Consider the following 72,089-nt stretch of genomic DNA (forward strand, 5'->3'; position numbering starts at 1 on the left):
GTGTGGGTACAGAAAGTGTGTATTAGATATCACAGTCTGGCAAAACAGAATGTTTCACGAATATCTCGCGGGAAGGCCTTACCCACGAGCTACTTGCGTAACACAGTTGTCTCCATTTGTCTTAACTCTTCACATTCCAGTCATGAGCAGGGCACATGCATCATTTCGCGGGATGCTTAGTCACGAGATACCCGCGAAACCTCTTCTGTCTTCAATTGCTTGAGTCTTCACACACACTCTCTCTCTCTCTATCACACAACCCTTACAATTAAATCCCACAATAAATACAGGGTATAAAAGATTGAATAAAATTACAATCAAATTTGGCACGGAATAAAAGCCAACAAAACATATAGTTGTAAATTACAACTTTACAAATATGAAGAAGAGAGAAATGTGTGGTATAAGCTAAGGCAATTAATGAGAGATTAATGAGATAATAGTAAAAATAAATTAATGTGATATTTTGGGTAACAGTAAAAAAAACCTTAATGAAAAAAGGTAAAAAAATGCTAGATGCAAAATTAAAGCGCCACATAACAGGACCTCATGCACTCCTGCATAAGGTCTCTGGTTTTATATAAAAATAAATTGATTGATTGTACATCATGTATTCATGTGGTTTTCTTGCCACTAAAATGGGCTGAACCCTCAAAAATCTCCCCCTCCAGCCTACCAATGAGAGGAGATCTTCGATGTAGCTCTTCAGTTCGAATCCATGCCAGTCAAGCCAACACTAAGCTTGACCTCCTTCAATAAATATATAAGTCCATTAACTATTAATCATGTCAATTTAATCCTTCAATTAATAATGTATAAAATTATATTCGAAGAACATAAGTACACAACTATGCTATCAAATTGAAATACTGTAAGCGAAATAATCTAAAATTTATTTTGTTTAAAAATATATATATATACAAATCATTCATTTAAACAATGTTGCATGTGAAACCTAGATTGGACCACATGGGTCAACTTGGTTATTTGTGAACCTTTCATCAAGATGGTTCTTTAACCTCAAAAACCAACCTATGCAAACAGTGGCGACTCCAGGAATTTTCCCTAAGGTGTTCCTTAAGAAGCATAATTTTTCCCAGTGGAAGCTCCAGGAATTTTTCCCAAATGCATTGTTGTTTAGTTGTTTCATTAATTTGTTTGTTTTTTATAAACCATAATTTGTTATATTGTTTTTTTTTTTGAGGAGTTGTTATATTGTTGTTTCATTAATTATAAAATTATTAATTGTTGTTTAGCCTAATATAATATAATTTATTTTTCTTTTATAATGTATTGGTTAATTAAATTATTAATTATTGTTTATTAGTTGCTTTCCCCAATTAATTATTGGTTGATTAATATCCCAAATAAACAAAATTAATTAGTTCAACTAATTACCATGGTTGTTTGATACTTGGAATATCACACCATTACTTAACAAAAAAAAAAAAAAAAAAAAAAAGTCAATAAATTGTGCAGCACAAAAATTTATAGGCTGTATAGCTTAAGTCCAAGTCTAAAAAAGAGTGATTCATTATATATTTTATGACCATTAGTTGAACTAATCATTATTAGTTGCACACAGCCATATTTATTAATTATTAGTTGCACACTAGCACTAACATTAGCACACAACACACTTGCACTACCCTGCCCCAATGCCCCATGGCCCCAATCACAAGACTAAAGCCAATCAGATAAAGCCAATTTATTGTATCTCACCAAAAGACACCAATACCAACACTAAAAGACAATTAATAATCTCACCAACACCTTACACCATCAGTCCATCACCAACACCAGATAATTCAGCAAAAAAAAAAAAAAACACCAACACCGAATAAAGCAAAAAACATTAAAACAGGGAAAATATTAATAAAGAGAAACAGAGATGAAGAGAGAAAGAGATCGAGAGATAGAGATGAAGAGAGAGAGACTGAGATTGAGAGAGAGATGAAATATTTGAGGTTGAGGGAGTAGGGAGGCCTAAGGTTGAGGGGCAGCGCCGTCGGGACTCGGGCAACACGTTGAGGCGAGGAATACCGATCCGATCTTCGATCTCCTTCTCCGATTCGTTGGTTCTGCCGTTTTGGAGCTTAGTATATTGGGTTTATGGGTTAGGTTTTTTTCTTTAGACTTTAGGATTCTTTCTTTCTTTCAAGCACCGTCCGTTGGTTTCTGAGAATCTGATCAGTATATTGGGATTTGGTTTTTTTTTTTTTTTTGAGAATCCGTGGGTTTGCTACTGTAATTTTTTGGGTTTGCTTTGTTTTTTTTCTTTAGATTGGGTTTGCTTTACCAATTGGTGTTGGGCTTTTTTTCTTGGTGGGTTTGCTCTGTTACAATTTTTTTTTTGTTGCTTGAATAAATTTTTTTTGGTTTATTTGAGGGTTCCTAATTTTGATTGAGGGTGTTCCTTTTTTTTTTTTTTTAAGGGTAAACAAATAAAAAAAAATTAATTATTATATATAAATATATATATATATATATATATATATTTTTTTTTTTTTCAGTTCAGGGTGTTCCTTGGAACACCCTGGGACCAACGTGGCGTCGCCACTGTATGCAAAAAAGTTAGTGAATCATGAAACCAAAGTCGAACCACCAAGGTTTGATAACTGTGACTAGAAAGGACTGTTCGAGTTTGAATTATTTTTTTAGAAAGAAGTTCTATGTTTTTGTAAGAAAAAATGTTTAACTTGGAGTTTATTTGCTTATTTATGCAATTGTACTTTCTACTATTAAGGATTAAAAAACTCAATATCTATTTATGTTTACTTAAGATTTAATATTTCTTATTTTTCTTGTGAAAGTTATGAACCTATGATATGAAAAATACATTTAAAAGATAGATCTCGATATTTAGTTGGACTATTTTAGTAAATTTTTATATTTTTACTAATTAAATATATTTATTTATATTTTAAATCATTATTAAAGAAATTATGATATTATCATAGTTCAACCTCAGTCCAACCTAAAAACTTTTAATATCTTCATTTTCTTTTTCTTTTTCTTTAAATAGTTTAGGGGTTTGAAATTCATGCATTTAAATCCTTAAAATATGAGTACGCACTAGGGGTGTGCGCGGAGATGCCGTCACCAATCCAACTAACCAACGTCGATCTTCCCGCACCACCACTGCAATCGACTGACGGAACCGACACCGGTGATCGGAGCGCGAATGAAGTTCTGATGCCGGTGCAGTGTAGTCATCGGAGCAGAAAATCCAAAACCAAGTCTCGCCTAACCGAACCAATACCTGTATATAATTTTCAGATGTTTGGATACGGCGTCGTTTTACCGAGTATCTATTTTAATTTTTTTTAATAAAACATCGTTGTATTGGGTGTTATTTAAAAAAAAAAAAAAAATGGTGTCGTTTTATGCTAGGTTTTCAAATTTCTACCCTAAGTATAAATTCATTCTTTCGCTCCCAGAACCCTTAACTCTCTCTCTCACTCTCTCCTTTCACCTCTCGTCGCCCTGACGTCTTGCCTCTAAGCTCTTGCCACTCAGCTTGGCTGGCCTCTGCAACAAGCGCTCACCAGTCACCAACTCAACGTAGCAAACCACCGGTAAGCCACTAAGCCCCTCTCCTCTCTCACCTCTTGCCAAAAGCAAAAAGTCCAAACTAAGCTTATAGTTTATAGCACTTGTTTCAGTTGTTTGGACTCAATGGTAATAGTAACAGTATAAACTATAAACTTAGTAATACTTATCATGTTTTTTTTTTTTTTAATCATTTTTTCAGCATTTGTTTGGACTTTGGAGTGTTACATTGTTACTTTAGTTCCACTTAATTCTTTAAGTACCTTATTTACATAGTTGCATTGTATGAGATAGCTAATTAGTGACTCGATGTGTCATAGGATATTAAGTACTAACCTTTTTTTTTTCTTCAGCATTTTAATTTTTGAGGGAGACAGAGATTGAGAGAGTTCTCACTTTCAATCCTTCATGGAGAGGTAATCACTAATCACTCACTATATTAAGCATTTTGATTTGAAATTTTTAGTACTTAGTAACAACTGCTTTAAGTTTATATATATAATTAGCTTTTATTTTATATTTATATTGAGAACAATATAATGAATTCCTTGTTAATATTAGTGACATGAATTGTTGAGTAATGACTAATGATTGTTAGTCTGTTATTGTTGCCTTGTTGTAACTAAACTGATTAGTTATTGCTATTATTGGATCTGGTTATAACATTCATTGATTGAGAGTGAGCTATTTGATATTGTATTTGTTGGAAAAATTATAATTTGATATTGTTATGGAAACATTGTTTTTTTGTTGGTTGGAAATTTTTTTATTAGATGGATGTCGATGCTCCACTTGGATTTGGTGCCCCTGGGGAGCCTAACCAACCTCCTCCTAGTCTTGGTAGTGCTAACCCTAACCCACCTGAACTTGCAGCACCAATTGGACTTGGTGCATCACTTCCCCCACTTGGTGCATCACTTCCCCCACTATCACCTAAACAAGGTGGTAAGGACCCATCTATAGTATGACAACACTTCATTAAGTTGGCTAGTCCTGATCTGAAGAAGCCTAGGTCTGAATGCAAATATTGTAAAAATCAATATAATTGTCATGGTAAGAAAAATGGTACTTTGGGCATGTTGCAACACATGAAGGTGTGTAAGAAGTGGCCTTTTCCCTGTGATGATAAGCAAAAAGCTTTGTCTTTCCAAGCTAAGAAGGAAGGGGGAAAGTGGTTCAAATGTGTTAGTGGTTGCAAACTATAGTGAAGAGAGGATAAGGTTGGCATTGGCAAGGATGATCATTATTGATGAATTATCTTTTAAATTTATGGAGCGTCAAGGCTTTTCAAGAATTTATGGAAATAGTTGAGCCTAGGTTTCCTATTACCCATCGTACCACCATTGTAAGGGCTTGTATGAAGATTTATTCTAGTGAGGTGGATATTTTGAGAAGGGCTTTTGTTGGGCAACGGGTTTGTGTGACAACAGATACTTGGACGTCCATACAAAACTTGAACTACATGGTAGTCACCACACACTTCATTGATGGGGATTGGACTTACCAAAATAAAATCTTGAACTTTTGCCTATAGCTAATCACAACGGGGACACCATAGGTATAGCTGTTGAGTCATGTTTGTTGAAGTGGGGTATAGATCGATTATTTACAATTACTGTGGACAATGCTAGTTCTAATGATGTGGCAATTGATTATGTGAAGAAGAAAACAAAAGAAAGAGATAGTAGCATATTGGGTGGTGAGTTCATGCATATGTGCTATTGTGCACATATCTTGAATTTGATAGTGCAAAGTGGGTTGAAGTCCATTCATGAATCAATTGCCAAGATTCGGAATGAGGTGCGATATGTGAGAGCCTCTCCCATGAGGTATGAGAAGTTTCAAGGATGTGTTGAAAATGAGAAAATTAAAGCCAAATGTTTGTTGTCCCTTGATGTGCCAACAAGGTGGAATTCGACTTATCTCATATTAGATTGTGCTTTGAAATTTGTGAGAGCATTTGATAGGTTGGAAGAGGAGGGTGGGCATTACAAACTTTATTTTTGTGAAGCGGATGGAAATGGGGAAAAGCCCATTGGTCCTTCTAACTATCTTGATTGAAAAAATGTCAAGACCTTTGTGAAATTTCTTGGCATGTTTTATGAGGCGACACTTAGATTTTCTGGGTTCTTGTTTGTCACTTCTAGTTTATACTTCCATGAGCTAATTAGCATTGAAGATCAATTGCAACAGTTGTGTAATGTTGATAAGGATCCACTTTTGAGGAGTATGGCGGTAGAGATGAAAAGAAAATATGATAAGTATTGGGGAAGTATAGATAATATCAATTTGATGCTTTTTGTTGCTGTTGTTCTTGATCCAAGGTATAGACTGAAGTATGTCAAGTTTTTGTTTAGGGAGTGGTATGCAAAGGACAAGGGGGATGCAATGTGCTCTAAGGTTCGAGATGCATTGAAGAGGTTGTATGTGGAGAGAGTGGATCAAAATGGAGTTTTGAATTCTAGTGGTAGTGGTAGTGGTGCTTCATTGTCTAGGGACTCCAGGCCAAGTATTGGTAATGCTTCATTGTCTGATCGCATTAAAAGCTATAATAATAGGTTTAAACAACACTTGGCAGATGAGGACAATGTGGAAAGCAAATCTGAGTTAGATAGGTATTTGTTGGAATCTTATGAGGACCCTAATGTGGAAGATTTTGACATCTTGATGTGATGGAAAATGAATTCTTCTAGATATCGAGCCCTTTCCCAAATTTCCTGTGATGTGTTGGCTATTCTTATCTCTACAGTTGCATCCAAGTCTACTTTTAGTACGGGGGGTGTCTTTTGGATTCGTTCCGCAGTTCTCTATCTCCTAATACAGTTGAAGCCCTTATTTGTACCCAGAATTGGTTGAAGGATGCAAAGAAAAAAAGACCAATAAAGCTTCGGGAGTGCATGGATAATGTGGAGAATATGGATGGTTTTGAGATTGACACTAGTAAAAATATATACATGTTCATTTTGTTTGTTGTATGTATCAATTGTTTATTTATTTGCTCAATGCTTAAGAATCATTTTGTTTTGAATGGGATTGTAGAAATTGCATCGGTTTGCCCAATGCCTATGGAGGAGGATCCAAGCACCGTTGTGTTGGATGATGATGAGTGATGTGCTGCTCTTTGCTTGGAGTTAGTTAGTAGTTAGTATTATGTAAGTATACTTGCTATTCTCATTCGTTTGTGCTAATTATAAATATTTTTGAAAGCTCGAATTTGTGTGAAAACACAAAACTTGTTTAGACCCCCAATTAAAATTACGGCTAGATTGCTTTTACTCTAACTTATTTAAGTGCAGAACAAGAGCAAATGAAGCGTAATAAACTAATAACTACTCTAGTGCATAAACATGAATAACAAACAATAAAAGTAAAGCACAAGAGTAAGGGTAGAAAGATGCAACCACAAGATAACATGCCGATGTGTTATCGAAGAGGAAATCGAAGAACTTGGCGAAAAACCTCTCCGCTGCCTCCAAGCGATAAATCGATCCACTAGAGAATAAATTTGGAGTACATGAATAACAAAAGACCCTCCAAGCCTGGTCTACCCCATGTACTTAAACTTTCCAAGCTCCTGCTACCAATTCACTTCGCCAAGCATTGTATTCTCTAGCTCTCTGGATCACGCAATACGCCCGATTGCATCTGCCAAGCCTCACTGGCTTCTTTTGGCAAATCCCCAAAGCTTTCCAAGCTCCAAAACACTCTCTACACTTTGATTAGATGTGGGTTGTGTTTGGGTACAAATCTCCCCTCAAGGTATGATAATGGGAGAGGGAAAGAGAAGAGGCTAGAATGATTTCTCACTAAAGATGAGTAGCTCTCTCTCTAAAAGATGGGTGTGTGTGTTGTAAAAAACTTATCTAGGGTTTTTCCCTCTGAATGGCCTCCTTCTACTTTTGTGGGTAATGAGAGTTTATTTAGTATGGGTAAGGGTAAGAAAGTCACACTTAAATATCCTCCAGGTTGAGAATTTCGCTAGTATCTCGCGGGAAGGCCTTACCCACGGGACACTCACGAAACTGACAGCCTGGCACAACTTTTTAGCTTCCAATCATGTGCTTGTGGCTACTTTGCAGGTTAACTTCTTGCGAGCTTCTCGCGAAATCCACTTGATCTTCAATTCATGCTCGATTTTTCACCAACTTAATACTAAACCCAATACAGTAAAATCCCACAAAAATACAAGGAAAAAAAATTTATGCAATTACAACACTTTTGTCATGGAATAAGCCAATACTAATGTTATGAGAAAAATCATAACTTAACAATTTTATCATTCATAAACATTTTATTGTTATTAACACGTGTTTATTTTGTTTTGTTTAGTATTTTGTAGGAGTTCTAGAATGATGCATAGTGTACAGACTTACTAGACAAAGGACTTACAGGAATTAGCATTCTTATTGGTAGTGGACTTTTCACTAATGGTAGTTATTTAGGTACTCATGGGTGGGATTATCATTAGGGATACAAGCAATTAGCATTCTTTTGCCTAAATGCTAATTTAATTTGTATATCTTTCTTTTGGTATTTGTGGACAGCGACAAATGGTTTTGTAATATGTTATTAAGTGGATACATTAACGCTTAGTGTTATTGACACTGACACACACAGTGATACTAATGATATTATATGCTACATGATAGTGTTTTGGGAGTTGAACTCTTATTGATGCAATTTCAAAACATTTTTACATGGTGAATGAAATGAAAAAATTTGGATAGCTTGTCTGTGTGAAACTGTTTGTACAATTTGTTGTGTAAAAAATTTGCTCAAATTGTTTATGTATGAATGAAATGATGAAATTTGGATCATTACTGTTTATGTGTGAACAGATTTGAACAGTTTGAACATATTAAACAGATTGAACAGATTTTATGTGTGAACAGGTTGAACAGATATGAAGTTCCTATAAAATTTGAACAGATTTTGTTGCTTTTTTTTTAAGCAGATTGAACAAATTTTGTGTGAACAGGTTGAACAGATTTTTTTATGAAGTTTCTATGAAATTTGAACAAATTTTGTTGCTGTTTTTTGAACAAATTGAATAGATTTCGTTGCTATTTTTTGAACAGATTTGTGCGAACAAGTTGAACAAATTTTTTTATGAAGTTTATGTGAAATTTGAACAGATTTTGTTTCTGTTTTTTGATGAGATTGTACAAATTTTTGAATAGATTTTATGTGTGAATACTTAATAGGTTGAACAATTTTTTTTTAATAAAAAAAAAAACAAATAGAATTTTTTATGTTTCAAACTAACCAAACCGATTAAACCGAGCTGACCAAACCACACCGCTTTAGGTCAGAAAACCGACTGTATGCATTAGTTTTAATTATGAGAAAACCGATCTCTATCAGTTTGGTAACAAATTTGAGAAAAAACCGAGTCGATCGAATCACGCACACCCCTGGTATGCACTCTCTCTTTTTCTTTTTTTTTTTCTTTTTTTTTTTTGAAGTTAGAAAATTTTAGGATCAAATGAAATATGTATGTAAGAAAAAATTTAAAAGGAGAAATTTAGGAAAAAAAATGAGAAGAAGGAAAAAAAAATTCACGTATAAAAGGTTCTTGGAAAATCAATGTAAACATATACCAATCAGAACCGCTTTCCTAGCAACAAACGAAGAATTGTGGACACCTCCTGTCCCCGTTAAACCACGCCAAACACGTATCTATTACATGACCCCATTAAGTTGGTATGACGTCATTTATTAGCTAAACCCACATGGATGCAGAGATTAAGGATCCGTTTGGATACAGCTGAAAACTGAAAACTGAAAAACACTGTAGCAAAATAATTTTTAAATGTGTGAATACTACTGTGGGACCCATTTTTAATAAAAAAGTTATTGAAAAGTGAAATTTGTGGGTCCGTGAACAGTGCACGGTGTGCATTTATTAGCTGAAAATTGTTTGACAAGTCAAACTTTGCGGCTACTGTTCATGAACAGTAGCTGTAACAGTAAAATTTGTCCCTAAAATGCATGAAAAAAAAATTTGGAAAAACGTAAATGCAGACGCTTTCAGCCGAATCCAAACGTACACTAAGTGTGCGTTTGGGTCCGGCTGATGTGTTTGTGTTTGCGTTTTTTGTTTTTTTTTTTTCACGCGTTTTGGAAAAATTTTTACTGTTACGGATACTGTTTATGCACTGTTCATGAACAGTAGCCGCAAAGTTTGACTTGTCAAACAATTTTCAGCCAATCAGTGCACATCGTACACTGTTCACGGACCCACAAATTTCACTTTTCAGCAACTTTTTTGTAAGGTTGAATTTTTTCAACCATCTTGTTGGCTTTATTCCGTGCCAAATTTGCTTATATTTCAGCATTTAGTAACCCTGTATTTAGGTGGGTTTTATTGTAAGGTAGTGAGTGAGATAGAGTGATTGAATGCTCAAGAGTGTGCAAGAAAACAGAGTCTCGCGGCTTGATCTCGCGGGTGACTCGCGGCTGCAAGCCGCTAGATGCAGCACACGTGCCAAGCATGCCAGAAGGTGAACAGTCATGCTAGCTGGAGCACTATAGGACAAAATAGGACAACTGGCCGTTCTGTTATCGCGCGGCTGGAACTCGCGACTCAGTCAAGCCGCGAGCCACCCCTGTTTTGAAAAACCTGACGTTTTACATTCTCTTCTCACCCTAGTATAAATACCCCTTATACCCACAAATGAAAGAGAGCTTCTAGAGAGAATTTTGAGAGAGAAACCCTAGAGTAAAACAAGATTGATTCATCTACAATCTTTACATAAGAGTCTCTTCATATTCCTCAACTCTCTTCCTCTCCATTGTCAAACCCTTGAGAGGCATTTTACCAAAACCTTGTTCTCACCATATTCATTACTGTGAGAGTGCTGTTTGGTGTTCTGGGAAGTAGTTAGGAATGAACCAATCTACATTGGTTGATGCTATGGTCAAGTAGCGAAATCTGGGAAGCTAGAAAAGAAAAAGGTTCAACCAACCTCGTTGGAGCAAGAAGCTTAGAGGGTTTAGGTGCACTGGGTAGATTAGGCTTGGAGGGTTTATTGTTGTCCATGTATCCCAACTACATTTTTTAGTGGATTGTTTACCGCTTGGAGGACGGCGGAGAGGTTTTACACCGAGGGCTTCGGTTTTCTCTTCGATAACACATCGCGTGTTGTCCTTGTATTTGCATCTTCTTTCCCTTTTATCTTTACATTTTATTATTTGCTGTGGGTTGTGATTTTAATTTGGCTTAGATAGTTTTTCAATTATATATTATAGCTTTTGTTCATTTTCCGCACACTAATTGTTTGACATAAAGCTTGAATTGATTAATTTGTAAATTGGGGGTTTAAACATTCAAGGGTGTTTTTACATTATTTGAACTTTCATTTTTCATTAAAAATAGATCCCACGGTACTATTCACACATTTAAAAATTATTTTGGTATAGTATTTTTCAGTTTTCAGTTTCAGTTTTCAATTTTCAACTGTATTTAAACGGACCCTAAGAATAATACTATGAACATATAAAAATACACAAAGTAATGTGAGGATACATTTCTACCATTTATAACTTATCATGTGACAAGTTATGGTGTAGAATTGTGCATTTTTACGTATGCGGAAAAAAAATAAAAAAGCAATAGGAAGCACATGTTTAAAAGATATTTTTTTTGGGGAAAGGACAGTTTAGTGGGACCATGTTTTGCACCATGCAAAATGCAAATGTGCAAAACATGGTCTACTAGATTACAACGTTGTTGAAAAACCATTACCTTTCTACCATGGGCATCCTATAAAATTGGATCTAGAATTCTTTTCTACATCAAACTCCAACAAGAAAAATCTCCGTCTAGTATTCACTTTGTGACATTCTCCATGGCATTGTTTACTAAAGCTTTCTTTGCTTCCTCCAATCCTCCAGTTGCTCCAAAAAGAATTCCACAAACTGGCAATGCAAACCCATTTAGCCTGACCTCTTTGCCTAGTGCTCCCAAATGGAGCATTGCCCATGAGCACGCATTGGCTTCTGCACCCTTAAAGCGTCAAAACTATGGAATTAAATATGACACAGTAAGTTTTGCGTCACCTTTGGTTTGTGATTCCCAAATTTTATTAATTCACTAGAACTTGTAATTTTCCAGTTCCTAAAGCTACCCCCCTTTGTCTGCAGGGTGATTTTAGTCTCAAACATGCTAAAAAATTGAAAGTATGCAGACATCTGCTGAGGGAACTAGAAGAAAATCCAGTTGAAGGTCTAAAAATGATTGATGCTGTCCAACGCTTGGGCATAGACTACTATTTCCAGGAGGAGATCGGAACAATTTTACATAGGCAATATTTAGAATCTAGTGCTCATGATGACTCTGGTCATTGTCTTAATGAGGTTGCGCTACGCTTCCGCCTATTGAGACAACAAGGATACCATGTACCTGCTGGTGAGTATCGCTTTAGTTAGCAATGTTATTATTAGAATAATGATTAAATAATTAAATATATCATTTTCGAATGATAAATTATCATAGTCTCAAAGTGGTGAACCTCAAAGTAGTGAACCTAGACTAATTCCTAAGACAAGTCATAATTTATCTGTTGTAGTTTACCTTAGTATTAAAAATTATTATCAAGCTTTTATTGTTTGGAATAGATGTATTTAACTGCTTCAAAGACAAGGAGGGAATGTTTAACAAAGAAGTGAAAGAAGACATCAATGGATTGATGGGTTTATTTGAAGCTTCACAGCTATGTATAGAAGGTGAAAACACACTTGTTGAAGCTGGAGACTTTAGTCGGCAGCTCCTAAATGAATGGATGAGCCATCTTGATTACAACCAAGCCAAAGTTGTACGAAATACTCTGAGGCATCCTTATCACAGGAGCTTGGCAAGGTTTATGGCCAAAAACTTTTTTGATAATATCCAAGGGACAAGTGGATGGTTTAATGATTTTCAGCAATTAGCAAAAATGGATTTCAATGTGGTCCAATCAAAGTACCGAAAAGAAATTGTTCAAATTTCCAAGTAAGTTTCATAATAACTTGACTACAGTTGTCTTTTATTGTTGACCTTATTTCTTAATTAGCAGTATTACATATTTTAGTACACTAATTTTATAAATTAAAATTTTAATTTTCAAACATGCAACTAAAAATTAATTAAAATACCGAATTATTATGTTGTTGATGTGGAATATTAGAATCAATCATATTAATTTCAACGATGTTTTATAAACTTTTTATAGTGAAATTTACAGTAATTTAAACAATTTTTTTTTTTTTTTTTAATAATTCCCACCAATCTTTATTATCTCAGATGGTGGAGTGATCTTGGGTTAGCTGAGGAATTAGAATTTGCCAGGGACCAACCACTTAAATGGTACATTTGTTCCATGGCCTGTCTTACAGATCCAGAGTTGTCAGACCAAAGGATTGACCTCACAAAACCCATTTCTTTTATCTACATAATAGATGACATTTTCGATGTTCATGGCACACTTGAGGAACTCACTCTCTTCACAGAAGCTATCAACAAGTATACGTCTACTGCACTATTAATTTGCTCTCTCTCTCAACAATTCTTATTGATTAATAAATTGTTATATACAGATGGGATTTTACTGGTCTTGAGCAATTACCCGAATACATGAAGATTTGCTTCAATGCTCTTAGTGACATTACAAATGAAATTAGCCACAAGATATATCAAAAGCATGGATGGAACCCCCAAGACTCACTCAGAAAGACGGTATATGTCAATTATAACATTATATTTACTTCTTTGTCTAAAAAAAAAGTAATTTTATTAACGAATGCCTTTAAGTCATACATTAATTATCAATTTTAAGAAATTTTTTATGAAAATTGAAAATATTGTAAAAAAATGTTTGATGGTTTTTAAAATTTTGCATAAAAAGTTTTCAAAAATAGTTTACTAATGTATGCCCTAACGGCCTGGACCCATAAACGAAAAACACATCTTTATAAAAATTAAAAGCATGATATTCTATGATTGTTACAGTGGGCAACTTTGTGCAATGCATTCCTAGTGGAAGCACAGTGGTTTGCTTCTGGGCACTCACCAAAATCAGAAGAGTATTTGAAGAATGGAGTTATTAGTTCTGGGGTACATGTGGTACTAGTTCACATTTTCTATCTTTTGGGTCAACATATGACCAAAGAAACTACAGATATTGTCGATAGCATTCCGGACATTATGTCTTCTGCGGCCACAATTCTTCGGCTCTGGGATGACTTGGGAAGTGCCACAGTAAGTATATATGCACAATAGTTTTTATATTTCTTTTTTGCTCAACAGGTAAATAAATTGAGTTTGTGTTATAAAACTCGATATTTTGTCACTGTTAATCTGCACCATGCAAATGCAACCATCCTTTTCAATTAGTTGGATTATAGTGGACCACTGGACCTGCATTTTGTTTACTTTATCATCCCAACATAATAATAAATAGTCCGTACTGTCTATTTATTATTATGAGTGGTGGATCATAATCAACTAATTTAACATATATTTTCTCAAATTGAATCTAAAATTGGATAGATCCTAGTTTTTTTTTAGTGGTTCTTGAGTCTCAACCAAGGTTTTTAACCTATATGAATTGTGATCAACACTCTCATTTTTATCCATAATTTAAGAAATAAAATACATACAAGTTTGGTTTGAATCAATGCTATTTCATGACAGTGAACAAGAAATGAATACGCCTTATGTCCAAAAACTGATCATGGGTCACTTTCACGTAGAACTGGTCGGAAAGTATAATCTTTCATACCAAATTCAATAAACACATAATGAAAATTTTAGGGAACTTCAGTGTTGGTGAATATTAACTACAATACCAATATGACACAAGTCCAAAAAATAATCATTAGTCACTTTCGTGTCAGAAAGTAACCTTCACCTCTTGTACGAAATTTGATAAAGAAGTCTTGTATGAAAGGGAATTGTATGGTGCTTAAGTGTACACGGGTACCAACAAATTCGTGGTCGCTTAATAGTTGATGTGACTGAAAAATAATAATGCTTTCCGATATTTGACTAATAATACTTGTTGATGATTCATCAAAAAAATAATAATAATACTTGTTGATGTTAACTTTTGCTTTCTATGCCAGCCTAACTAGTGGATAATGGATATCTCTAGTGCAACATGTAACTTATTTGCAAATTTAACCATGAAAACTGGTTGATTTAATTGCAGGATGAGAGTCAAGATGGGCACGATGGATCATACATAGAGTACTATATGAAGGAACACCAAGGCTCTTCTGTCAATGAGGCAAGAGAGAAGGTTGTCAACAAGATTTCAGACGCATGGAAGCGACTTAACAAAGAGTGTCTGTCCCCAAATCCATTTCCAGAAACGTTCACTAAGGCTTCTCTTAATCTTGCAAGATTAGTTCCTTTGTTGTATAGTTATGACGACAACCATAGCCTTCCAAGCCTTGAGGCTCATATGAAATCCATGTTTTATGAGATTGTGTCTGTGTAGGGCATCCAAAAATAAAATAAAAAAGATCAAGCTTTTATTACTATAAAAACTTATATGTACCTAATTATATTAATAAAATAAGCACAAGATTTGGAAAAGTGTTCATATTTCACTAGCCTCTGAGCACACGCTCATGGGCATGCTCAAAATCTTTTTTTTTAATTTTTTTATTTTGAAGATTAATAATTTTTATTTATCATAATTTAGGGATATTACATATTTCAATAACAAAAATATATAGAGGTGTGATGAGAGTTATAGAAAAAAAACATTTTACCCACAAACGCATAAATCTCATCACACCATTATTGGAAACCAAAAACAAAAGATAATTGTCAAAAAAATAAACCCACGTAGTGATTAATACAAAAATGTAATAGAATAAAATAAAAAATAAAAAAATACAGGGAAGGCACATAGTCAACTAGAGTGAGCTAGCGTTGCGTGAGGCAAACCAAAACATGTTTCCTTGTGCATGCTTTGGCTTCACCAATAAATTATGGGTTTAGTCTGAGAATACGTTTGGCTATAGCTGAAGCAATAACATAGCAGCTATGTCAAAGTTCAGTTTTAGTGGATGGGGTGAAACCGTGAAAGTATTTACTTCATCTTCTTTGAAGAGGATAAAATAAAGAAAGATGGGTTCGTTCACCAAAGCCTGCCATAGGCGATGGTACTTTGATAATAGACGATTGAAACAAACAGACAAGATGATGGATTAATGTACCAGACGGAGCCTAAATTGTGGACGGATTCTAGATAGATGGACGCAAGGGGAACGGATATCAAGGCCACGTGGCATCTACATGGCTTAAGTGGTCTCCAAGGAACCCTAAATGGAAATACCTTGCACCCTACGATTAACCCTAGTCAAGGGAATCTCAACATGAGAAGAATCCCGCCCAGATTACATGCGTTTATGAGGATCTTCCCCACAAAGAAACATCTTCCTAAGCAAGAAACGAAGGTCAATTTTACTTTACTATAAAAACCCAATACCCTCAGAAAACAAGGTACACATAATTTCCCCCAGTTTTGGCACTCTAAAGTTGTGAATATTCTCTAACTTAACTTTCGGAGGGTATTTAGCCAATACCACACCGGTACTCTTTGCAAGGTCTTCTTCTTCTTTGTTGTTGTGCAGGTTTGGTCTAGAGCATGTGAGTACTGTGCAGCTTACTAAAAATTTTCGGCATCATCAATTGGCGCCGTCTGTGAGAAAGGAATAACTTGTAAGTCTTACTACCACTTCTTAGACAAAAAGTTGCATGATACTTACTCGCTCGATGATGACCACCAACAATAATCAAGGAGACGAACCACATACCACTGCCCTTAAGAGACAAGTTCAAACTTTTGTCACGGTGGTGGAACACCTCACCAAGCAAAACCATGACCTAAAAGAGCAACTACGCCAAAAGAACGTAGGGCTTAACATCCAGGAGGAAGATCAAGAAGGTACTAGTGTTGAGAGAAGGGACCAAGAAGGGCCAGAGGGCAACCACACCCCAAGCAAACAAGAGCGACAAGATACAAGCCATCCATCCACTACAGATACGACTCCATCATACATGGTCGTAGAGATGTAGATGATGAAGGAATGAATGGATTTTATGATGAACGCCCTTAGAGGATGGGTGTCTAACGACCTTAACAAATTGGTTCATCGGACGGATTCACCCTTCACTGCATCTGTCACTTCATTTCCCCTTCCACCAAAGTTTCACATGCCACAAGTAGAGGCCTATGACAGATCTAAGGATCCCTTAGATCACTTGGAATCTTTCAAAAACTTGATGCACTTGCAAGGTGTGGCAAATAAGATCATGTGCCAAGCCTTTCCAACTATGCTGAAGGGTCTCGCAGGGGTATGGATCAACAAGTTGACACCAAACTCCATTAGCACCTTCAAGGAGTTAAGCGCACAATTCGTCTCGCACTTTATCGGGGGGCACAGGTATAATAAGTCCACTGCATGCCTGATGAACATCAAACAATGGGAGGATGAGATGCTGAAGTTTTACATAACTCGCTTTAACAAGGAGACCCTTTTGATTGATGAAGCTGACAACAAGATACTAGTGGCAGCATTTACAAATGGGTTACGGAATGGGAAGTTTCTATTTTCCTTATATAAGAACGACCTAAAAATCATGTCGGATGTACTTTACAGGGCTACTAAGAATATGAATGCGGAAAACGCATTGCTAGCCCGAGAAGAGAAGCCTAAGAAGAGGAAAAGACAAGAGGACGCACAATAAGATAGGGGGCGGAAGATGGATAGGACCGGAGATTGACGGGAGGACAGGTGCTCCAAACTCCCCATGGGGAGGTTCATAAGCTTCGCCCTGCTAACTGCCTCGATCGACTAAGTCCTGATACAGATCAAGGACGAAGGAGCCTTGATGTTTCTTGGCAAGCTGAAAGGAGATCCTAGTAAGAGGTCCAGAGACAAGTACTACCGTTTTCACTGTAATCACGGTCATGATACGTTCGACTGCTACGACTTAAAGTAGCAAATAGAAGCTGTTATTAGATAAGGAAAGCTGCAAAGGTTCATCAACAAGGAGAGGACGGACCCACCACAAGAGTAGGCTGCCCAGAGGGAAAACGAGCATCCTAGGCCCACCAAGGAGAAATAAGGATGATCGTAGGAGGAACCACAGCTTCTAGTTCATCTAGGAAGACACGCAAAACCTACCTACGGATGGTGCAAAATGTCCAGCTGACGAGTTTTGTCCCAAATATGGCACAGATTGACAACCCTATAATCGAGTTCACGGAGGAAGATACTCGACGTCTCCACCACCCCCATGACGATGCGCTCATTGTTAGAATACGGATAGGGGATTACAACACTTATCGGGTCCTTATAGACAGCGAGAGCTCTACTAATATCCTCTACTACCCAACATTCCAGCAGATAGGGATTGAGAGGGAACAAATGGTTCTAACCAACACACTGCTTGTTAGATTCGGGGGAACGAGAGTGTACCCCCTCAGTGCGGTCACTTTACCCATGACGGTCGATGACTACCCCCAGCAAATCACCAAAGATGTCACATTCCTAGTTATTGATTGTTCGTTCGCTTGAAATGCCATCTTGGGCCATCCTACCTTGAATTTATGGAAGGCCGTGACATCAACTTACCATCTGATGATCAAGTTCCCTACTGAGTACGGAGTAGGAGAGGTACGAGGAGACCAAGTAGTAGCACGTGAGTGCTACATTGCCATGCTGGAGATGGACGACCATTTACAAGCCATGTGTGTGGAAGAACAGCGGACGTTGGTAGAGCCCATGGAAGGGTTGGAAGAGATACTTCTAGATGAGTCTAGTCCTGAGCAAATGACCAAGATCGGTACTCTTGCTAGCCCACAAATCCATCAGGCACTCATAACATTTCTAAAGGAGAACTAGGACATCTTTGCCTGGGACCACGAATACATGCTTGGAATTGATCCTTCCGTTATAGTCCACAAGTTGAACATATCACCCTTTTTTCCTCCTATTCATCAAAAGAAATAGGTGTTTGCACAGGAGCGAGACAAGGCCATCACTGAAGAGGTTCGCAAACTATAGGAAGCAGACTTCATACGAGAAGTGTATTATACCAACTAGCTAGCCAACATAGTGATGGTCAAGAAGGCCAACAGAAAGTGGAGGATGTGCGTAGACTTCACGGATTTAAATAAGGCATACCCCAAGGATAGTTACCCACTTCTGCAGATTGACATCTTAGTGGATTCAACAACAAGACACCAGTTGCTGAACTTCATGGACGCATTTTTTGGCTACAATCAGTTCAAGATGGATGAGGTTGATTAAGAAAAGACTTCATTCATCACCAGCCAAGGTCTCTTCTGCTACAAAGTAATGCCGTTTGGACTCAAGAATGCGGGTGCCACATATCAAAGGTTGATGAACTAGATGTTTGCAAATTAGATTGGGAGAAACGTTCATGTCTACTTAGACGATATGTTGGTAAAAAGCCAACAAGAAGATGACCATCTGGAAGACCTCAAGGAAACCTTTGATACCCTTTGCTCTTACAACATGAAGCTAAATCCAAACAAATGCGCATTCGGGGTGACGGCTGGAAAGTTCTTAGGGTTTATGGTGTCTCAGAGAGGTATAGAGGTCAACCTAGACAAGATACGGGCAATAATGAAGATGACACCGCCAACAAACATCAAAGAAGTACAACATCTCAACGGCAAAGTAGCTGCACTAAACAGGTTCATCTCAAGATCAACGAAAAAATTCCTACATTTCTTCCACACATTGAAAAAGTCCTTCGAGTGGATAGTAGAGTGTCAACAGGCATTCGAAGACTTGAAGTCATACCTGTCCTCCCCACCATTATTGAGTCCTTCCAAGCCAAGGGAAGATCTATTTCTCTATCTGATCGTCTCTCTGGCAGCTGTTAGTGCAGCCTTAGTCAAAGAAGAGGACAAGATACAAAAGCCCGTATACTACACTAGCCGGGCACTCCGAGGCATAGAAGAGAGGTACCCCCTGATAGAGAAGCTCACCTACACATTAGTGATTGCAGCGTGTAAGCTCAAGCCATACTTCCAGGCTTACACTGTGGTTGTCCTAACAGAAAAACCTCTACGAAAAGCAATAAGCAGCCTTGAAGCTGCTAGACGAATGGTGTTATAGGCAGTTGAGTTGAGTGAATTCGACATACAGTATCGCCCACGAATGCATGGTCCGACTCGATTTCCCTACAACCAATAATGAAGCTGAGTACGAAGTGTTGATAGCAGGACTAGATCTCGCCAAAGTAGTAGGAGCTGCGAATGTGGTCATGTATTATGATTCCTAAGTAATCACTAGTCAGGTTAATGGCAACTATAAATGTAAGGGTGAACGAATGAAGAAGTACCTTGAGCAAGTGAAGAATCGAGTAAACAACCTCCAAGCAAAGTTTGTTCAAATCCCAAGGGAGGAGAACGAGTACACCGACCGTCTTGCCAAGGCTACATCAGTAGAACAGATGCTCATCCCTAGTAAGGTACTATCATTTGTTCAAATCTCACCATTGATAGACAACATCAGTATGCAGGAGATAGGTTCCAAGAACGATTGGATGACACTTATAACCTCTTACTTGAAGGACGGCGTGCTACCCGATGACAAGGAGGCTGCAAGGAAGTTGAAGGTTCAAGCAGCACAGTTCGTGCTGATTAAAGACATCTTGTACAAAATGGGCTTCTCCCGTCCATACCTGAGGTGTCTTATCCCAGAGGAGGCAGACTATGTCATGCGAGAAGTCCACGAAGGAGTTTGCGGAAACTATTTTGGATCATGGTCCTTAGTACACAAACTAATTTGAACGGGATACTATTGACCAACCATGTAGAAAAACACCGTCACATATGTCAAAGCTTGCGACAATAAAATACATACAAGTTTGGTTTGAATCAATGCTATTTCATGGCAGAGAACAAGAAATAGACACAACTTATATCCAAAAAATAATTATGTGTCACTTTCATGTAAAACTTGTAGAAAAGTTTAATCTTTCGTAACAATTTCAATAAACACATCAAGAAAATTTTGTGGAACTCAAGTGTTTGTGAATATTGACTACAACCCCTGTATGACACAAGTCCAAAAAATAATCATTAGTCACTTTGATGTCAGAAAGGAATCTTAACTTCTCGTACGAAATTTAATAAAGATGTCTTGTATGAAAGGGAATTGTATGGTGCTTAAGTGTCCACGGGTACCAACAAATTCGTGGTCGCTTAATAGTTGATGTGACTGAAAAATAATAATGCTTTCGGATATTTGACTAATAATACTTGTTGATGTTACTTTTGCTTTTTATGCCAGCCTAACTAGTGGATAATGGATATTTCTAGTGCAACATGCAACTTATATGCAAATTTAACCATGAAAACAGGTTATTGTAATTGCAGGATGAGAGTCAAGATGGGCACGATGGATCATACATAGAGTACTATATGAGGGAACACCAAGGCTCTTCTGTCAATGAGGCTAGAGAGAAGGTTGTCAACAAGATTTCAGACGCATGGAAGCGACTTAACAAAGAGTGTCTGTCTCCAAATCAATTTCCAGAAACGTTCACTAAGGCTTCTCTTAATCTTGCAAGGTTAGTTCCTTTGTTGTATAGTTATGACGACAAGCATAGCCATCCAAGCCTTGAGGCTCATATGAAATCCATGTTTTATGAGAGTGTGACTGTGCAAGGCATCCAAAAATAAAATAAAAAAAAAAAAAAAAAAAGCTTTTATTACTATAAAACTTATATATACCTAATTATATTAATAAAATAAGCATAAGATTTGGAAAAGTGTTCATTTATCACTAGCCTCTGAGCACACGCTCATGGGCGAGCTCAAAATCTTTTTTTTTATTTTTTATTTTAAAGATTAATAATTTTTGATAGGCCAAGAATGTATTGACCATTTAGGTAAATTAACCAATTAATTAGCCCAGTGAATTAATTAAGTCAATTTAACATACAATACGCGTAGTAGCACAAACAAATCATCAAATAACTAAATGCAGTAAAAATTAAATTTGACACGGGTGATTTGTTTATGAATGGGGAAAACCATCGAGGCAAAACCACACTGGGTGAATTTAAGGTCACCACTCCTGAGAATCTATTGTAAAGTTGTGATTTACAATTATGTGTTTTGTTGGCTTTAATTCCGTGTCAAATTTGATTTTAATTTTATTCAATCTTTTGTACCTTGTATTTATTGTGGGATTTGATTGTAAGGGTTATGTGATAGAGAGAAAGAGTATGAAGACTCCTGAAGAGGTTTTCGCATGTATTTCACGACTTAGCATCTCGCGAAATAATACATGTGTCCTGCACATGATTGGAATGAAAGAGTCAGTACAGATGGAGACAGCTGTGTCTCGCAAGTATCTCGCAGGTAAGGCCTTCGCACGAGACACTCGCGAGACATTTTGTTTTGCCAAATTGTACTATCTGATACACACTTTTTGTACCCACATTATATACACTCACATTACTCACAAATTTTAAGGAGTGTTTCTGAGAGAAAACCCTAACCAAACACCTTGAGAGTTAGAGATTGTTATACCCACAATCCTTTACACAATAGCTTGTGGATTTTCCTCAACTCCTATCTTTCCATTTCCATACCATTGAGAGGTTGATAGCCCAAACACTTATCACACCCTTTCAGAGTGTCAAGTGATAGTTTGGTGTTGCTGGGAAGCATTGGAAGAAGCCAAGGATGGCAGATGCAACATGGAACTTGTTGCGGGATCTGAAGAGCTAGACAAGACACGGTTCCAAGAAGCCTTGTTGGAGTAGGAGCTTGGAGGGCTTAGGTATAGCAGGTAGATTAGGCTTGGAGGGTCTCTTGCTAACCCATGTATCCCAACTGATTGTTTAGTAGATCGATTACTGCTTAAAGAGCGGCGGAGAGGTTTTTCGTTGAGTTCTTCAGTTTCCTTTTCAATAACACATCGGTATGTTATATGTGTTTGCATTCTTCTTCCCTACTCTTTTACATTTCATTTTACTGCTATGATTATATGAATATGTGTTAGAGTAGCTTGTTTGTTTATCTGCTCGCATTTACACTATTCTGCACTTAGAATTAAGTTAGTGTAAAATCTATCGAGCCGTAACTTTAATTTGGGGTCTAAATAGCTCTTGTGTTTTTAACACATTTTCGAGTTTATCAGAGCGGGTACACTTTTTGTGGTTTAAATACCTAAGTGTGATCCTTGACCCCTTGTGTTTATTTGCCATGGATAGTGCTTTGTATGCTTCTATACATGTTTTGGATGTTGATGAATGTAACATGTCATGTGTTTATGAAAATGCCTCTATGAGTGATAATCCTCATGATTGTAATGCTATGTTACATGAATCTTTGGGTGTTGTTGATATTCCAAATGAAAAAACTCTTGAAGAAAAAGGCTTAAGAAGTTTCAAAAGAATTCGAGCAAGTTATTTTGTGAAAATGATGATTTGATTGCTAAGCTCAATGAATCCAACAAATTGGTTAAGAAATATAAGAATCTTGCTGAAATTTCTCTTGAAAAGTCGAAAGAGTTTGAATGTTTGAATATGGACTTGGATGCTAAACTTGTTTTGTCTAACAAAATTGTTGATAAGCTAAAATGTGAAAATAAATCTCTAAAGATGCATGCCAAGTGTTTGATTGCTAAACCTATTGCTAATAAGGATGAAATTATTTGTTGCAATCATGTTGTGGTACTTGATTGTGTGCTTATTGTGTGTTCTACCTCAAAGGACAAATCAGTGTACATTCCTCCACATAAAAGAAATCAAAAAGTGGAGAGAAAGGCTATTAAGCCTAAGCCTCTGTTTAGGTCCCATCCTAGGGAATTGAGTGGATCTAAGGTTGTTCCTACTTGCCACCATTGTGGTGTGATTGGTCACATAAGACCCCAATGCCCCAAGTTAAAGAGAGAACAAACTCATGTTGCTAGATCCCTTCCCAAAAGACCTAGTGGACCTAAACACATTGTTTGTCACCATTGTGGTGCTTTTGGTCATCTAAGACCTCATTGTTCTAAGTTTCATGCATTTAAAAGAATCAAAAGAAAAGAGAAACTTGAGCTTTTTGGAAGTTGTGCTGTGCAAGGTAAACCGAATTTGAGTGATAATAGCATGTTGTCAAAGAAAGTGTTTAATTCTATGTGTATCTCCGATTCTCATTCTTCCAGCCCTCGTCTCACTTCTCATGAGACACTCATTCCAAACAATTGCTCTATTTGGATGAGGAAGGGTTCCTATGGTTGAGCCTTTGCTCTTTGTGGTCATTGATCTAATTCTTTCGATCTTTGTAGGACCCTTCATGCATTAGTTGCTTCACTGTCATGAATTTATGCATCATGCATCTTTTTATATATCTTGTTTTGATTGTTTTTGCATTTGATCTTACTTTCAAGCTTTTGTTTTTGTGTGTGTAAAAATTCAAAAACCTTAAAAATTGAAAAATCTTCAAAAAGTTTGATCGCTTGTGTTGTGTATATCACATGTGAGTTTGGCCTAGTACCTTCGTACTAATGTCGTAGTGCATTTACGAGCTTAGCTTGTTATGTATGCACATATATCTTTGTGGGAGAAATCTTTGATAGTTTTTAGACCCCTTAAAACAATTTATTTAACCTAGGTAATTAGCCAAGTTGTTACTTAGTTCAAATTAATAAGTCTAGGTTATCATAATAACAAAGATCAAACCAAGCAAAGCAGCGGAAAATAAATAACACAAGATATGATCACCCAGGAAAACCAAATCGGTAAAAAACCTGGGGAGGATTTAACCTAACTATCCTCAAGGTAAAAAGAAAATCCACTAAAAAGAATCGAAGTTCATACAATAAGACTTACAAGCCCCCACGCTCGACTTCTTATTGCTACTCACTAGTAAAACTTACTGACACGACCACGTGCAAACTCCAAATCCACGGACTCCTTTTTTTGGCCTTTGCAAAACACAAACACCCCCATTTGTGACTTTGAGATCCCACTCAAAGGTTTAGCAACACAAACTCTCCTGTTTGTGACTTCAAGACCACCCTTGAAGGTTTGGATCATCAACACCTTTGATGACTAGAGAAGGCAGCAACTTCTACAATACCAAATCTTGAGATTCTTCAAGGAATAGCACCGGTAGAAGATATAAGAAAGCTTTCTAGGAACAAAACCCTAAATACAAAAGAGGCACACTCTTTTCTCTCTGAAAAGCCACATAAAAACGTGCTTAGGGTTTCCTTTATATACTAGGAGAAGTAGATTAGAAACCCTAATCCTAAATGGGCTTGAACTGCTGTTTGGGCTTAATTAAAATTCTGCAGATACGACTTTCAATCGATCGAGCCTGTCTTTCAATTGATCAAACCAGAAAGATTATGAAATCTTCTTTTTGCAGCTTGTATGTTCTTGAATCTTGTCTTGAATCACTTTGAGCATTGTCTAATAATACCTATAGACTCTAAGATCTATATCTAGGCAAGTTTGTGTTCACGATTTGCCAATCGTTCTAAACATTTAGAACCTAACAAACTCCCCCTTTGGCAATTCGTGACAAAACTTTCATACAAAATGAAATGCTCAAATACAAGAACAACCCAATACAATAAAATGCCCAATTACATCACAAATCCCAATCTAAGACTCCTAACCTAGAAGTTGCCAATAAGAGGTAGAAGGTCTTGATCAGAATGTACTTGTCTTTCCTGAAACACTCAACAAACACATCACTGCATGTGTGGAAAGAAAGACATATAAACAATTATATGAAACAAAATATAAAAAATAAAGGTAAATTCTAACTCTCCCCTTAAGTTAGATACATCAAAAAGTTTTTATATTCTCCCCCTAAACAAAACAAATAGGTCATCTATGTCTCCCCCTTTTTGTCACGTATTGACAAAGACTACCTAATCAGAAGGTAGATAGAAAACATACGCAACAGAGTAAGAGAAAATAAAGACAACTCCCCCTATGAAGAGCAACAACTCCCCCTAAGAACCACAAAGGTTAAAAAAATTATCCCCCTATAAAATTAGGAAAAACAAAACAAGTTTTGGGAAAAACAGTTTTGGGGAAAAATAAAGGGAGTGGGGATAAAAAAAGACACAAACCAATTTTAAAAAAACTAAGTTGAGGATACACATGAAGAAAAGTTATTCTCTCTTTCAATAAAATGCAAACATGGCACTATGTGTCCCAGAAACAGTTGCATGAGTAGAGAAAATATTTGCACATTGATTATCCATCATATCTCTTAAGAAAAATATTTTCTATAGTTCACACATAAAAAAGGCATATACTAGATAGTACATAACTCAAAAATTAATCAATCAATTTTTTGATCAAGTTGAGTACCCAATGTAGCAAAGTGTATGCATGTTATGTGTGAAAACAATGAGAGATATGACTGCAAAACTGCAAGATGGATACAAAAACAATGCAATGCATGTGAATCCTAAACATAAATGATGCATGATAAAAGTTTGGTCAAAAACTCAGAAACTCCTCAAAGCATAGTATTTCATGAATAAAATGCATGAGTATGAGACGAAAAGTTTTTCAAAAACACTTGAATTCAACCCAGATCTTCCAAAAACAAGTTTTTCAACCAATTGTCCTCAAAAACTCAAACATTAAGCACATTTTGCATCAAAATCAAAGAACTTTAATCTTGGATGACCACAACAAGATCACACACAATATAATGTACCAAGTTTAGCAAAGAGTAACTTGTGTAGTGTGTGCAACTAGCAAAAACTTGAAAAACATGTGAGGTGATATGTAAATAGAAATCAATCACAATTTCTACAAAATTCATCACATAGAATTTGAAAGAGACTATCACCAAAAGAGTTACATCATATAACTCTCACATCTCCTAGAAAACAAGTTTGAAATCATGTAAGTTTCTTAATTTGCCTCATAATATACACACCAATTTTATTTGATTGATTTAACATTAAGTCCAATAATGTACACACCAATTTTAACATTTAAATCGAGGCTACACCTTATGTTCTTTTTGTGCATGTGCTACACTTTCTTGAGCACAAAATCTTACGATATGCACTAAGGTGTTCATGATTGGCTAATAAACAATGGTGAGATGGTTATTTATGCCTTTCTCAAAAGGTTCAAGTCCGACAGTAATGAAAGTTCAAAAACGTGTATAAACACCCTTGAACGTTTAGATCCCCAAATTACAACTTAACCAATTCAAGCATTATGTCAAACAACAAGTGTGCGGAAACTTAACATAAGCTATAATATAGAATTGGTAAAAACTATCTAAGCCAAATTAAAATACAATCTACAGCAGATAATAAAAAGGCAAATATAGAGAGAAAGGAAGATGCAAACACAAAGACAACACGCGATGTGTTATCGAAGAGGAAATCGAAGCTCTCGGCGTAAAACCTCTCCGCCGCCCTCCAAGCGGTAAGCAATCCACTAGAAAATACAGTTGGGGTACATGGACAGCAATAGACCCTTCAAGCCTAATCTACCCAGTGCACCTAAGCCCTCCAAGCTTCTTGCTCCAACGAGGTTGCGCCGAACCTTTTTCTTTTCTAGCTTCCCGGATTCCGCTACTAGACCGTAGCATCAACCAATGAAGATTGGTTCCTTCCTAACTGCTTCCTAGAAATCCAAACAGCTGTCTCACAGTGATGATGATGGTGAGAACCAGGTTTGGTATAATGCCTCTCAAGGATTTGACAATGGAGAGGAAGAGAGTTGAGGAATTTGAAGACTCTAATGTATAGATTGTGGGTGAGTCAATCTTGTTTTTCTTTAGGGTTTCTCTCTCAAATTTCTCTCTGGAAGCTCTCTTACAATCGTGGGTAAAAGGGGTATTTATACTGGAGTGTGAGAGGAATGTGAAACGTCAGGTTTTACAAAACAGGGGTGTCTCGCGGCTTGACTAAGTCGCGAGATCTAGTCGCGAGATAACCGTATGGCCAGTTGTCCTGTTTTGTCCTGTAGTGCTCCAGCTTGCATGACTGTTCACCTTCCAGCATGCTTGGCACGTGTGCTGCGTCTGGCGGCTTGCAGCCGCGAGTCACCCGCGAGGCCAAGCCGCGAGTCTCTGTTTTCTTGCACACTCTTGAGCAATCTTCACTCTATCTCACTCACTACCCTTACATCAAACCCACCTAAATACAGGGTTACTAAATGCTGAATTACAAGCAAATTTGGCACGGAATAAAGCCAATTAGATGGTTGAATAAATTCAACCTTACAAGTAAAAAACATGTGACTTCAAGATCAAGACAAAGTGATCAAAAACTATAAACATCTCCCACACAACATGCACTACAAAGCTTCAACTAGTAAAGTGCAATAAGTAAGCTCATCAAAATTAAACAAGGTACATAAACTTGTTATGTAAAGATAATATAGTCAATCTTTGATTATAAATCCAAGATGTGAAATACAAAACACAAAAATCTTTTTGGTTTTAAAAAATTTATGACCAAAAACAAAAAGCACACATTATACTAAATGAACAATGCAAATGCAATGCATGACAGTGCTTAACCAAGCTATAGAGGGTACACAAACAAGAAATATCAATTTCTTAATTAACCCATGAGTACATGTACAAACCAGTACATACTCATACAAAATCAGAAATAGCTTAGTACTTATATAACACATACTATTCAAGTTTCTCCACAATGTCAAGCATGTTCTAAATCAAGAGAGATATCATAATTCATGTAATCCTCAAGAAAAATAAAACAAGACTCAAAATAAAATATTTTTGTCTTTTTGAAAAAATTTTCAATGTTTTTGGTTTTTTTTTTAATTAAATAAAAAACATTCTAAAAGAAATAAAACAACCAAAAACAAAAACAAGACATGTCCATAAACAATTGAAAGAATTAAATTAGGGACAAGTCAGCAACACTCACCTTAGAGAATTTTTTCTCACCCATATAGCACGAGTCTTCGGCTTTGTAGGTGAAAATCCATGAGAAGCAGAGTGTATTTGAGGGATTACACCAATTTTCTGAGAAAGACTAAAATCCTGCAAATTCCTTTCATAAGCCAACAAGCTTAAATTTTTCAAAATAATATGAAACAATTTATATGGACTTATGGCAGGAGAAATATCATCACAAATCCTATATTGAAACACAGAATGCTTAAATTTCAGTTTATGACAATTAGGACAAATGTGACCAGAGACACCACAAAAGTGACAAACAGGAACAAATTTAGGAACATCAGTATTCCTAACAACAAGTCTAGTCTCAGATTTTGGTTTTTGCCTCAACAAAGAACAATTTGGTTTAATATGACCAACAACACCACAAAGGTGACAAGTAGGCACAAAAACAGATTTATTATGCTCTCTAACAGTAGGTTTAGACTTAGGTTTAGAAACTTCAGCGTCTACATCAGAACTTTTACCTTTGTCTAACCTAGCAAAAAAAGTCTTTTCTTTATTATTCCTCTTAAAAGGAGGGATATAAACTTTCTCAACTTTAGGCTTAAGAGAGACAGAAACACTTCTGTTATCAACAGTAGACTTGGTACAAGTCAAATTTTCAATTTTAGCTTTAGATTCAACTAATTCTTGTTCTAAGCTTTTCATCTTCCCATCTTGAGAGGAAAATTGATTTCTAAAAAATTCATTCTTTTTATTAGATTCATCTAATCTAACAATCAATTCATCTTTTTCAAGATTAGCCAATTTTAACTCTTCCTTGAATTTCTTAACAATTTTAATAGATTTCAATAATTCCTTACGAAGAGTTTCACAGGCATCAGTAAAATCAACAGAAGCATGAGCAGACACATGATCAAAAAAACACTTCAAATTATCTATGACAACAGGGGTTAAGGATCAGCTCTTAGATCAAAAGATCTAAAACAAAAGAGAAACTCGCTCTGATACCACTTGATGGTTTTTAGACCCCTTAAAATAATTGATTTAACCTAGGTAATTAGCCAAGTTGTTACTTAGTCCAAATTAACAAGTCCAGGTTATCACAATAACACTTACTGACACGACCACGTGCAAGCTCCGAATCCACGGACTCCTTCTTTCTTTGGCCTTTGCAAAACACAAACACTCATGTTTGTGATTTTGAGATCCCACTCAAAGGTTTAGCAACACAAACTCTCCTGTTTGTGACTCTAAGACCACCCTTGAAGGTTTAGATCATCAACACCTTTGATGACTAGAGAAGGCAGCAACTTTTACAATACCGGATCTTGAGATTCTTCAAGGAATATCACCGGTAGAAGACATAAGAGAGCTTTCTAGGAACAAAACCCTAAATACAAAAGAGGCACACTCTTTTCTCTCTGAAAAGCCACATAAAAATGTGCTTAGGATTTCCTTTATATACTGGAAGAAGTAGATTAGAAACCCTAATCCTAAATGGGCTTGAACTGCTATTTGGGATTAATTAATATTCTGCAGATACGACTTTCAATCGATCGAGCCTGTCTTTCGATCAATCGAACCAGACAGATTATGAAATCTTCTTCTTGCAGCTTGTATGTTCTTGAATCTTGACCAGAATCACTTTAAGCATTGTCTAATAATACCTATAGACTCTAAGATCTATATCTGGACAAGTTTGTGTTCATGATTTGCCAATCATTCTAAACATTTAGAACCTAACAATCTTGATATCTATGTGTGATTGTTGTAAATAGATCTTTAAGCTTGTCATAAATGATTGGTCAATAGTCTTAATGGTCTTGATACTTGTATAAACTTGCGCCTATATCTCTTCTCACTTTATTTTTATGTTTTTGCTATAGAGCTCACCAAATGTAAATCTCCAAATGAAAAGAGATAATGAGCTGCAAAAGCCTGTCGCACATACTAGTATTTGACTAGGAAAAAGGGAAAGCGACTTTTGTATTAAAATGCATGGTGCTTAAAAAGCCAAAGGCTAACTCTACATGTTGAAATATCAAAAATTTCAAGCACCGATCTCAAAAAGAGATGTATTATTCAAAAAGGATCAATTGTAATGTATTATGCAGAAGCCAAATGAAAAGCTTCTATGAATTGTAATCATTCTCTTGTAGGGAGTCATATATGTTCATTTCTATAATTGAGATAGTCCACTTGATTCCGTACCAGTTGTGTATGACTTGATTGAATTGATCATTGAAGCTTCACTCTGGTCTAAGGACTATTCCACATTTGATACTCACCCATAACACACATGACTTCAATTCAATTAATACTTTGTTAGGTTCTAAAGTTTAGGACTTTGTGTATTTAGAACTCTAATTTGTATTGTTGGCAAAACATGATCAAAACAATGTGTTTAGAAGTGTTTAAAGCTAGCTCAAAGTTATATGTCAATGTAAAGTTGGAATCGAGTGTAAAGCAGAAAGCACTGTGGCTTTCGGCCTGGCTCGATTAATCGAAACTTAGGCTCGACCGATCGAAGCTCGGGCAGATCGCTTTTCTGCAGAATTTTTCAACTCAGCCCTAGTTGTTTTAAAACATTTTTAGGATTTCTTATTTGTCCTAAGTATAAATGGAAAACCCTAGCCACGTTTTAGTGTTGCTCATATTGCGGTTTGTGTAAATCTCTTGTGAGATCTAGAGGAGCTTTCCTTTACACAAACTTAGGGTTTTCAAGGAGTAGATATTATCTATACCTTGATGATCAAAACAGTTGCTGCTATTAAAGTTTAAAGAATACACAAGCGGGGGTGCTTGTAGCTGGTGGGAATCCAAGAAAGAAGAAGTCCGTGGATTCAGAGCTTGCACGTGGTCGTGTTAGTAAGTTTTACTGGTTGGTAGCATTAGGAAGTTAAGCGGGGGTGCTTGTAAGTCCTTTTGTATGAACTTCGATTCTTTCAAGATAGTGGATTCAAGTTTACCTTGAGGATAGTTAGGTCAAATCCTCCCCAGGTTTTTACCGGTTTGGTTTCCTAGGTGATCATATCGTGTGTTATTTATTTTCTGCTACTTTGCATGATTTGATCTTTATAATTGTGATAACCTAGGCTTGCATAATTGGACTAAGTAACAACTTGGCTAATTACCTAGGTTTAATCAATTGTTTAAGGGGTCTAAAAACTGTCAAGTGGTATCAGAGCGGGTAGCTCTTTTGTTATTGATCCTTTGATCACTGAGCTGATCCTTGACCCCTGTTGTCATGGAACACGGACACTCTCTAGTTATTCCTCCTCACTTTGATGGGAATAATTATGCTTACTGGAAAGTAAGGATGAAAACTTTCCTGAAATCCATTGATGAGAGGGTGTGGAACTCCGTTGAATATGGATGGGAGAAGCCCACTACTCCTGTTAGTGAGTGGCAAATTTCTCAGAAAGAAGCAGTTTCGTTTAATAGCAAGACTATGAATGTGATTTTTTAATGCTGTTTCTATGGAGGAATTTAAGAGAATCTCGAATGTTGAGATCCCTCATACTGCTTGGAATATCCTCCAGACTGTGCATGAAGGCATAAAGGCTGTCAAAATAAATAAATTGCAGCAATTGACTTCTAAATTTGAAAGCATTAGAATGTCCGATGATGAATCTTTTGATGAATTCTATGCTAAACTGAATGATATTGTTAATTCTACTTTTAACTTGGGTGAAATCTATGATCAACCTAAAATTGTTAGGAAGATTCTTAGATCTTTGACTGAGGACTTTAGACCCAAGGTGACTGCCATTACTGAAAGCAAGGATATGGACTCCATCCCTGTTGATGAGCTTGTAGGATCTCTTCAATCCTATGAGTTGGATCTACCCAAAACTACCAAATCCAAATCAATGGCTCTTAAGTCAGTTGATGATGTTGATAGTGGTGGATTTGATGATGAGCTCTCTGCTACAGAGATTGCCTATCTTGCCAAGAATTTTAGAAACTTTTTCAGGAATAATAATAGAAAGGCAAGAGGCACAAACACTGCTGAACCTATAAATTTTAGGAAGCATGATCCCACTAAGGTTAATAACAATGATAAACCTAGAGAAAGAGTAGGTCAAACTTCCAATAATTCTTTGGGCTCTCAATGTTTTGGATGTTAAGGGTATGGACACATGAAATTTGAATGTCCAACCTATTTGAAGTCTATGGGTAAGGCCATGGCTGTAACCCTTAGTGATGGTGAAGTTTCTGATCATGATTCTGATTGTGATGAGAATGGAAACTTTATTGCTTTCACTACTACTGCTGTAGTTGATGAGAGCATATCTGTTGAAGAGAACCCTTCTGATGGGGAACTCTCTGAAGATGCAGATCTTCAAGAGGCCTATAACAAACTTTGCAAAATTGCTGCAAAGGATGCTATGAATGTTGAACTTGGCCTAAAGAAAATTGAATCTCTTGAGCTTGAAAAGAAAAATTTGCTTATTAAATTGTTTGATGCTAATGACCTTTTGAACAATGTGAAAACTGAAAACATGCTCTTGCTTGATAAAGTTAAATCTTTGGAACTTGATTTATCTGTTGCTAGATCTGCTAGTTCTAAACTTGATCAAATGCTGAGTGTTCAAAAGTTGTCTTCTGACAAAACTGGTTTAGGTTATGTTGATAGCATCTGTGTGTCCGCTCTCCATTCCACTAAGTTTGTTCCTTCATCTTCTTCTTCTGAACCTTCTGTGAGTGAGATAGTGAGTGAGACTGTCAAACCCTCTGTGAGTGAGGTTGCTAAACCCTTAGAAGGTTCATCATCTAGGAAGATTAGGGTTGATCTGAAAGAATCTAAGCCTAAGAAGCCTATCTTATCTAAGGACAAGACACATGATAAACCTGCATGGGTTTGTCACTTTTGTGGAAAGACTGGACACATACGTCCAAATTGCTACAAGCTGCAAGCTACAAAGAGAGCAAACAAACCAAAAGTACATGTGCCTCAAGCATTTGATCCTATGGTACTTATTGGTGATTTGGTAAAGGCTTTAAACCTTTATTCCAATCCTGGAGTTGGTAATCATTCTCAAGTGAATAAGAACTCCAATGCTCGTGGTGCATCTAAAAAGTTTTGGATGCAAAAGACTCAACCTAACTGAGTCTTTCTGACATGGTCCTTGTGCTTCATTGCTCTACCCTTTGTGACCATTGTTCTTTGGTTGTATTTTTTTTGTCTCTAGGATTTGCATATCATAACATTCATGCATTTCATTCTAGGTATTTTTTTTTATTAAAAAAAAAAAAAAAAGGAAAAAGGAAGCACATTTTGTTTTGCACTATTCTTCTTGGTTTTTGAGAACAAGGTGGGTCAATTTATTTTCACATAACATGTCTTTTGTACCTTGTTTAGCTTTGATGAGCTTATTTATTGCGCTTTACTAGTTCAAGATTTGTAGTGCATGTTGTGTGGGAAAGATGTGTATGGTTTTTTATTACTATGTCTTAATCTTGAAGTCACATGTTTTTAAATGTTGGACTTGAACTTTTAGAGAAAGGCATAAATAACTATCTCACCACTGTTCACTAGCCAATCATGAACACCTTAGTGCATATCATAAGATTTTGTGCTCGAGAAAGTGTAGCACATGCACAAAAAGAACATAAGGTGAAGCTTCGGTAAAAGTGCTTAATTCTTAAAATCCAATTGGTGTGTACTATTAGGCTTGATGCCAAACTCACATAAACTTAAAATTGGAATGTATATTATGAGGCATATATACAAGAAACTTACATGATTGCAAGCTTATGATCTAGGAGATGTGGGAGTTATATGATGTAACTCTTTAGGTGATAGTCTCTTTTAAATTCTTTGTGATGAATTTTGTAGACTTTGTGATTGATTGCTATTCACATATCACCTCACATGTATCTCAAGTATTTGCTAGTTGCACACACTACACGAGTTACTCTTTGCTAAACATTGTACATGTTATTATGTGTGTTTATGGTCTAACCAACCAAGTTTTTTGCAATCACTTTGAATTATGTGCAAACTAAATTTGTTGTTTGAAAATTTTTGGAGAATGCAAAATTTTGTTTTTGGGAATATTGGGCTTAAAATTCTTATTTGGAAAATCATATCATCTCATACTCATGCATTTTTGGTCTTAAATTTTAATGCTTTGAGTTAAATTAGCTTGTTTTTCAAAAATTGAATTTTTCCTGAAAAATATAGTGAGCCTCTGCCTGATTCGATCGGTCCATTCTGTTTTTCGACCGATCAAAATTTTTAAAATTTTAAAATTTTTGAGAGAGGGGGTCTCTGTCTGTTTCGACCGGTCGAGGCTGATTTTCAACCGATCGAAACTCGTGTATCAGGTTTTAAAAAAAAGCTGAATTGGACTTTTTCAAAGTCACTATTCAAACTTTTTCAAGCTTTTCTCTCTCTCCGCGTTGGCTCTTGGCTCCACCATCAATTTTTTGTCGTTTTCCTTCAGGATTTTTGCAAGGTTTTTGTCCTTAGAAGCTGGTAAGACCCTTTTGCCCTTCTTTTTCAAGTTTATTTCTTGTTTTCATGCATTTTTCATGCATTCTCATGACTATTTTCGGCATCTTCAAAATTATTGGGGTTTTTGATGATTCAAGTCTATTCTTGTGTAATTGATCAATGGGTTTTTGTGCCATGATGTTATATTGATGTTCCCTATAGTTTAATTTGATCAATTGTGTGGTTTTTGAAAAATTGAAAATTCTAGGGTTTTGAATTTGATCCGAATTGGGGATTTTGTCAAATTGGCTTAAATTGATGAAATTGGCTTCTTCAATTGATGTATTTGGTCATTATTTTTGTTATTATATCGTGTGCAATGATCAATTCATCAATTTTTTAAAATTGATCAAGTGGTTTCTATATTTTGGGGTTTTTGTGTTAAAAACCTTTTTGTGCAGGCCAATTTTGTAATTTGAATCTTTTTGACTTAATTCACTGCATTAGCACATGCATCATGACATTTAAACTTGTTCATGCATCATATAGATTTTGATTCTTTTTTTGTTTTTGTGCTAACTTGCAGTCTGCCCTTGGTTTTGGTTTTATGGTTTTTGTTCTTTCGCTCTGTGTTTTGATCCTTATCTTAACACCATGCCTAGGAAAACTAGAGCTCATAGGACCACTTCCACTTCCTCTGAGTCTCCACCTAGAGTAGAGCTGCTTAAGAATGATAAGTGTAGAGAAGCCTATGACACCTTGAACTGTAGGCGTAAGATCTGGTCTGAGCGAGCTGTTGTGTTAGATGCGCTTGATCCGGCCATTATGGTCAATTTTGAGTCTAGGGGTTGGTTGCCTCTCGTAGAGATAGATCATCCACCTCCGACCACCCTGATTAGAGAGTTCTATCCGAACCTCTCTTGCCACATTTATGATTCCAACACCCTAGTTAGGAGTTGGATACGAGGTGTAGAGTTCACCATTACCCCTCGGGTGGTGGCTGAGGCTTTTAGGGTGCCGGTTGTTCGGGATGCTGACTATCCCTATGATGAGTCACCCTCTTTAGATGTTGTCATGTCTTACATCACTAGGTCATCTATCCAGTGGGGTTCTGATCCTCGGATCACATCCGCTGAGCTTACTGAGACTGCCTATCTCTTCTTTAGGATTGCATGTCATTCCTTGTGGCCTATCTCTCACTTCCACACCATCCCTTTAAAGCGATATGTGTTTTTGTTCGCCTTTGCTTCTAAAGCGTCCATCAGTTTTCCTCACTTGTTCCTTCGTTCTTTGAATGAGGTTCATAGGAGTTCTGCCGTAGGGCATGCACTGATTCATCCTATTTTCATTCATAGGATTCTGCTCTATTTAGGTCTAGATGGTTTTCCGTCAGGTGAGCCTGTTCATGTGATAGCTCCCATAGGTGCCACCTTTCTTTGTCAGAGGGCTGCTCAGTTGAGGGTTCCTCCTTCTCGTCCTAGAGGTGCGTCATCTAGTAGTGTTCCCCCTCCTCCCTCTTCTACAGGTACAACTGCTGCTGAGACTTCAGGTGCTGCTATTGATGCTGATGCTGCTGTTCCTCCACCGACTGCTACGGATGATTCAGACATTCGTCACACGTTGGATCATGTCTTGACCGTTCAGGCGGCTCAAGGACAGATTTTGGTGGACGTACTTGATGAGATCCGTGCCTTGCGTGCGGAGTTGGCGTAGTTTAGACCACCTCCCTTTTGATGATGGATATCTTGTTTGTCCTTTGGCATTCCGTCACAAAAAGGGGGAGTACTTGTAGGTTTTTGTTTTCAGGGGGAGACTTTTTGTTTTTGGTTGGAGCTTGTGGAGTTTTAGATTGTATCTAGGTGCTTCACTGTGTACTTAACATTTTTAGCTCTTATCTTGTTTTTGATGGGATATTCATGTTAGGGGGAGTTTTATGTTTTTGTTGGTACTTTATTTGTTTCTTGTTTCAAACTGCTTATTGATTTATATTTATGAGTTATTCATTGATATATGTCTTTATTTGTGTGTTGTTTGAAATCAAGAAGATATTTTGTTTACTTGTATTATTTCCACACATGCGGTTATTCATTTTGTTTAGTGTTTCAGGAAATATACAGGTTGATTCAATTGAGCTGCTGTCTACACTTGCAACTGATGGATAATAGTTAGGATTGAATTTGGTTTATGAGTATTATTTTGTAAAGGGCTTTTCATTTTGTAAACTTTGAGCTTCTAAGTTGTATTTTGTCACGGATTACCAAAGGGGGAGTTTGTTAGGTTCTAAAGTTTAGGACTTTGTGTATTTAGAACTCTAATTTGTATTGTTGGCAAACCATGATCAAAACAATGTGTTTAGAAGTGTTTAAAACTAGCTCAAAGTTGTATGTCAATGTAAAGTTGGAATCGAGTGTAAAGCAGAAAGCACTGTGGCTTTCAGCCTGGCTCGATCGATCGAAGCATAGGCTCGACTGATCGAAGCTCGGGCATATCGCTTTTCTGTAGAATTTTCCAACTTAGCCCTAGTTGTTTTAAAACGTTTTTAGGGTTTCTTATTTGTCCTAAGTATAAAAGGCAAACCCTAGCCACGTTTTAGTGTTGCTCATATTGTGGTTTGTGTAAATCTCTTGTGAGATCTAGATGAGCTTTCCTTTACACAAACTTAGGGTTTTTAAGGAGGAGATATTCTCTATACCTTGATAATCAAAACAGTTGCTGCCATTAAAGTTTAAAGAATACACAAGCGGGGGTGCTTGTAGCTGGTGGGAATCCAAGAAAGAAGGAGTCCGTGGATTTGGAGCTTGCACGTGGTCGTGTCAGTAAGTTCTACTAGTTGGTAGCATTAGGAAGTCAAGCGGGGGTGCTTGTAAGTCATTTTGTATGAACTTCGATTCTTTCAAGATAGTGGATTCAAGTTTATCTTGAGGATAGCTAGGTCAAATCCTCCCCAAGTTTTTACCAGTTTGGTTTCCTGGGTGATCATATCGTGTGTTATTTATTTTCCGCTGCTTTGCATGATTTGATCTTTATAATTGTGATAACCTAGACTTGCATAATTGGACTAAGTAACAACTTGGCTAATTACCTAGGTTTAATCAATTGTTTAAGGGGTCTAAAAACTGTCATACTTATCTCATTTGTGTGATTGTACATGTTCAAATGTGATGTGTATGCTCAAGTACTTGCTGATAAAATCCAAAAAGATTTTTGAGTGTTTTATATGTTTTTGAAAGTGATTTTATACTTTCGTGCTTTTAGTTTTTGTTCAAAATGCATTTTTGTGTTTTTCTTCAAAAACTGGTTCAGTGGTCTTTTCGCGAGAAGCTTGCGACTTAGAGCTTCCCGCGAAATGTGCTTAAGGGAAATCACAAAGTCACATTTTCATACAGAAAGTCTCGCTACTGCCTCGCGAGTATTTCGTGACTAAACTCTTCTCACAAAAGCTTCAGTATGTCTCGTGACTAATCTCGCAACTTTATAACCTACGAAAAACACGTGTTTTTAGTTTTATAAGGCAGATGTGATAGTTTTTCAAAATATTCTCATTTCCCTCGTTAAGCCTCTCTTGAACCCCCCTTCAACCCAAAATCATTTTTTCACTCAAACCCCATCATTTTCAAGCTAAAATCTCTGCAAAATCACTTTAAGGTATGTTTTCCTTAACATTTTCTTCAAGTTTTTCTTAGATTATGTAGATTTTAAGTTAGGGTTCAAAAATTGGGGATTTTTCGAAAATGGGTTGGAGTTCTTAGTTTTTGTGAAATTTTTTCAAAATCTTTGATTGGGCTGAGTCTCATTTGATGTTTGTGTATCTGTGTTGGCCCCCTGTGGCAGTTTGTGCATGTATTGAGGCAAATTTCATTATGTTCATGCATTTTACATCATCTGTGTACTTTGTTGCATGTTAGGTGTTTGACAAAATGTCCTAGTGACATTTTTGTGTTAAATTGGACTCAAGTGAGTTCCAATGCTTGGATTTTGTCTTGACTAATCATGTTTATCATGTTTTGGTCAGTGTTTGTGTGTTTTACACATTATGTCCATTTTGTGCCTCAATGCCATGCCATGCACACGCCTCATGCATCTCATGTTGCATCCCCATGTATCACATGCTGCACACACATGCATCAGCACATGCTCAGCACAGACACACACATGCACAGTGACTTACTTCATGCACTTTGTTGTTGTTTACATAGTTAAACACTTATAGCATGTTGTTTTGTGTCTGTTTGCTCTGTTTTGAGTTGTTTTTGCTCTGTTTTTAAGTTGTTTAACCTTTGTTTTGAACTAACTTGAATCTAATCAAGTTGTGTGTTCTGTGTTTGTGTTTTTGCACTTCTTTCTTTTCTATTCTGTGTTCTCATATGCAGATGTCTCTATTTAAAAGCTCGGATGTGAAATGAGGTTGCAACAAAGGGAAAGAGCCGGTGATTAATGATAATGACCCTTCACCAAAGTCAAAGAGAACTCGTTTTTCAACAGGAGTCTATGATCCTAACTTGTTCAGATCTTATGCTGGATTCCCATGTGCAGCACACAGCGAACCGGTTTGCTTATGTTCAGGGACAGATCACAGCATTATCTTCTCAGATTGGGGAATTGTCTGTTGATCATAGTTCAGACTCTGAGTTCGAGAGATTCTAGCCCTTTGGCCATTCCGATCAAAAAGGGGGAGAAAATTTTGAGGGGGAGCTGAGGAAGGGCTTGCACAGTGATAGGGGGAGGAGAAGATAGTAACTACTGTTTGGTTTTATTGTTTTTACTGCTTTCTGCTTTCATTTAAAGCTTTAGTACTCTGTTTTTAATTTCAGTTTATATTTAGTTTGTTGTTTACCTTATTGCTTTGTAGCATCTTTTTGTACTCTTTAAATATTGCCAATATGTCTTGAGTACCTCACTCTTGTGCCTTAGTAGGATCTTGTTCCTAGATGCATATACTTCATGTGTTTTGCATTGGTTGAGTGTTGGACATGCAATTGATCTGTGGGATTTCTCTTCATTGCATTGCGTGTCTGGATAAGCATTTACTTGCTAAATGTTCATTGTAATCATTCTTCAATGACTAATCCTATTTGATCAAGATATGCTTACATGCTCTACTGTGTTTACTAATTTGATCGCATTTTACTTGCTTATATATGTACCATGTATTCAACTTGTCATAAGCTTAATGGAAGTTTTGTTTTTGAGCAAGCATTTTAGGTTACAGGTTTATACATGCAAGTGCTTCACAGCTTCTAGATCAAGTGTGAGTGAGTTTTGCCACTATTTCCAAACTCACGTTTAAGTCTAGAGTCTATTTTAGGGGTTTTGTCACGGAATAACTACAGGGAGAGATTGTAAAGTTGTGATTTACAACTATGTGTTTTATTGGCTTTAATTCCGTGCCAAATTTGATTGTAATTTTATTCAATCTTTTGTACCCTGTATTTATTGTGGAATTTGATTGTAAGGCTTATGTGATAGAGAGAGAGTGTGAAGACTCAAGCTATTGAAGACTGAAGAGGCTTTCGCGGGTATCTCACAACTTAGCATCTTGCGAAATAATGCATGTGCCCTGCACATGACTAGAATGTGAAGAGTCAGTATAGATGGAGACAACTGTGTCTCGCGAGTATCTCGCGGGTAAGGCCTTCCCGCGAGACACACGCGAGACATTTTGTTTTGCCAGATTGTACTATCTGATACACACTTTCTATACCCACACTATATATACCCACATTACCCACAAATGTTAAGGAGTGCTTCTGAGAGAAAATCCTAGCCAAACACCTTGGGAGTTAGAGATTGTTATACCCACAATCCTCTACACAATAGCTTGTGGATTTTCGTCAACTCCTACCTCTCCATTTCCATACCATTGAGAGGTTGATAGCCCAAACACTTATCACACCCTTTTAGAGTGTTAAGTGATAGTTTGGTGTTGCTGGGAAGCATTAGAAGAAGCTAAGGATGGCAGATGCAACATGGTGCTTGTTGCGGGATCTAGAGAGCTAGACAAGACACGGTTCCGAGAAATCTTGTTGGAGTAGAAGCTTGGAGGGCTTAGGTACAGCGGGTAGATTAGGCTTGAAGGGTCTCTTGCTAACCCATGTATCCCAACTGATTGTCTAGTGGATCGATTACCACTTAAAGGGCGGCGGAGAGGTTTTTCGCCGAGTTCTTTGGTTTCCTCTTTGATAACACATCGGCGTTATCTGTATTTGCATTCTTCTTCCCTACTCTTTTACATTTCATTTTACTACTATGATTATATGAATATGTGTTAGAGTAGCTTGTTTGTTTATCTGCTCACATTTACACTATTCTGCACTTCGAATTAAGTTAGTGTAAAATCTATCGAGTCGTAACTTTAATTTGGGGGTCTAAACAGCTCTTGTGTTTTTAACACATTTTAGAGCTTTCATCCATTATTATCAAAATAAGTGGTTACAAGTAAAAAAATCTCAATACCTTATACCAACCTACAGTTGAACCCTTACCTCAATATACAATTGGACTTGTAATGTAGTGACAATCTCTCCTTTCAATGCACGGCTCCCAGTACGTGACTAACCAATTAATACACGGATCTAAGTACGTGAATAACACACTAACTTGAGAAAGATATTGGCTGCAATGTTCTTCAATTCATCCACATGATGAAGATTCAAAAACTCATTGATTACAAAACCCTTGGCACACAAACACAACAGTTTCTTCCAAAGAAAGATGAATTAGGGAAAATTGTCTTCGGTCACAATTTAAGTGAATAATCACTTTGCATCAAGTTGCATCACCTTTGACAGCCCTTAAAATAATCCTTATATATGTCTAGAGTTGTAAGAAATGAAACCCTACACAAATAGCTTAGATATGCATGAAAAACAGATCTGGAAATCTGAATTTTGTAATCCTCAATAGATACAGTTGTCGAGCTTCAAATATTAAATCTCGATAGATACATCTATCGAGATATTTGTCGAGCTTTAATGAATAGCACTTCTTCACTTGATTCTTGGATAGATTTGCATGGCTTCAATACTTGGACTTAAACTCTTGTTCCTTGAAGTATTAAACACATCCTAGATCTACCTAATTAGAAGTAAAGTGTGTTTTGTCAAAGGATTAGCCAATTCTATATGACATATGTTCATAACATGTTCCACATATGTCCTAACAATTTTTATTTATCATAATTTAGAGATATTACATTTTTCAATAACAAAAATATATAGAGGTGTGATGAGAGTTATAGGAAAAAAATATTTTACCCACAAATGCATAAATCTTATCACGCCATTATTGGAAACCAAAAACTAAAATTTAGAACTTTCCCACCAAATACAAATCAAATAAATATAACAAAATAGATAATTAAAAGAATGTAAATTAAAGTCGTGCTGGCTAAAATGGAGTGCTACAAAATAAGTAAAAATAAAAGTTAAATGTGATGAATAATAGACATTTTGTTACAATAATAGAAATGGCTGAAGTAAATAATTAAAAGTAAAAATAATATGAAGAGTGAAGATTTGATAAAACGAAATGAAAAAAAAAAAAATACTTGAAAAAAGTATTGCATAGTATAGACATTGTTCTTCAAAATTCTTCAGGGAGAAATTGAGAGAGGAAGAAAGGTGAAGACATGTATTTTGTGGCTTAACCTTGGTTCTTTGAATCTAAAGTTAGGATTAGAAACAAAATACAATTATCAAAAAAAGTAAACCCACGTAGTGATTAATACAAAAATGTAACAGAATAAAATAAAAAACAAAAAATACAGGAAGGCACATGGTCAACAAGAGTGAGCTAGCGTTGCGTGAGGCAAACCAAAACATGTTTCCTTGTGCATGCTTTGGCTTCACCAATAAATTATTAATTATGGGTTTAGTCTGACAATATGTTTGGCTATAGCTGAAGCAATAACATAGCAGCTATGTCAAAGTTCAGTTTTAGTGGATGGGGTGAAACCGTGAAAGTTTTGATTTCATCTTCTCTAAACTCGCCAATTTTTTTTTTTCTTTATGGAACATGCTGTCTAGACATTTATGTACGTAACTTTCTTTTTCAATTATATCAATGGTAAAATATGTGACATTAATGAATATAAAATATGATAAACATGACAAAGGATTATAAAGGTCAAACATGTGACATGAATATGATGCAAACGTTGGGACAAAATGGCCTCATGCCCTTTTCACCCAAATTATATAGCCTTATGCCCCCCTTCCCAAATTAATTAGGGAAATGCCCCTATTTTGTAACTCGATTTTCCCAAAATCGAGTTTAAAAAAAAAAATTCTGGAACCCTATAGTGACGTTTTTAAGGACTTATAGTGACGTTTCGTAACTCAATCTCCATGAAATCGAGTTATAGGCAATAAATATAGGGCTTAACTCGATTTTGAGAAAGTCAAATTTTTAAAAAGGAGCATTTCTCTAATTAGTTTAGGAAGGGGGACATAAGACTATATAATTTGGGTGAAAAGGACATAAGGCAATTTTGTCCGCAAACGTTGTACTGTGAAGAATTTTGAGATTTTTTTTTTTGCTCTTTTATTGGGTGGGGGTACATTTCAATGGTGGTATTTGCATTTTCACGTGGCATTGCACATGTGAAAATTAAGGCTCAACACTCTAAGTATACAGATTGTGAAAGTCTTCTGGCTAGCTAATAATTCACGTTGCTTTCAACTTTCATGGAATGCTAATAGACGTTCTTGTCTTGTTCAATGAACTTTCCTTCAGTGTCACAATCCAAATCTAATTGCTCTTTCGTAAAATGTTGATGAACAAGATTACATGCAAGAGTCAATAATTAATGGATTGTGTTAACGCGTAAGTTGCCCGTTAACAGCAGCTTTTTGTCTTCTTCTTTTTTGCAGCTTCCTGTTCTCATATGCAACTTTATAGGCTCTGTGAGACTCTGACCAATTTCATAGAAAGAAATGAACAATATTAAAATAGGTTGTGTGGTCAGTTTTATCATTTCTGCCTTTTTCTTATATTTGTCCAATTTTTTTATTAAGTGAGACCTACATTAGTCTAACTTTAAGGAGCACCACATGGTGCTTTTAAACATTTTCCATAATTAAAAAGGCAAACACTATTCTCATGACTGGATAACAATTAACACTTCATCACTGCTTTTCTAAGAAATAATTTATTAACCGATAAAATATCAAGATTAAGCAAATTACACTCTAAAATTTGGGAATATTTTGTTTTTACATCCTAACGTTAAAAAATTTGGCATTGGACTCCTAAAATTATATAGTTTTTTGAAATAAGTTATTCCATCCATACTTGGTACTATATATATATATATATATATATATATATATATATATATTAAGGATCGCCTAAACTACATTATAGTTATGATGACAACCATAGCCTTCCAAGCCTTGAGGCTCATATGAAATCCATGTTTTATGAGAGTGCGTTTGTGTAGGGCATCCAAAAATAAAAATCAAGCTTTTCTTATTGATAGGCCAAGAATGTATTGATCCCTTTGGTAACTTAATCAATTAATTTAGTCAAGTGAAATTAATTAGATTCAATTACATGCAATGAGTGTGGTAGTACAAACAAATCACCAAATAACTAAATACGGTAGAAATTAAATTTAACACGGTGATTTGTTTACCAATGGGGAAAACCACTGAGATAAAATCCCACTGGGTGAATTTAAGGTCATCACTTCTGAGAATCCACTATTATCAAAACAAGTGGTTACAAGTAAAAGGAATCACAATACCTAATACCAACCTACAGTTAAACCCTTACCCTAATACCCAATTGGACTTGCAATGTAGTGACAATCTCTCCTTTTAATGCACGGCTCCAAGTACGTGACTAACACATCAACTTGAGGAAGATGTTGACTACAATGTTCTTCAGTTCATACAAACGATGAAGATTAAGAAGCTCCTTGGTTACAAAACCCTTAGCGCAAAGACACAGCAGCTTCTACAAAGAATATGATGAACTATGGCAAATTTTGTTTTCGGTCACAATATGCATGCACAATCAATTTGCATTGAGTTGCATCACTTTGCATCACCTTTGACAGTCCTTAAAATAGTCCTTATATATGTCTAGGGTTGTGAGAAAGAAACCCTATACAAATACACTTGGATATGCATGAAAACAGATCTGAAAATTAGAATTTCATAATTCTCGATAGATACTGTTTCTATCGAGCAGCTGTCGAACATCAACATTAAACCTCAATAGATATTATTTGTCAAGCTACCTGTTGAGTTTTAATGAACAACACTTCTTCACTTGTTTCTTGGATAGAGTTGCATGGCTTCAATACTAGACTTGAACTCTTGTTCCTTGAAGTACTAAACCCATCCTAGATCTACCCAATTACAAGTAAAGTGCATTTTGTCAAAAGATTAGCCAATTTACATAACATATGTCTCTAACAATATCCACATATTTCCTAACAATCTCCCCCTTTGGAAATCCGTGACAAATCCACAACAAACAAATGAAGTATGAGAGAAGTCATAAATCACTAAACTCATAATCACTTGTTGAGTACAATAAAATCTAATTCTAACACAAACTCTTGAAAAACTTTGCAAGAAGAGAGTTTATGGCATGATAGATTTTGACAACCTGTTTTTCTGAAACACTTTAAACAAAATTCATCAAGGCATCTTATTGTACAGGATTGCATACATAAAGAAACATGTGTATAAAGAGAGAAAAGAAACAACACATGGAGAGATAGGTGAATAATAACATACATCATCATATATATAAATGAGAAATAAAAGTACAATGTATGTTATCAATAAATGGTCACAAGATCGGTGTACAAAAGGATAATGTATCTAAGATAAATAAAAGAAAAGTACATATATCCTCACTACATCCCTGAAAAACAAAAGACACTCCCCCTATCAAAAAAATCATATGCTAACTCCCACCCTAAGTACATGACTACTCTCATCATCCCAAACCAAAACTACTTCCCCTTTTTGTCCCGAATGACAAAGGGTAAGTCACTGAGAGGTTGTCATCTCCTCATCACTGGAAGAGCTAGCATCCTCATCATCATCATTATCACCAGTACCATCTGTACATTTTTAGACCCCTTAAAACACAAGTTGTTTAACCTAGTTATTTAGCCAAGTGATTACTTAGATAAATTATTCAAATCTAGGTTAACATAATCAAATCATATCATGTAAGTAATGTGGAAATATAAAGAACACAATGATATGATAACCCAGGAAAACAAACTAGTAAAAAACCTGGAGAGGATTTAGCCTAATTATCCTTGAGGTAAAATATATCTACTATGAAAGAATTGAAGTTTTACAATAACGACTAAGACCACTAACATCCTATTGCTACCTCGAGTAAAAAACTTACTACCACGACCACATGACAGCTCCGAGTCCACGGACTACTTCTTTTCTTGATCCACAGCAACCACAAGTATTCTTACTCGTGTTTTCTTTAAACTTTTGAAATAACAACCAAAGAGATCACTAAGCTCCCGACATCAATCTTGATCTTGATAACTCTAAGTGTGTATGAAGGCAAACACCTCTAAATCTCATAAAAGATTTACACACACAACATATCAACAACCTCTAAAACGTGGCTAGGATTTTTCTTTTTATACTTGAAGCAAAACATAAAACCCTACATGTCATATGGCCTTGGGCTGAGTTGGAAATTCTGCAAAAAAAACAATCTACACGAGCTTCAATCGATCGAGTCTAATTTTCGATCAATCAAGCCTTGCAGAAATTGATTAGTAATTTCCTGCAATTACTCGGTTCCAACCATACACATAAACACACTTTGAGCAACCTAAATCTAGACTAAATGTTTTGATCATGGTTTGCCAATATTAGAAATTGAAGTTCTAATACATTTAGATCCTAAAGTCTTAGAACCTAACAAACTCCCCCTTTGGCAATCTGTGACAAAACACATACCAAAACAAAAATGCTCAAAATTACAAAATAGCCCATTAAACATTAAACATGCCCAAAAACAATTTAACCTAACTACTATCTATCAGTTGCCAGTGTAGATAGCAACACAACTAAATAAATCTGTATATTGCTGAAATACTCAACAAACACATAAACGCATGTGTTAAAAATACAAGTAAAAACAAAATAAATTCTTGATTTCACAAAATAGAAAATAAAAGACATGTATCATGAATAACTTCATAATATAAATCAATAATCAATGTAGCACATGTGAAACAAGAAACAATAATAGAAATAGAAACATAAAACAAAGTATCTTCCTCTAACATATATATACAACCCATAAAAATAAATACATCAAGATGAACACACATCATGAGCCAAAAAATAAATACAAGATGAAGCACCTAGATACAATCTAAAGCTCCAAAAACTCAAAATCTTCCCCTATCTCCATCAATGTGTACTCCCCCTTTTTGTGATGAATTGCCAAAGGGAAATTAAGACTCATCATCAAAGGGAGGTGGTGGAGAAGACCGCCGAATGTTGGCCAAATCTGCACGCAAAGCATAAAGTTCCGTGAACCAAAAGCTGTCCATGCGTCACCTGAATCATGATAGTATCCAACATATTCCGAATGCTAGAATTATCTAAAGCAAAAGGTGAAGGATCAACTGCGGCAGTGGGATCGACAAACTCCTTAGCTATGGGGTCACCTGAAGAAGGAGGATGAGATGCAGCACCTGTGGAAGACTCTACACGAGGGCATTTAGAGTTAGCTTTCATCTGAGCTACTCTCTGCCTAAGGACGGTGGCACCTATAGGAGCTATAATATGTACAGGCTCAGACACGGGAAGATCCTCTAATCCTAGATGTAATAAAATCCTATGTATAAAAACAGGGAAGAAAATACCATGTTTTGTAAAGCTACTCCTATGAACCTTAACCAAGGAACAAATGAAAAGAGTAGAAAAACTCATAGGAGCATCAGTCATAGGGCATACAAAAATGCACATCTCTCAATAGGAATGGTGTGCAAGTGTGAGATGGGCCAAATAGAATGACAAGAAATCTGGAAAAACAGATAATGAATCTCGGTGAGCTCATGAGAAGTAATACAAGGATCAGTATTCCACTAAATGGAAGTATTGATGAGATATGACATAATGTCATCAAGAGGAAGGGTCTCATCATAAGGGTAGACTGGCTATCATACCAAAGGTACCCTAAGAGCAAAGGACACTACTGAAGGAGTAATGGTATACTCCTCACCCCTTATTCAACTCATCATATAGTGAGTGTTGGAATCATTGGATTGGACAAAGAGGTTCAAGTAGAACTCTCTAATCAAGGCAGCTGGAGGAGGATAAGAAATATCCAACAAAGATAACCAGCCCCTACGCTCAAAGTTCCTCCTAATCTCCAGATATAACTCATCTAACAACCTTTCTCTCAGCCTACATAGACCTAAATATGTTCAGCTTCTTGGTTTATCTCAAGCCGAAACCTATCATTATCGAAGGTAGGGGTAGAGATGGAGGTGGTTTTCTTATTTGCTCTAATCTTCCTAACCATGATGCTAAGGGAAGGAAAGGAAAGACCAAAACATAAACCAAAGAAAGAAAACAAAGAAAACCAAGGGCAGACTGCATCAGATAGGGTTAGAGAGAAAACAACAATAGAAAAAATCAATCTATATGATACATGAACTGAATGAACAAATGATGCTTGCTCTAATGTAGTGAAAACTGTTCAATTATACTTTAGAGACCAACAATTGACTTGAACATAGAGTTTTAGAACAAAAACCCAAACTTTGAAAAACCCAATTTCAAAAAGTAACCTAAATAGAGCAATTAACCATAATACTAGTTAGGAAACATCATATAATGAATTAATCAATCAATTACACAAGTCAATTTTACCAATTACAGCCCAATTGAACAAAATCCCCAATTTCATGTAGTTTCAAGCCCTAGAATTTCAAAATTTTCTCAAATCACCAAATTAATCAAATTAATGCATGGGAAACATGTTTACAACATCTAAGAACAAAAACCCAGTGATCAAATTTGAAAGAAACCAACTCAAAAATCAAAAACCCCAAAAATCTTTAGGTCCGAAAATTTCACCTAAAATGCATGAAAAATGTGAATAAAATGAAAAAGAAGGAGTAAAAAGGTCATACCAGCACTTAAAGACAAAGAACCTCAAGAAAAATTAGGAAGAAAATGATAAATTTGACTTGAAGTGGATCGGTTGTAGAAGAAGAGAGAGAAAGCTTTTGAAAAAGTATGAATAGTGTGATGAACACGTGAGAAAAGCTTTTAAAAAAAATCTTGGACCGATTTTTGATCGGTCGAAAATTAGATTCGATCAATCGAAAATCAATTTCGATCAATCCTGCACCAATCGAGCACTGATCGAGCCAGGCATATTGTAACCAAAATTTTTATCGCATTTTCGATTAGTCAAGCAACAAGTTCGATCGATCAAAAATCTGGAAAAATTAGTTTTTGGAAAAACAAAGCATTTTGATGCAGAAACTCCTCAAAGCACATTGTTTTATGAATAAAATGTATGAGTATGAGATAAAAAGTTTTTCAAAAACACTTGAATTCAACCCAAATCTTCCAAAAACAAGATTTTCAATCAATTTTTCCTCAAAGCTCAAACATTAAACACATTTTGCATTAAAATCAAGGAACTTTTAATCTTGGATGACCACAACAAGATCACACACAATATCAAGTACTAAGTTTAGCAAAGAATAACTTGTGTAGTGTGTGCAACTAGCAATAGCTTGAGATACATGTGAGGTGATAAGTAAATAGTGATTAATCATAATTTCAACAAAATTCATCACATAATTTTGAAAGTGACTATCACTTAAAGAGTTACATCATATAACTTTCATATCTCCTAGAAAACAAGCTTGCAATCATGTAAGTTTTTTGATTTACCTCATAATGTACACACCAATTTTATTTGATTTGAAACTTATTATATCCCAATAATGTACACACCAATTTTATTATTATAAGCCGAGGCTACACCTTATGTTCTTTTTGTGCATGTGCTACACTTTATCGAGCACAAAATCATATGATATGAACTAAGGTGTTCATGATTGGCTAGTAAACAGTGATGAGATAGTTATTTATGTCTTTCTCTTAGGATTTTTTAGTCCTTACAATCAAATGCATGTGACTTCAAAATCAAGATCATGTGATCAAAAACTATAAACAACTCCCACACAACATGCACTATAAAGTTAAAACTAGTAAAGTGCAGTAAAATAAGCCCATCCAAGCTAAACAAGGTACATAAACATGTTATGTAAAGATAATATGGCTAACCTTGATTTCAAATCCAAGAAAAATAATGCAAAACACATTTTTCATTCCTTTTCCTCATTTTTTTTTTTTTTTGAAAAAAAATAACAAAAACAATCTAATATGAAATGCATGAATGTTATGCAATGCAAATCCTAAAAACAAAGAAAACAAAATAACAGAGAAGAAAGGTCACAAAGAATAGAGATATGAAGCACAAGGACCATGTCAGAAAAACTCAATTAAATTGAGCCTTTTGCATCCAAAACTTTTTAGATGCAACTCTTGCATTGGAGTTATTATTCATATTAGAATGATGAGCAACTCTAGGATTGGAATAAAGGTTTAAGGCCTTTACCAACTCACCAATAAGTACCATAGGATCTTGTGCTTGAGACATATGTACTTTTGGCTTATTTGCTTCCTTAGCAGCTTGCAACTTGAAAAAATTTGGACGAATGTATCAAGTCTTTTCACAAAAATAACAAATCCACAATGGTCTATTATGCAACTTATCCTTAGAAAGGGTAGGATTTTTAGGCTTAGACTCTTTAAGATCAACCTTAATCTTCCTAGGAGGTGTAACTTCTACTAGTTTGATAATCTCACTCACGGGGGGCTCAGAAGAAGAAACAAAGTTTGTGGAATGAATCTTAGGCACAGAGATGCTATCTTCAAAACCTAGACCAGTTTTGTTAAAGGGAGACTTCTGAATACTCAACATGTGTTCAAGTTTAGAACTAGTAGACCTATTTGTTTGTTCTCTAGCAATAGATAATTCAAGTTCCAATTTCTTAACTTTATCAAGCAACAACATATTCTCAGTCTTCACCTTATCAAGTAATTCATTAGTATCAAACAATTTCAAGAGCAAATTTTTCTTATCAAGTTCAAGAGAGGCAATTTTCTTTAAACCTAAATCAACATTTATAGCATCCTTCGCAGCAACCTTGCAAAGCTTATTATAGGCTTCTTGCAAATCAACATCCTCAAAGAGTTCCCTATCAGAAGGGTTCTCATCAGCAGCAACACTTTTATCAACTACAGCAGTAGCTGTGAAAGTAATGAAGTTTCTATCCTCATCACTACCAGATTCACGATCAGAAATTTCATCATCACTAAGGATCACAGCCATAACTTTACCCTTTGATCTCAAGAATGTGGGACATTCTAATTTCACATAACCATACCCTTGACAATCAAAACATTATTGACCCATGGAATTATTAGAGGTTTGACCTACTTTCTCTCTAGGTTTATCAGTATTGTTCACTTTAGTGGGTTCATTCCTCTTAAAATTCCTAGGTTCATCATTGTTTTACCTCTGCCCTCTGTTGTTGTTCCTAAGAAAGTTTCTAAAGTTCACGGCAAGATAGGCAATCTCTGTAGACGAGAGTTCATCATCAAATCCATTACTGTCAACATCATCAACTGACTTAGAAGCCACTGATTTGGATTTGTTTGTCTTAGGTAAGTCTAACTCATAGGACTGGAGTGATCCTACAAGTTCATCAATAAAGATGGAGTTCACATCCTTACTTTCAGTAATGGCAATCACTTTGGGTCTAAAGTCCTCAGTCAGAGATCTAAGAATCTTCCTAACAATTTTACGTTGATCATAAATCTCACCCAAATTATAAGCAGAATTAACAATATCATTAAGCTTAGCATAGAATTCATCAAAACTTTTATCATCAGACATCCTAATACTTTCAAATCTAGTTGTTAATTGCTGCAATTTATTGATCTTAACTGCCTTTGTGCCTTTATGCACAGTTTGGAGAATATTCCATGCAATATGGGCAACCTCAACATTAGAGATTCTCTTGAATTCCTCCGTAGAAACAACATTAAAAATAGCATTCATAACTTTGCTATTAAAAGCGGTTGCTTCTTTCTGAGAAGTTTCCCACTCGTTTATAAGAGTAGTCGGCTTCTCCCAGCCGTATTCAATAGAATTTCAAACTCTCTCATCAATAGATTTTAGGAATGCTTTCATCCTTATTTTCTAGTAGGCATAATTGTTCCCATCAAAGTGAGGTAAGATCACAAGAGAGTGACCGTGTTCCATGACAACAAGGGTCAAGGATTAACTCTTAGATCAAAGGATCTGATACCATTTGTACGTTTTTAGACCCCTTAAAACATAAGTTGTTTAACCTAGTTATTTAGCCAAGTGATTACTTAGATAAATTATTCAGATTTAGGTTAACGTAATCAAATCATATCATGTAAGTAATGCGGAAATATAAAGAACACAACGTTATGATAACCCAAGAAAACTAAACCGGTAAAAAACTTGGGGAGAATTTAACCTAGCTATCCTCAAGGTAAAATAGATCTACTATGAAAGAATTGAAGTTTTACAATAGCGACTTAGACCACTAACATTCTATTGCTACCTCGAGTAGAAAATTTACTACCACGTACACGTGACAGCTCCAAGTCCACAGACTACTTTTATCCTTGATCCATAACAACCATAAGTACTCCCACTTATGTTTTCTTTAAGCTCTTGAAACAGTAACTGAAGAGATTGCCAAGCTCTCGACATCAATCTTGATCTTGGATAGCCTTAAGTGCGTATGAAGGCAAACACCTCTAGATCTCACAAGAGATTCACACACATAGCATATCAACAACCTCTAAAACGTGGCTAGGATTTTTCCTTTTATACTTGAAGCAAAACATAAAACCCTACATGTCATATGGGCTTGGGCTATGTTGGAAATTCTACAGAAAAAACAATTTGCACGAGCTTTAATCGATTGAGTCTAATTTTTGATCGATCAAGCCTTGCAGAAATTGAATAGTAATTTCTTGCAATTACTCAATTCTGACTTTACACATAACCACACTTTAAGCAGCCTAAATCTTGACTAAATGTTTTGATCATGGTTTGCCAATATTACACATTGAAGTTCTAATACATTTAGATCCTAAAGTCTTAGAACCTAACACCATCCTCAGCATCCTCATTTGCAGAAGCCTTTGGAGAAGGAGAGGGAAAAGCAACGAAGCCACCAAGGCGAGCCTGTCATCGTGTGGTACGACTAACACAAGTGGTCACTTGACACAACTCATCACTGAGAGTGTCAAGGCGAGCATCTACGTGTTGAAGCTGCGCCATGATTGCCCCAAGCATCACACCACCACTCGAAGAAGGAGCGGAGGTAGAAGGAATAGAGGGGGTTAGAGAGTCCGTCATCTCGGTCCATGGCCGCTTCGATCGAAGTTGGGCCTCTCTTCGTTGAACAGAAGCTGCACTAATGGCACCCATGACGGTAAAGAGATGAGAATCAGGGATAGAGATAGAAAAATAACGAATGATCTGTGTGATAGCCGAAGGGAAAATGAGCTTATCACGGGTCGCCATATTTCTATAGGCTTCGATGAGAGAGAGAGAATGAAGTGGGAAGGAAAGTCTATAGAGAGGTCCTCTAAGAAAGATAGCAAAAAGCGAGCACAAGGCTCTGTAATGGAGTTATAGTGAGACAAATGATGGAGAATGAAAGTCATCATCATGTTTAGGAACCTCATACCTTTTGAAAAGCCCAAGCATGAGGTGTTTTGGCATTCACCCCATGAAGAAGGCATCTCACATAAAAGAGACAGAAGTTCATCCTTGGACACAATCCTCAGACGTGGACAAGCGGGATAATTAAGATGTGATACCCACGAAACATGTAGTATCTCGGAAACAATCTCCAGAGTGACGACGATACGTGTACCTCGAATCTACATAGCAAACTGCAGTATAAAGGATCGAAATCGTGCATATTGGAGTAGAACTACTATATGATCATGATGGGACATCTCACGGGTATCTCACCTAGAGATTCCCATCCCTAACTGTGAATGGCAGAGGGTAGAGCAGTATCTGAAAAGTTCGATAGAACCATGTGGCATTCCGAATGAATACCACGTTTGGAGAAGTTTTCCAAGAAGTCTTGATGAGCCTTCCCATCATGGAGTTGAACAAGAGTGGGGTTAAGATTAGAAGAAGATGTCCCGAAACAAAGAAGGTTTTGAAAGGGAGTGGATTTGCGCTTGGGTGCCATGCGTAGTCTATCTGTGAGAGAGAGCGAGAGAGAGAGAGAGAGAGAGAGAGAGAGAGAAACAGAAAACACAATCACAACAGAGTACCAAAAAAAAGAAAAGAGAGAGTACGTATGCATGAAAAATGCATGAACATGTGATGTGCTAAAAGAATTGCATCATGGGTTCAACCTAATCCAAACCTAACAGCACACAATTTTCAACATCCAAGCACACATCTAAATGCATGAAACATTGTGAAAATGCAAATAGAATGCAATGCATGATCATATATATATAAAGCTACACCCAACCCAAAAGTTTTACAAAAATCTCAAAAGATTTCAAAAACCCCAAAAATTTCACAAAACCCCAAAAACCTAGGTCTAATGCGTAAAATGCATGAAGAATGAGGGATTATAGAAACATACCAAGTGATTTAAGATTAGATTAGGCCAAAAATCACATGGCCAGCAGGTTTTGAGTGAGAAGAGGTTGTTTGGATGGAGAGAAAAGAAAAATTGTCAAAAGAGATAAAAAAGTGAGATCAGATTTCGCGCTGGAGGTATTTAAACAAAGCGCATCTAGATGGATCGAGGATCTGTCGAGTACTAAATCTCAATAGATATGAATCTGTTGAGGTGCTGTTGAGAATCTGTCGAAGGCAAAATCACCTTGATGGATCGAAAAGTTGTTAAGAAGCTATCGGTCAAATAGAAACTTTCTCAATGGATCGAGAATCTGTCAAAAAGCTATCGAGACAAATTCTAGATAGCTCGATGGATTGAAAATGTGAGAAGATCTATCAAGAAAGAAGTCCAAGGGTCTCGATAGATAGCCATCTATTAAGGATCTATTGAGAAGTTGTCGAGCTTGATAAAAAGCAGTTTTTCAAAGAAAGGAAAAACACACAAAAATGAATGCAATCAAGCAAGCTACTTAACCAAAGATCCAAACAACATGTTAAGCTCTCAAAAAAATCTCTCAACAAAAAAATGCAAAGCATTCATAATCCAAAACACATACACTAAACAAGTCTAACCAATTTTATATTTTAAAAATAAGTCAAAACAGTTTAGGGAGCATACATTAACACATTTATTCCTTGTGATGGGCAAATCACATTGTACTTACACATGTATCAAAAGTAGCAAAGAGTTTGCGTGTTGTGTGTGAAAACATCACAAGAGTGCATAAGTGTCTCAAGTTATGACGATTTAAGATATAATAAAATCAATTTTAACTCACACACAATCATAACTATTTGATGGGGACTATCACTTTCAAGGTACATCCTATAACTCCCACATCTCCTAGAAACACTCTTGCAACCATATTTAAAAACATTTTTATTCTTTTTGCTTTTATTTTCTTTGCATATTCTTGTTCTTTTTAGCATATCATGCATGGGTATATAAGAGAGAGAAGAAAAAAAAAACCCAATTATGCTAAGCTTAATCATCACAATTTTGCTATGCCGAAGCATACAGATGTTATTCATGATTCGTGGGCTTTAGTGGTGAGATGGTTATTTATGCCTTTCTCTTAGGATTTTTTTAGTCCTTCCCATCAAAAAGAGTGATATGAGTGTTAAATACAAAAGATTACTTAATCATACTCATCACAAACATGAGCCACAAAGCTTACTTACTTAGTTGTGCATTGAGATGCTCATCTAAGCTACAAAAGATACAAAGTTTAGAAAACTTTGTTTCAATGGCCATCCAAAGTACATAAGTACTAATGTACACAAAATACACATTGTTTTTTGTATTTTTCTAATTTTTCAATTTTTTTAATAAAAAAAAAAAAAAAAACATAAAGCAAAACTAAAAACAAACAAACAAACAAAAATATGTTAAACAAAATATAGCATAAAACTAGACTGACTCAAAAACAAGAAAGCAAAACTTACAAGTAATGCATAAAAAAAATTTAAAAAAAAAAGGAGAGAGAGAAAAAGTGACTAAATCACTTTGAGCCTTTTTCCTTCCACACCTTGGAAGAACCTTTCCATTGAGCGAACCTTTGATCCGGCAGTGAGGGAAAATAATTGAAACCATTCAAGTTAGAAAGGAATATGAGGGCCTTAAGAAGATCTCCAAGAGGAGCAAAGGAGGGTGGAAACTAATTTTGGTTTCCAAATGAGATCATACTATTGCTCTATTGAGTGGCTAACCACTTGTAGCAATTTGGACGAGTTTGCCCCGAAACTCCACAATGATGACAGGGACGCTGCTTCTTTAGTTTAGACTTTTGGATATTACCCTTCTTAGTCCTAGGGTTTCTAATCTCTTTCTTTTCAAGTTTAGGGTTACTCCTAAAATTGATTTGCCCTTGTCTACATTCTCACTAGCTATATCAATTTTACATTCATTGTTCTCAAAATTAACATTATTAGCAGGTGAGACAAACACAGTAGTATTAGAAGAGGGAATATTAGAAGAAGAGAAATCATACTCCAAACTGGTTCTATCAGAAGCATATTTCTGAAAGCTAAGCATCTCATCGAGCTTTACTCTAGAAGTCCTCTCTAGTTAAGCTCTAACCTATAACAATTTTGCTTCAAACTTCATTGTCTTTTTAACAATAAAGTTTTTCTCGAACCGCAAAACTCCAATGGTCTGATTTGCTTCATCAAACTTTGTGGAGAGCTCCTCTCTATCTAGCTCAACATCACTTAGCTTCTTGGTGGCCATGCTATACAGTTTCTCATGATTCTTAGAAACCTTGTACAATTTTGCATAGGCTGTATGGATGTCATCTTGTTCATCCATTTTCTCAAAATTAGAGTCCACCAAATCCTCTTCATCATCTACTATTTCTGAACCCCCATCAATAGTATCAACTGTAGCAGTGAAGGCATTCAAGATTCTCTCGTCATCATTGTCATTTGAAACATACTTAGGCTCAGTGTCACTCAAGGTAGCAGCAATGGCCTTGCTTTTTCTAATAGTCTTAAGATATGTTGGACATTCTTGTTTCATATGTCCAAAACCTTGATATCCGAAGCACTTTGGTTCGGAGGGAACAATGTACTAATTGCCTTCCTTAGTATCTTTCTTCCCTCTATCATGGCTCTTGAATTGTGAAGAATTGGATTGTTTATGGTTATTGTCGAATTCTTTTGCATTTACATTATTCATAAATTTCTTGAATTGCCTAGTGATGTAGGATTTCATCTTGGAATCTTCATCATTAGAGGACTCATCTATATCACTGTTTTTGGCCTTCAGTGCCATGCTCTTGCTCTTGCTCTTGCTTGATTTCCTGATCTAGTTAAACCCAATTCATAAGTTTGCAAGTTGCCAACCAGCTCTGTCAAAGAAATATTGTCAATGTCCTTTGATTGCTTCGCATGGAATCTCTCTGGTAAAGATCTGAGCACCTTTCTTACAACATTGGGTTCGGGAATAGTTTCCCTAAGATTAAAGGCGGAGTTGACTATGTCCTTCAGCTTGGCATAGAACTGATCAAACGACTCATCCTCCTCCATATTAATTTCTTCAAAGCTTGTGGTAAGTCTTTGAAGCTTTGAACCCTTGACAGCCTTAGTCCCTTCATAGGTTGTCTAGAGGATATTCCATGCTTCCTTAGTAGTTTTTGTAGAGGATATCTTCTTGAACTCCTCATTGGTGACTGCATTGAATAAAGCATTCAATGCTCTGCTATTGAAGTTTGCCACTTTGATCTTAGCATCATCTCAATCAGCCGGTGCTTCCTTTGGCTTAGTCTAGCCAATCTCCACAGCTTGCCACACCTTCTCTTCTAAAGACTGCAAGAAAGCTCTCGTGCATACTTTTTAGTATGCATAGTTAGTGCAATCAAATAAAGGAGGTATAATTAAAGATTGTCCTCTATTCATGACAAATATGGGTCAGTGGATCACACAATAAAGATTAACCCTAATGAGAGTCTGTCTACTCTGATACCACTTGATAGGCCAAGAATGTATTGACCCCTTTGGTAACTTAATCAATTAATTTAGCTAAGTGAAATTAATTAGATTCAATTACATGCAATGAGCATGGTTCTAAATGCAGAGGAAATTAAATTTGACACGGGTGATTTGTTTATGAATAGGGAAAACCACCGAGGCAAAACTCCACTGGGTGAATTTAAGGTTACCACTCCCGAGAATTTACTATTATCAAAACAAGCGGTTACAAGTAAAAAAAATCTCAGTACCTAATACCAACCTACAGTTGAATCCTTAACCCAATACATAATTGGACTTGCAATGTAGTGACAATCTGTCCTTTTAATGCACAGCTCCAAGTACGTGACTAACCAATTGATGCACAGATCTAAGTACGTGACTAACACACCAACTTGAGGAAGATGTTGGCTGCAAAGTTCTTCAATTCATCCAAACGATGAAGGTCAAGAAACTCTTTGGTTACAAAACCCTTGGCACAAAGACGCAACAACTTCTACAAAGAATATGATGAACTAGGGCAAATTCTGTCTCCGATCACAATTTTCATGCACAATCAATTTGCATTGAGTTGCATCATTTTGCATCACTTTTGACGGCCCTTAAAATAATCCTTATATATGTCTAAGGTTGTGAGAAGAGAAACCCTACACAAATACACTTGGATATGCATGAAAATAGATCTGAATTTTGTAATTCTCGATAGATACTATTTCGGTCGAGCAATTGTCGAACATTAGCATTAAACCCCGATAAATATTATCTGTCAAGCTTTAATGAATAGAACTTCTTCACTTGTTTCTTGGACAAACTTGCATGGCTTCAATACTAAACTTAAACTCTTGTTCCTTGAAGTACTAAATTCATCCTAGATCTACTCAATTACAAGTAAAGTGCATTTTGTCAAAGGATTAGTCAATTTACATAACATATGTCTCTAACAATATCCATGGTGTCATTTCCATGGATTGATCTCTCCTTCTCCTCCTTCTTCCTCACGCATTTGCATCTAGTTTTATGCATTGCTTTGTTTAACTTGTTTTTGTTTGTTTTCTTTTCAGTTTTGGTTTGTTTTGTTTTTCATATTAAAAAAAATTTGAAAAATCAGAAAAATACAAAAATAGTGTGTGTTTGTGTACATTGGTACTTGTATACCTTGGATGGCCATTGAAACAAATTTTCTAAACTTTGTATCTTTTGTAACTTAGATGAGCATATCTATGCACAACTAAGCAAGTGAGTTTTGTGGCTTGTGTTTGTGATGAGTAAGATTAAGTATTTTCTTGTACTTAACACTCATATCACTATTTTTTATGGGAAGGACTAGAAAATCCTAAGAGAAAGCCATAAATAACAATCTCACCATTGTTGCCCATCAATCATGAAATGACATCTGTATGCTTCGGCATGGCAAAAGTGCAATGTCAAAAGCTTAACATTATTGGGTATTTCTTTTTTCTCTCTTATATGTCCATGCATGATTTACATAGAAGAAAAACATGCAAAGAAAAATAAAAAGCAAAAAAAATCAAAATGCTTTATATATGATTGCAAGCATGTCTTCTAGGAGATATGGGAGTAAAGGATGTACCACAAAAGTGATAGTCCCTATTAAACAGTTATGATTGTGTGTGAGCTAAAGTGATTTTCTCATATTTCAAATCGTCATAACATGTAGACACTTATGTAATCTTGTGATGTTTTTCACATACAAAACACAATATTCTTTGCTACTTTTGATACATGTGCAGGTACAATATGATTTGGCCATCACAAGAAATACTTGTGTAAATGTATGCTTACTAAACTGTCTTAACTTGTTTTTGAAATATAAAATTAGTTAGACTTGTTTAGTATGTAAGGTTGAATTTTATCAACCATCTTGTTGGCTTTATTCCATGCCAAATTTGCTTGTATTTTAGTAATTAGTAACCCTGAATTTAGGTGGGAATCATATAAGGGTAGTGAGTGAGAGAGTGTGAAGAAATGCTCAAGATTGTGCAAGGATGCAGAGACTCGCGATTGGGACTTACGACTAGCAAGCCGCCAATTGCAACACACGAGTGAAGTGTGCAGAGAAGATGAACAATCACATCAGCTAGAGCACTACAGGACAAAAAGTCCAACCTAGCCGTTCTGTTAACTCACGGCTTGAACTTGCGACTCAGTCAAGTCGCGAGGCCAAGTCGCCAGACCACCTTGTTTGGGAAAAACTGACTCTTCGCATTCCTTTCTCACCCCACTATATATAGACCCTTATACCCACGAAATGTAGAGAGCTTCTATAAAGAATTTGAGAGAAAAACCCTAGAGAAAAACGAGATTGACTCATCCACAATCTTCACATAAAGACTCTTCAAATTCCTCTACTCTCTTCCTCTCCATTGTTATATCCTTGAGAGGTACATTACCAAAACCTTTTCTCACCATATCCATATCTATGAGAAAGCTGTTTGGTGCTTTGGGAAGCTGTTAAGAAGGGACCAATTTCATATTGGTTGATGCTATGGTCAAGTAGCGGAATCCGGTAAGCTAAAGAAGAAATAGGTTCGGCATAACCTCGTTGAAGTAGGAGCTTGAAGGGCTTAGGTACATTGGGTAGATTAGGTTTGGAGGGTCTTCAGCTGTTCATGTATCCTAACTACATTCTTTAGTGGATTATTTACCGCTTGGAGGGCAGCGGAGAGCTTTTATGCCGAGGGCTTCAGTTTCCTCTTTGATAACACATCGTTGTGTTGTCCTTGTATTTGCATCTCTCTTCCCTTAATCTTTGCCATTTAATTTTTGCTATGGATGTGATTTTATTTGGTTTAGATTGTTTATCAATTATGTATTAAGCTTATGTTCATATTTCCGCACATTAACTGTTTAATATTAAGCTTGAATTGGTAATTTGTTAATTGGGGGTCTAAACATTCATAGTGTTTTATACATTAATTGAACTTTCATAGTGTGTGTGTTTTTTGGATCTATGTGCTTAACATTTTTCTTGATTGAGAGATATTTTTGAGAGCTTAAAATATTCTTTGAAAAACTGTTTTTAAGCAATCTTGATAGCTCTCAACAGCTTCTCGATAAATCTCGACAGATAAGCTATCTATCGAGACCCTTCAGCTGCTTTTAATCGCATTCTTGATAGCTCTTGATAGCTACTTCGATCCATCGAGAAACCTTTTGGATGCTCGATAGCTTCTCGATAGCTACCTCGATCCATCAAGAATCTTTGCTGTGGACACCTCTCGTTAGATCCTCGATAGCTAAAAGGCGCATTTTAAATCTCCATAGCTCTCGATCCATCGAGGTTTATGAATTTTCTATATATAGGCGCCTCGTGATTTTAGATCTATTCTCTTCAATCTCTCTCGATCCATTCTATCTTTTCACCTCCCAAACTCCTCTTTCTCGCTCCAAACTTCATTCGCAAGAGTTCTTCAACCTTGAGCTTGCTCTTCTTCACTGGTAAGGTCCTTAATCCCTTTCTTCATCATGCATTTCACATTTTTTGACCTAAATTTTGGGGTTTTTGGAAAGTTTTGAGATTTTTCAAAATCAATGAAATTTTTGCTAAATTTTTTGTATGGGTTTTGTATATTTGATCCTAAATGATCATGCATTGCATCACATGTGTATTATAACAATGTTTCATGCATTTTAGATGTGTGTTTAAATTGTTGCTATGTTGTGTGCTAGTAGGATTGGATTGGGCTGAGCCCATGATGCATTTATATTTGCATGTCACATGTTCATGCATTTTCATGCATACGTACCTTCAATTCTTTATATTTTGATTATATATTTGTCTTGTTGGAGCTTTTCTGATTCTCTCTCTCTTTCTCTCTCTCTCTCGCTCTTTCTTGAGTTAGTCAGCTCTATGGCACCTAAACACAAATCTACTTCGTCCCAGAACCCTCTACGTTCTGGGGCATCTTCGTCTTCTCCTTCTGACCCCACTTCATCTCATGTATGGTTTCATGATGAGAAGGCTAAGTTGGACTTTTTAGAAAACTTTTCTAGACGAGGCATTCATTCGGAACGCCAAGTCATCCTATCGACCTTTCATGATCATATAGGAGTTTTACTCTAATATGCACAGATTTGATTCTTCAGTACCTCAGTTTTCTACTTACGTTCGAGGTACGTGCATTGTGGTCACTTCAGATATTGTATCCGAGGTGCTCCATGTCTCGAGGGTAGCACATCCTGACTACCCCGATTGTGATCACCTAAGGATTGTGTCCAAAGACGAGCTTATGTCTCTATTCTGTGAGACTCCATCTTCTTAGGGTGAACGTCAGAGCACCTGTTGCTTGACCTTGCTAAAGGTCCGAGATTCTTGAACATGGTGATGACATTTATCCTTCATCCTTTGTCTCACTATAACACTATCACAGAGCTTCGTGCTCAATATTTATTATCCCTCTTAGAGGATATCTCTATCGACTTCCCTTCTCATTTTATTCTATCATTTATAGATGTCTATAAGGATACGACAACCTGTGATATGCTTATTTTTCCTTCAGCTATCACGCGGATCCTTCACCATTTTTCTATCTCTTTTCCCACGTCCCCTCATTTCTTGGTCATGGGTGCCATAAATAGAGCTACCGTCAGATAGAGTGAGACTCAGCTTTGATCGAGGAGGCCACGGACAGAGACAGCTACTCCTTCAGCTTCTACCGCTCCATCCACCTCCGCTTTTTCATCTTTTGCGGGTGGAGTGACACTTGAGGCCATCATGGCACAGCTTGTGCGCATGGATGCTCGCCTTGACACACTCAGTGATGAGTTGTGTCACGTGAACACCCATGTTGGTCATATCGCATGCCAACAAGCTGTTATGGGTGGTTTCACTGTGGCTTCCTTTCCTTCTCCCGAGGCATATAAGGATGATGATGATGACTTCGACGACGATGATGCTGATGAGGATGATGGTGCTAGCTCACCTAGTGATGATGAGATATCTACTTGATGTACTTCCCCTTTGTCACTCATGATGAAAAGGGGGAGTAGTTTTGAGATGAGAGTAGTCATACTTATAAGGGGAGGGTTAGTATAGAAGATTTTGTGTTAGGGAGTGTGTATATGAAGGATGTACTGAGGATTTTTGTATCTTTTATTTTCTTTCTATTTTAGATACATTATATCTTGTACATAGGTCTTGTGACCATTTAGTGATAGCAAACATTATACTTATCTCTGATATATACATTTGATGATGTTGTTATCACATTTCACCTATCTCTCCATGTGTTGTTTCTTTACTCTATTTGTATACATATGTTTCTTATTTATTGTATGCAATATATTATTTCTGTTTCACACTAAGATATCGTGATGAGTTTTGTTTAAAGTATTTCAGAAATACAGGTTGTCAAAGTCTTCTTGCCATAAAGTCTCTTCTTGCAAAGTTTTTCAAGAGTTTGTGTTAAGATAGATTTTATTGTATTCAACAAGTGAGTATAAGTTGAGTGATTTATGACTTCTCTCATATGTTCATTTGTTTGTTGTGGTTTTGTCACGGATTGCCAAAGGGGGAAATTGTTAGGATATATGTGATTCAATATTAGGAATATATGTCAATATTTTATGTAATTGGCTAATCCTTTGACAAAACGCACTTTAATTGTAATTGGGTAGATTTAGGACGTGTTTAATACTTCAAGGTTTAAAAGATGTTTCGGCCTGTGGCTCGACAGCTAGCTCAATAGATGGCTATCTATCGAGGTTTATGAAACTCAGTTTTTCAGAGTTGATTTTCATCCAATCTGTGAGTATGTGTTTAGGCTTTCTTTTCTCACAACCCTAAACATATATAAGGATGATTTTAAGGGCTGTCAAAGGTTGCACAGTTGCACAAGTGTGTAGAAAAGTTATGTTCATGCAAATTGTGACCGGAGACAGAATTTGTCCTAGTTCATCTTTCTCTTAAAGAAGCTGCTGTGTTTGTACACCTTAGGGTTTTGTAGCCAAGGAGCTTTGTGATCTTCATTGTGTGATGAATTGAAGAACTTTGCAGCTAACATAATTCTCAAGTTGGTGAGTAAGCCGCGTACTGGGATCCGTGCATCGAATTCATTAGTCACGTACCGGGAGCCATGCATTAAAATGAGAGATTTTCACTACAGAACAAGTCCAATTGGGTATTAGGGTAAGGGTTCAACTGTAGGATGATATAAGGTACTATGACTCCTTTACTTGTAACCACTTATTTTGATAATAGTGGATTCTCAGAAGTGGTGACCTTAAAATCATCCGGTGGAGTTTTTGCCGTGTAGGTTTTCCCTATTCATAAACGAATCACCGTGTCAATTTAATTTTTGTTGCACTTTAGTTAATTGGTGATTTATTTGTGCTACTACGCGCTTTGCAGATTAATTAACTTTGCTAAATTAATTGGTTAATTTATCACAAAGGGTCAATACATTCTTGGCCTATCAACAAATATCAAAACCAATCAAGAAATTAAAAACAAAGATTTTAAACTTCTAAACACATTTTTCGTCAAATTCTCAACCAAAAAAAAAAAAAAAAAAAATGTATGTACACAACATATTTTATGCAATTAAAGATGGCCATATTAGTCAGCACACAATCATATATACAGAATATAGCATTGATTTGCGTGTAGTGTATGCAACCAATATGTGTACAAAGTACAGAAAAGGTGATATGTAGATATTAATCAAGCAAATTTTCTACATCATCAATCAAATTGGTTTAAATTAACTATCACCTAAAGAGGTACATCATATAACTCTCACATCTCTTAGAAAACACGCTTGCAATCATGTAAGAACATTTTGATTCTTTTTGCTCTTTATTTTTCTTTCGATTTTTTTTTTAAATTTTCTTTTTAACACAACCAAAGATATCATGCATGGGCATATAGAAGATAGAAAAGAAATACCCTTGTTAGAAATATATATTTATTTAAAAAAAAAAAAAAAGATAACACCTCATTTTATCTTGTTGTGCAAGTGTAGACCTTACCGAACACTACTTTTATGATTTGTACACAAGTGTTCATGATTGGCGAATAACAATGGTGAGATGATTATTTGTGCCTTTTTCCTAGGATTTTCCAGTCCTTACAATCAAAATATGTGACATCAAAATCAAGATATTTTGTTTAAAGACAATAAAGAACTCACACAATTAAGCACTAAATAGCATAAACTAGTGAAATGCAAAAAGTAGCTCATCAAAGCTAAGCAAGGTGCATAGTCATGAAATGTAAGTTTCGTTGGCCAACCTTAATTAAACACTAAATGGTGTGCAGTACCAAAAAAAAAAAAATTTTGGTGTTTTTAAATTATGACCAAAAATCAAAAAGCACACATTATGCTAAATGAATAAAATGCAACAACAATGCATGACAATGCTCAACTAAGCTATAGAGGGTACATAAATAAGAAATATCAATTTCTTAATTAACCCATGAGTACATGTACAAACAAGTACAAACTCATACAAAATTGTATTCATCTCAAAATAGTCATGCACTTAGTTATGCAACACTCACTTTTCAAGTTTCTCCACAATGTCAAGCATGTTATAAGTCAAGAGAGAAATACTATAATTCATGTAATCCTCAAGAAAAATAAAACTAGACACAAAATAAAATATTTTTTTTCTTTTTGAAAATTTTCAATGTTTTTGGATTTTCTTTTTTAATAAACAAAACAACCTAAGAAAATAAAACAACCAAAAACTGAAAGAAAACATGTCAACAAATAATTGAAAGAATTAAATCAAGGATAAGTAAACTACACTCACCTTAGCAAAATTTTTCTCACCCATACAGCATGAGTCTTTGGCTTTGTATGTGAAAAACCATGAGAAGCAGAGTATATTTGAGGGATTACAAACTTCTTCTGAGGGAGACTAAAATCTTGCAATTTCCATTCACAAGCCAACAAGCTAAATTTTTCAAAAGCATATGAAATAATTTATCAGGACTTGTAGCAGAAGATATATCACATATCCTAGACTGAAATACAACATGCTTAAATTTCAATTTATGACAGTTAGGATGAATGTGACCGATAACACCACAAAAGTGACAAACAAGAACAAATTTAGGAACATCAGTATTCCTGGAGGGGTTTTTGATCACAGACTTTGGTTCTTGCCTCAACAAAGAACAATTTGGTCTAATGTGACTAACAACACCACAAAAGTGACAGGTAGGCATAAAAATAGATTTCTTTTGCACTTTAATAGTAGGTTTAGACATAGGTTTAGAAACTTTAGCATCTATATTAAATTATTACATTTGTCTAACCTAGCAAACTATACATTTTCTTTATGATTCCTTTTAAAAGAAGGAATATAAACTTTGTCAAATTTAGGCTTAAGCGGAACAGAAACAGATCTGTCATCAACAACAAGCTTGGTAATAGGCAATTTTTAAAGTTTAGCTTTAGACTCAGCTAACTCTTGTTCCAAGCTTTTCATCTTGCGAGGAAAATTGATTTCTCAAAAATTTAATTTTTTTAATTAGATTCATACAATCTCACAATTAATTCCTCTTTTTCAATTTTTTTCCTTTCTAACTCTTCCTTGAATTTCTTAGAAATTTTCATAGATTTATATAATTCCTTAAAAATAGTTTCACAAACATCAATAAAATCAACAGAGTGAACCCGCATTATTTAAAATTACCCATGATAGCAGGGATCAAGGATCTCACTTAATACGTTAATCCAATCAGAGTGAACCCGTTTTGATATCACTTGTTTATTCATTTAGACCCTTGTACACTTAGATTGTTTAACCTAATTAATTAACCAAGTTGTTACTTAGGTTTATTATTCAAATCTAGGTTAAACACATACAATCATATGACTTAATGCGGAAAAGTAAAGAAGACAAGCGATATGATGACCTAGGAAAATGAATGCAATCATCCAGTTTCAAGGTAAAAAACTTGGGAATGATTTAATCTAAACTATTCTCAAGGCAACAAATTCACTATGATAGAATGGAAGTTTTAGAATAAATTTTTTCCTAAGTTTAAAGCTACCTCCTGTAGTACTTACTCACATGATCACACGCAATTCCGAATCCACGAACTCTTCAATCTATATTTGTACACAAACACCCACATTTGTGACTCTAGGATCCACTCTAAGATCATCAGCAGTACTTGATCTTGTAGCAGAAACTTTAAATCTACCAGTTCTAATAATATGTAGATGGAATGATGGTATTGACTTTGAAAGGAGAAGGAATAGTACCTTTTAAATCTCAAAAGAGCACCTCCCAAGTCTCTTCAAAGTGCGCCTTAGGCTTTCCTTTAAATACTAGGAGAATTAAATCTGAAACCCTAATCACTTAATGGGCTTAATGAGCTGTTGGGCTGAAATTAAAATCTGCAGATTCGTGTCTCAAACAGTCAAACATGGCATGTTTCGAATTTTCTGAACATGTAGCTTCCTTATTTTTGTATTCTAACTTACAACACCTTGAACATTGCCTAAAATGCCCTATAGACTCAAGAATCTATATCTAGACGAGTTTGTGCACACAATTTGCCAATTGTTCCAAACTTTTAGAACCAAACAGTCGAAAATTTCACTGAAAAGTATGCCTGGTAAGAAGTGGCTATAGAGAGTCCTAATTACAACTATATAACAGAAATATGTATGATGATTCTCTACCACCGCATACCCTTGGTGCGATGGTCACTTCTGTGTGGGGGGCAATGGCCGGGGTTCAAGTCTTCAGGAGGAAGCTATACACACATATACACTTAGATTAGACTAGAGTAGAATTTTTATCTTGGAAAAAAGAATTTATATATATATATATATATATATATATGTATGTATGTATGATGATTCTCCGGAATGCGATGGTAAAAAAATGTAAACTTTGATACGATTTTATTTGGGGGGGGGGGGGGTCCCTGAATGAAAAACCGACAATAAAAAGTTTGTCATTTCAGGAAACACTTTCATAATCATAGTTTTCAATATTAAAAAGTCAGTCTTACTAAAAAAAACCCCCTTTTTTTCCTTGAGCACATTACAACGTAAAAAAAAGCAGTATTTTCTGCATGTGTGGACTGGTTATTGATGGCATTAGTGACAAATAAGGATTCGACTTTATGTATGAAATCCTCCAGTACCCAGCTATATGGAAAATTTGGAAACAGCAGGTTTCATAGCTAAACAACCCTGCTTCGGCTTCAACAATTTAAGGTTTTAGTCTGACAATATATTTGGCTATGGCTGATCGAAGCAATAATATAGTTGCTATGTCGAAGTTCAGTTTTAGTGGATGGGGTGAGACTAGACATGGCATATAGGGGTCAAAATTTTTTGACCCGACCCGACCTAAAAAATATCTAACCTGAACTCAAAATTTTTTACTTGAAGTAAAAACGGGTTGACGCGTGACTCGACTTAATTTTTTGCATGTCAACCTGACCCAACCTAGCTAACCCGTGACCCAACTCGTTTAATTTTATTTTTTCACTAAAAAATATTTAGATTACGCCCTGGGGTACTAGGTGCATAAAACACAAAGCATGGCAAGCTAGCAAACTATTGCCTAACCAATAGCCAATAAGAGTAAATAGTGACATGAGTCACATGTCAAACCATTTATTTTATTTTTAAAAAAGGTTAAAATGAAAGGAAAACAAGTAACCAAAGAAAATAGAAAACATTAAAATCGGACTAACAATGAAAGTTCAAGACATTCGATTTGACTATATACTAATAGTAACACTACTAAGTTACTAACATTGCTTGTCTACTTAGACAAAGTGACAAAAATAAAGTTGAAGTTACTAAAGTAAAAAAAAGAAAAAAAGAAAAAAAAAAGATTCCAAACTAGTAAACCTAAGAGCTTTCCATCCTCTCACTTAGTATGAACACATTGACGCGCGTTGTATACACAGGCATGAAACCCTGCCGATGCGCCATGGTGCACCAAACGTGAAACTCTGCTGGATTTTCATAGTGATAATGGGGCACCTCTATTGTTGTATTCTCAGGATAGTGTTTTGTTGTTGTATTCTCACTTGAGGTGAAATGCAGCTAGATTTTCATCGTGGAAATTTGGCAACGATTCCAAATGTGCTAGCAAAGCATTGACAAAGACCACACCCCTTCCAAAATCAAACCTCAAAGCCTAACCCTTTTAAAGCCCCAAAAGCTAAAACCAATAGCTTGTTTTTAATTGCCAATATCTGAAAATTAAAATTTTAACAAAACAAAGGACTGTCTCTGTACAGGCATTGTGGGGGGGGGGGGGTGTGCCTAACACCTTCCCCATACATAAGCAAACTTCCGAACTTAAGAATCAAGGTTTTTTTCCGTTTGCATTAGATTAGGAAAAAAGACAATTTTTCTTAACCTAGGATTGGTAATAAAATCAAATAAAGTCAGCTGACCAATTACACCCTTAGAAAAAACCCAATGATTGGTAACGACTTCACTTACCTTTGGTAAATATAGGTCAAAATCGACTCAATTGAAGTCACACACAAGATATTTCTTTCACCCTCATTTTACAACACTCGAGCTCTCAAAAGCCTACTAAGAAAGGTACGAGCATCGCCACGATGGGTGGTCAGCCGCCACAAGGCATCGACAATCCGTTAAGGTGGAACCCAACAAGTTAGAAGGTATGAAGTTGAAGAACAAAAATTTAAAATAACATTACTCAAAATAATTATTATTGGTTATATGTTTACAAATATGTTAAAATTTTATTTTTAAAATATCTAAGATTTATGTCTATAAAATAATTGTACAGAATATTGGTATTATTTTACTGATTAACCTTTTCATAAAACATTGTAGACATTAAAATGTGTAAAGTTGAAGAAATGTTTGATAAATAATTATTCTTGTTGATATGTTTATAAATACAATCAAGATATATATATATATATATATATATATTTTTTTTTTTTTTTTTTATATGGTTGTATTTAAGATTAATATGGATATATGTCTAATGATTTATTATAGATTGGAAACAAATATTGTTTCAAAACACTAGTTATATTTACATATATTTTTATAATTTTGATTGAGATAGTAATTGAAAGGGGATAAAAATATATTTTAGAGCTAGGATTTTTTTTTTGTCAACTTTACTTCATTGTATAAGGTGGAACCCAACATGTTAGAAGTTGTGTAGTTGAAGAAACAAAAACTTGAAATAAAATTTACATAAAATACTAATTTTTTATTCTATGTTTATATATATGTTTTATTTTTTTAAAATAAACATCTACAAGATTTATATGTCTATAAAAGTTTTTAGGGTTTCCTGTTCCAAAACAATATGTTTCATGCAACCAAAAAAATGATTTTATGATGATTACTGCAACCATAAACGATATATTATTAACAATATAATTATTGCAAGGATTTCTGTAACTCAATTGCCATCTCACGTTGTTTCTAATGGAAATGTTAAGCTCCTAGGCTTGAATCCCTATATACAATAATATGGAATTGAAGACTATTAGGTTCTAAAGTATTAGGATTTTATGTATTTAGAACTCTAATTTGTATTGTTGGCAAACCATGATCAAAATAATGTGTTTAGAAGTGTTTTAGTCTAGCTCAAAGTTGTGCTTTTATGTAAAGTTGGAATCGAGTTAAAGCAGGAAAGCATTATGCTTTTTGACCTGGCTCGATCGATCAAAAGACAGGCTCGATCGATCGAAGCTTGGGCAGAATGTCTTTCTGCAGAATTTTCCAACTCAGCCCTAGTTGTTTTAAAACGTTTTTAGGGTTTCTTATTTGTCCTAAGTATAAAAGGCAAACCCTAGCCACGTTTTAGTGTTGCTTATATTGCAGTTTGTGTAAATCTCTTCTGAGATCTAGAGGAGCTTTCCTTTACACAAACTTAGGGCTTTCAAGGAGAAGATTTATCTACACCTTGATGATCAATTCAGTTGCTGCCATTGAAGCTTAAAGAAAACACAAGCGGGTGCGCTTGTATTTGGTGGTAAATCCAAGAAAGAAGGAGTCCGCGAATTTGGAGCTTGCACGTGGTCGTGTCAGTAAGTTGTACTGGTTGGTAGCAATAAGAAGTCGAGCGTGGGGGCTTGTAAGTCATATTGTATGAACTTCTATTCTTTCAAGATAGTGGATTCAAGTTTACCTTGAGGATAGCTAGGTCAAATCCTCCCTAGGTTTTTAACGGTTTGGTTTCCTAGGTGATCATATCTTGTGTTATTTATTTTCCGCTACTTTGCATGATTTGATCTTTGATATTGTGATAACCTAGACTTGTTTAATTGGACTAAGTAACAACTTGGCTAATTACCTAGGTTAAATCAATTGTTTAAGGGGTCTAAAAACTATCAAGTGGTATCAGAGCGGGTAGCTCTTTTGTTGTTGATCTTTTGGTCACTAATCTGATCCTTGACCCCTTTGTTATGGACTCTTGGAAATTCTTTTTGCTTATTCATCAACTTGTTTACTTTGTGTATTTGTCTCTTGTTGAGTTTGTTAAATCTTTCCTTGAACATCTTGGTCTTATCATATGTGGTAATAATTATTTATGTTATACTGCCTTAACCGCCTTAAAGGCACGTGATTCTTGTCTTTGGTATTCGGATAGTAGTTGTTCCAGGCATATGATAGGAAACAAAGGATTATTCAAGACCTTCTTTGAAGGAAAGATTAGGACAGTCACTTTTGGAGATGGAAGCAAATCTGTCATCAGAAGCATTGGAACTGTGGACATCCCAGGGTTGCCGGTCTTTGAAGATGTTTGGTATGTTGATGGACTGAAGGCAAATTTACTCAACATTAGTCAGATTTGCGAAAATGGATTAAATGTTCTCTTCACTAAGTATGAATGTGAGATACTTGATGGAGGAGGTGACTGTATGTGTGTTGGTGTAAGGACAGTGGACAACTGTTATGGATTGACACCAAGCATAA

At 35.8% G+C, this 72,089-nt stretch overlaps 1 protein-coding gene across 1 annotated transcript; it reads left to right on the forward strand.

Annotated features, from left to right (window-relative positions):
* The first annotated feature begins 11,282 nt into the window (after positions 1-11,282).
* Positions 11,283-15,110, forward strand: LOC115988645 ((3S,6E)-nerolidol synthase 1-like). Its single transcript, XM_031112232.1, has 7 exons — positions 11,283-11,597; positions 11,698-11,962; positions 12,172-12,544; positions 12,836-13,054; positions 13,129-13,267; positions 13,541-13,789; positions 14,742-15,110. The coding sequence occupies exons 1-7, from the start codon at positions 11,403-11,405 to the stop codon at positions 15,030-15,032; spliced, it is 1,731 nt and encodes a 576-aa protein (XP_030968092.1). The 5' UTR covers positions 11,283-11,402; the 3' UTR covers positions 15,033-15,110.
* Positions 15,111-72,089: the final 56,979 nt, after the last annotated feature.

The sequence above is a fragment of the Quercus lobata genome, chromosome 5 (assembly GCF_001633185.2).
Source record: "Quercus lobata isolate SW786 chromosome 5, ValleyOak3.0 Primary Assembly, whole genome shotgun sequence".
In the NCBI taxonomy this organism is placed as follows: domain Eukaryota; kingdom Viridiplantae; phylum Streptophyta; class Magnoliopsida; order Fagales; family Fagaceae; genus Quercus; species Quercus lobata.

Bases quoted from the DNA above. Each gene is read 5' to 3' on its own strand.
- LOC115988645 (XM_031112232.1), top strand. From the start codon at position 11,403: ATGGCATTGTTTACTAAAGCTTTCTTTGCTTCCTCCAATCCTCCAGTT. The intron at 11,598-11,697 runs GTAAGTTTTGCG...CTTTGTCTGCAG, and splicing joins ATGGAATTAAATATGACACA to GGTGATTTTAGTCTCAAACA. The intron at 13,790-14,741 runs GTAAGTATATAT...ATTTAATTGCAG, and splicing joins ATGACTTGGGAAGTGCCACA to GATGAGAGTCAAGATGGGCA.